At 44.1% G+C, this 72,089-nt stretch overlaps 1 long non-coding RNA gene across 1 annotated transcript; it reads left to right on the forward strand.

Moving 5' to 3' along the window:
* Positions 1-11,942: 11,942 nt before the first annotated feature.
* LOC128339991 (uncharacterized) lies at positions 11,943-32,879 on the forward strand. Its single transcript, XR_008313387.1, has 4 exons — positions 11,943-12,009; positions 12,762-12,801; positions 13,917-13,967; positions 32,665-32,879. It is a non-coding gene; the product is annotated as an uncharacterized LOC128339991 (long non-coding RNA).
* The last annotated feature ends 39,210 nt before the right edge of the window (positions 32,880-72,089 follow it).

Raw genomic sequence — 72,089 nt, forward strand, 5'->3', positions numbered from 1 at the left:
GGACCCAGAAAGACACTGGTAACTAGTGCAGCTCTTTCAAAATAGGTGTAATGTGATCACACCGGGCAGCTCCAGATAGAACCCTAGCTGCCGCATTTTGTACAAGCTGCAGTTTCCAGATATTCTTCAAGGGCAGCCCCACGTAGAGCATATTGCAGTAATCCAACCGTGACGTGACTAAGGCATGGGTAACTGTGGCCAGATCTGCCTTCTCGAGAAAGGGACGCAGCTGGAGCACTAGCCGAAGCCGTGCAAAGGCACCCCTGTATTGTTGTAGAAATATTTGGTGTGAGGAATGGTGGCTTTTAGGAATAATATAATTCAGTAGGTTGCATAGGAGTTCCATGATTCTGAAGGCTATGCCAAAAATGGATTTAATCCAAAGCTTATAGAGGTAACATGGGTCCAAAATAGCTCTTATTACACAGGAAATAGCAAGCTGTTTTTTGATGAAGATGCCTAAATAATAAAGTTGCCGAGTTCCATGCAATCATGTAAGGTCTCTGGGTATATTTTTAGGAATGTCTGCCAGCTCTTTTTGTATTTGGTAGTGATGGGACAAAATCTGCAAATAGAGATTTGGGGCACTGGACTTGGGGAGTTCATTCATCTTGGATCCACTGCAGTTTGGCTCCATGGAATCTCTGCCCAGTCCCAAAACCATATATTTAAGTCTTCAGTAGTTCCTGGGGTCCAACGCTACCACAGAGAAGGCAGCAGGGGAGGTTCCTGGGAACTGCTGTGGGCAGGTCTCAGTTCCACAAAACAGTGGTGCATATATAACAGCTGCACTGTGGATGGTAGGAACTGTGGAAATTTAGTTTCCACAGTTCCCAGCATTGTGGCACGATGCAGTAGGCATGTGCAACAGTGCTGGGGAATCTATGGGAATAGCATTTCCCATGAGTCCTGACATCCATTGATAGTTCTGTAACAGTAGGCCGCAATTATATGTAACGGAGACCGGAGTTTCAGGGACCCACAGTTTCCTAACTGTTACATCTGAACGAATGCAACTCCGGTCTCATTCATAGCATGTCCCAAGGTTGTGCTACAGAGACTCCAATTTGAACCCTCACTTTGTAGTGAGTTTTGCTGCTCCAAACCGAGGGTCCAGACAGCTGAGGGTCCATTTGGCTGGACTGGAGTTGAGGGAGGAAGCTCCTCCCTCCTTGATTGTCTGTGCAGACTGATCAAGAAGGAAGCCCATACAGCCAGCTCCCCCACCTCTCTGTAGTTCCTCTGACTGCAGAGAGGACACTCTCCAGTATGTCTGAATTCAGACGGGAGATCAGGGGGAGAAGGGTATGGAACCGCAGGGCCCTTGGGTCCACAGTTCCACATTACATGTGAATGTGTCTATAGTATCCAGGGCCTCAGGCCTTCCTAGGAACATTCCCTGATGTTGTCCCACCAAGGTAAGTTTGAGAAAGTAGGAGATAACAGGAAGGTTGTTGCAATAGTGCTTGAGTCTCCTAGGCCTTGGTGCACCATGATTATTTTATCACCAATCCAACAATCTTTATTTCAATCCTTTGACCAGCAAAAATTAACATAACAAGAAAAATACCATTTTACAATGGAACAATTTGTGATCATAACACAAATAAAATAATTAGATTGATACAGAGACAACAAAACTTAAATAAACCTAATCAAAATGCGATACTAACTTTTGCCAAATTCTATGAGCAGCAGCACAAAATTTGGCAGCCTTATGTGTAACCCGGACATTCTGATCTGAAAGCAGATAAGTGACATAAAATGTCTTAGGATTTTATCACCACACACTAGGGCCTTGAGACCTAATCTGCCCTGGACTCAATCTGGAGTTTCCCCCCAATGCCTGATATGGTTTATTGAACAAAATAATTCAGCTTTCCCTAATTATTTCTAAAGCAGTGTGTGGTGGGACTGTCATACACAAATGCTGAATTGTCTGGATATGGACACATAATTCCTTATTCTACAAGAATGGGTTTCCCTGTGTGATAATTATCTTAGTTCTACCCTGGATAAGATTTTCTGGGCTGGTTCTCACTCGAAGTCGGGTGGAGGAGGGGGAGGTATGCATGCTTCTGATACTTGATTGTCTGGGTGGTGGAAAATGTTCAGCAGAGGACCAGGAAATGATTGTGTTTCAGGTGCAATCATCTGCCACCCTAGATCAAATCTAACACCATCAATGCCAGCTACCTGTGCCGACCAACTATGTTGTATTATGCACACAATAACTTATTCCAAGTCCTCTGCTGTATATTTTCACTGCCTAGATGAGTGCATGTTGGGACAGTGTGTGCCTCATCTGCCTGACTTTTGGCAGCACTGTGATAGTGATAACCAACCCCACCCCCTTTTTAAATTGACTTGGTTAGTTGTGAAAAGAGGTAATTTTACTTGAATGAAGGCAAAATCTAATTTAGTCTCATTGTTTTACATACAGTAATCTCAGTTGGTTGTAACTAAAAATTATATACATTGTAAAAAAACATCATTCTCTCTCTGTATTTGCAGTTCATCCCACCCACCCCCATTGAATTTGTTAAATTAAACCAAGCTAAAATTATTGTCTGTTGTAATGCTCAGCAAACCTTACTTTAAAAACCATTTTTTATTTTTGTCTATTACGAGTATCTAAACTCAGACTAAACATGGAGGCAGCATCCAGGATGAATACAGCTAGCCAGTTTACCATGTGTGAAATGTGGGAGAGCTTGCCATGTCCGAAGTGTGTGCTAAGTTGCAGCTATATAAGCCACTGAGAGCCAAATTGGACAAGATGTTCAAACTATCCGTGATTAGGGATGAGTGAGCACATCCTGCTCCCTCTCCCTGAATGCTGCTCTACTTTTCCACAAGCAATTTAAATACTACATTCGAATAATATTTAAATTATATGTGGGAGGGCAATTCAGACAAACTTCGCTCTCCCCATGCGAGTATAAAAAGTGCAATGGTGGAATGGATCATACACAATTATGTCTCTAACTGCATGTGGGCAGGGCCATTTGGACACTTCCTTCAAGTATTCTCGCTGGCACCTATTCCTCTATGCATTGCTGTGGTATTTTGCCATTACTTCCTGCTTCCATGTTCAAGGATGTAAATGACTAATCTGTTTTTCACTGCTTTCAACATTTAATCATAATGCTAGTGATACAAGTGATAATTTGAAATAAGTCAATAAAACATGTCCCACTCTCTTTGAATGTGAAGGTTTGCCAGGGGACACATCCTGGAACCTGTGTTAATTGAGGAAAGGGGCACCTTTGCTCTCTTTTGCTGGTGTCTCTCTGTGTTCCTTTTTAGACTGTGAGCCCCTTTGTGGACAGGGAACCATTTCCTCATTCCTTTTGCTATGCAAACCACTTCCAGAACTTCTTTGTTTCATTTTAAACAGTGTATTATTATTCACTGTAAAATATTGTAGTCGTAAAATAAATAAAATTAAGACTGAGATTCAACAAATGGGGACTGGTGACATCACAAGGTAGGCCTGGTGATCTCACCAGAATGCCAGCTATTCAATGATCCCAAACATTATCTGGTATCAGGGGCAGAATAATGAAGCAAAGAAGTGGAGTCCAACATATGAAGGCCCAGGAAAATGGAAAGAAATAGGACATTTCCCCATAATTTTGAGGTCTCCCCCTCCCCCACTAAAAAAATTGCAGTATTTGCTTTCACAGATGCAGATTCTTCCCCAGCATGGGGAGAAAACATTTACCCCCTGCAGTTGTATTTGTGTGATGGTTATCACTGTGCATTTATTAGTAAATACTAATTTCATCTGCTCTAGTTTAGTTGTAAATGATTTGATATTTTCTGCAGATGTTGCCATATCTGCACACCTGTTTTGAGTTCCTGATAAAATACATTACAAACAGCTCCTCCCAACACCAGTGACCCTTAGGATACCTCATTATTTATCTCTTTTAATTGTCATCATTGGCCATGTAAGCCTCCATTTTGCATCCTCTTACAGATCTTCGTATTCCATTTCATTTTACTACAATTCCATTTTATATTAATTTGTGGCTATAAAACAATCCTATAGTCATTGTTAAGTGGCTTAGAGAAGAGGATTTGAGTATGGGAATCATTTGCCAGTAATTCCTTTCCCAATGAATCTCAATTACCAAATAAATAATTTGGATCTTAATCTTAGTTGCTGTGACTATTTGCAGTGCTCAATAATCCATGAAATGTCTCATTTCTCCACACCAGAGCATCTCATAACTGCATTCCAGGGGATCCTCTCATTTTAACATACTGTCAAAGGAATTTTCTTTAGACGTTTGAGTTGTAAGCAGGCCTGCGCTGGATCATACATCAGGTAGTTAGCAGATGTCCACATTTCTTTCTTCACTTAATTTTTAAGAATAACACATTTATAACTTGACTGACAAAAATGTTCAGAAGTAGAATGTTCTGAAAAGGCTGGATGAGAAAAATGAAATAAATGAGTTACATTCTTACTACTGGACTCTGTTGACCATCGTGAAATAATACAGGTTTATTTTTTGTCTGAGCAGTTTCTTTTTAACAAAATATTAGTTTGAGAGTTTCCTAAATAAAATTTCTGTTTATAAAAGCTAAAGCCTTAGTTTAACAATCACTTCCTGTTTTTATTATATTAATAGTTCTAGAACTCTTTAAAAATAATATTGTAATGTTGAGCAAAAGACAGGCTTACATACTGTTCCTGGAATGAAGCATGTGTTTAATTAACATGTGATAAATTTCTGGTAATAATTATGAGCTAGTTCAAGTTAAGCATGTTTCCGTCAAACAGATATCAATGGGATAAATTTAAGGTTAACTTAAATGCTTAACTCTCTTATTGAAATCAATAGGATTTATATGTGTTTAATTCTGGTGGATCATGCCCATAGTGGTTTAGGGGTGTGCATTCTGGAATTTTCTCATTTCGATTTGTATCCAAATCGAAACATCCCCATTTTGTTTTGTACCCAAATTTTCCGAATCCGAATCACCCCTGTTTCCTTTTGTAGCTGAATTTTCAGAATCCGAATCCGAATTTTGATTTTTTAAAAGGGTTGCAGGGCAAAAAGAGTGGGTGGTGGTGGTAGTGTCCAATGGGTGGAAGCTACTACCCAAATTTGAAAGGAATTGGGCAAAGGGCTGATTTTTTTGTGAATTTTTTAAGTTTACGCATCTTTCTAAATTTTCCTGTAGGGAATAATGGGGATTCCAGTAAATGTATCGCTTCACATTGAGGGGAAATGGGTGGCCCAGAGTGGAGTGTGGTAGGTGGTAGTGCCCAATGGGGGCAAGGAAGCTACCAGAATTATTTCAAAGGAATTGGGCAAAGGGCTGATTTTTTTGTGATTTGTTGAAAGTTTACGTGTCTTTAAGATTTCTCCCATAGGGAATAATGGAGATTTCAGCAGCCCCATAATTCCAATTGGGGGGCCCTGGGGTTGCCCAGAGTGAGTGGTTGTGTAGTGCTAGTGCACATAGGGTGCCAACCACCCTAATACCCACAAGCCCGTGGGGTACTGGGTTTTGTTGTTTCTGAGGTGTTCAGTGTAGATTATCTGGTAGCATATGAGATTTTCAGTGAAAAACAAGAATCCACTCTCATATGCTACCAGAGAATCTACACTCTGGTAGATTGCTACACACCACAGAAACAACAGAACCCAGCACCCCATGGGTTAGCAACCCATGGGGGTGGTTGGTACCCTATGTGCACTACGCCACCACAAACACTGGGCCACCCTGGTGCCTCCCAAGTGGAGTTATGGGGCTGCTGAAACCTACATTATTCCCTATGAGGAAAAGTCTTAAAGACGCGTAAATTTTAACAAATTACAAATAATCAGCCCTTTGCCCAGTTCCTTTGGAATCTGGGTGGTGGCAGCCTGGCAGGCACCCATTGGGGCACTACCACCCAATCCACTCTTCTGCCCCTGAATCCATTCCCAGGCTGGCATGCAGTAGCCATAGCAGGCTGGGCCCAGGCTGGCAACAAGGCAGGCATCGGCAATGGCATGGCATCATGGCAACTTGAGGCATGCAATGCTGCAAACTAGTTCTCTCTCTCTCTCTCCAGTGAGGCAGAGAGGCAGAATGGCAACTACTAACTTGCTGAATGAATTGAAAACTCCTCCTTGAACTCTCCCCCCCACCCCTGCCCCTTCTTCGACCCTTCCCCTGGCCAATGTGGGGTCAGTAAAGAGTGGCAAGAAGCAAAAGAGCCAATGGGGAACAAGGAGAGAATTGTCAGCAGGTCAGCCCATGCTTTAGGTCACTGATCAGAAGGCTGGAAGGGCCTAGGGAAATTCAAAGAGCTGTCAAACACAAAATGGAGACTGGCTCAGAGATCGCCACAAAATGGAGATCCGAAACAACAAAACGTTTTGTAGCTGAAACAGGGACGTTTTGTTTTGTATACAAAACTTTTGGATCTGGAAAATGGGTGTTTTGTTTTGTCTACAAAACACCCCAAACGGGCTGGTTTGGGCACAAAATGTTTTATATCCGAAACGTTTCGCACATCCCTTAAGTTGTCTTCCTTTGTCCTCATAAGCTTCTGCAAAAGGAAGCCGGAAAAGGCTACTGGAGTGCTTGGTTGCTATTCTTTTTTTAAACTCAGAGTAACTTGACTGCCTCACAGAAGCAGCCCTGTCTACTTCAGCCTGCCTGTTGTGAGGCTTGTAACTCTTCCTCTCCTCCTCCTCCTCTGAGTCTTTTTCTGAGCTGGGGATTTTTGCTGATAATTCTCAAATTTTGGGCAGAACAGTGTATTAGAACAAAACATAGGTCTGCTGCCCCAAACACCATCTCTGCATTGATTTCCCCCATTCCCTTTCCTTCCTTCCTTCCTTCCTTCCTTCATATTTATATACTAACCCAAAACTCATGTCTCTGGGCGGCTTACAGTAAAACAGCACAAATTAAAACACAAATAAAACACTAAAACAATTTAAAATTAAAAACAATGTAAAAATCTATAAGTCAAATTAAAAGCCTGGGCGAAGAAATATGTCTTAACCACCTTTTGGAAAGTTATCAGAGATGGAGAGGCTCTTATTTCAACAGGGAGCACATTCCGAAGGCTTGGGGCAGCAATGGAACATTTGGCAAAACTTACCCCATGTCATGACATTTGGCCAGACTCCAGGGGGCTGCAGTAAACTGGCCTCCAGGGGTCCCTTCATAGCTGGGTGGGCCCTGAGTGACCACACAAAGGCTAGGGGTAGCAGAGGTTCTCTCAGGCAGCAGTGAACCTTCTTGAGGGCCCTAGGCCCTTGTTGGTTGACCAGTGAGGCCCACTCCTTTCACCAACCCTCCATGATATCTTATTGTGCATTTTTTCACCTTTGCCAGCAGCATCCAGTGCTATGGTGAAGAAAAGATAATGTCAAGCACAACATGTTGATGTCAGGGCATGGGATAGGTTTTCCTATACATTGTAAAGTGAGAGGGAATAATTCAACAGCGATATGCCACTTTTAGTGGTTTCTTGTAATGTCTAGCTCCAGCTTTACATTTGTAGGAGGAAAGTCCTATTTCTGGCTGTTATTGACTACACAGTAGTCAGGAATGTATGAGCTACTCTCATAAACAAACATCAAGCTAGATTGCGCAAATACAATTATACCCTTCAGTCCTTCAATAAGAACGTCCTTCCACCATTCAAAGTGGATGCAATTAACATATGTGTATGTAGCAGCAAGGCAAGCTCTGCCCTGACCTATACATGTTCATAAGAACATCTTCAGAGGGGCCCCATGCGTACAACTGAACACTTGGAGCTGTCTCTACAACGGTTGTGATTAAGAGTCAGGGGTGGAGGCCACTGTGCTCCCCGCCCCCCGCCACCGTCCTTTGAACCAATTTGAACCAATGCCCAATTTGAACAGCTACAAAAATCTTTTGCTTTTTAAGGCTAACAGAAACGATCCAATTGCCTATCCTAGCCCCATGTTTGTTTTTCAGAGACGCTCACAAATGAATCATAGCCAAACCCATAGTGATAAAGCACCTACATTATATGGAACAGTTCTTGATCCTTTCCTGATTCTTTTATTCTAGTGCTGATTAATTCAAGAGCAGCATATTTGAAGGCATGAGCATTCTGCAACGGGGCCCTTAATGTCAAGTTATCCTGAGAATGGGAATATATATTTGTGCTCTCTGTTTTTAACTACAGTACTCTTTTGAGACATCATCAAAACGTAATTCATAAAAGGCAAGTAGGATGCAAACATCCCAATGCCTTGAGTACAACTGATTGAACATTCTGGTACTGATACAATGCTTGTCTTTTTTGTGATTATGCAGCTCCACTGCTTTGAAGCAATCAAGCAGAGAACTATCAGGACATTGACAGATTAGCATCATCAGTCTCCTGCTGTGTCCATCAACTTTCTGTATATTAATCAGAAAAAAAATATCTTGCTGATTGCTATTTAAATTACACAAAGATATATTTGTCTCTTGGTCAGACCTGACGTTTTGATATGGACTGTTACACAATTACAGCTCATTCCGAAATAATTAAGTACCTACTCCAAGAAGGAATGTGAGGCTGGTTATTATGTTATCCTTGTGCCTTTAGTACTTTGATACCACAAATATACAAGTGGGTCTTTCATTCTGTAGATCATTGGTTCCCAAACTGGGAGCCTCCAGATGTTGCTGAACTACAACTCCCATCAGCCCCAGCTACAATTTATTGTGGCTGGGGATGATGGGAGTTGTAGTTCAGCAACATCTGGAGGCTCCCAGTTTGGGAACCACTGCTGTAGATGGTTTGCCTTGAGTGCTGGGTTCAAATGATTATGTTACACATTTGTTTCCTCATAATCCTCATCCAATGATATTCCAGATGCCATTTTCCATTCAGTCCATTTTTATGTACACTTTAAGCCACTTCAGATAATTGAAGGGAGAGGGAAATGTATAGTCTCTACATGCAGATACAATTCATATATCAAACTGGGGGAAATGTGGGAGTTCCTGCTTCAGGCAGCAATGTCCAAAACAGCCCTTAGGGTTCAAAAAGGAATAGGCACAGTGCTCTAGATATGGGGCATTATAACCATTATAATGTGCTCTCCCTGTTTCTACAGTCATTTTAGTATGGACGTCTGTGATCAGGCAGCTATGAGAAAGAGCTGGTCTTGTGGTAGCAAGCATGACTTGTCCCCTTAGCTAAGCAGGGTCCACCCTGGTTACATATTAATGGGATACTTGATCTGTGAGCACTGTAAGATATTCCCCTCAGGGGATGGAGCCACTCTGGGAAGAGCAGAAGGTTTCAAGTTCCCTCCCTGGCTTCTCCAAGACAGGGCTGAGAGAGATTCCTGCCTGCAACCTTGGAGAAGCCGCTGGCAGTCTGTGAAGACAATACTGAACTAGACGGACCTATGGTCTGACTCAGTACAAGGCAGCTTCCTATGTTCCTAGGTTCCTATGTTGGTTTTGGTGGGAAGACCAATTTGAGTGGCTGCCATCTTGAGATAGCAGATTAGCAAATAAATAACCCAGTCTGTATCCAAATGTCAGCCCATGGGTTACAAATGTGCGGACACTCATCAGCACCATAGTAATTTTTGTAATATGTCATATCGCATACAATGGTAGAATCAGTCATAAGGTTACATAAACAGAAATATCCTTCCAAAAGATGACAGAAATATTGGGTGGGGGGACATTCTCTCAGGAGGAAAACAGAAATACTATTATGTGTGTACATATAAATTCAGTAATAAAACCCCTCTCAGTTTAAGATGAGAGTTAAGATGCTTTACATTTTTACTCATGCTTTTACTCATTCCATTCTGAAAAGAATGGAAATTGCAAGTTAAGGTGCCCATCTTAACTTCCGTGTCATATAAACTGTAAAGACTTTGTACAGTCTGGTATATGATGACAACTTCAGAAATGAGGCTCCAGTGCATCCACACTTGCCTTGATCAGAGATGCATCAGGCAGAAATTAATCACTGGCATATCTAGGAGGTGATTAAGGAAACTGTACCTGTTAAATGTCTGTCTGGATGAATCACTCAGCCCAATGTCCAAGAGAAATACCAAGTCAAAGTGTGGGTGCATGGAGCCTCAAATCTAAAGCCATCATCATATACCAAACTGTACAAAGTCTTTATAGCTTATATAGTGTGGAAGTTAAGATGGGCACAAACACACATACTGCAGCCACCTCCCCCCAAACACACACGGGAGTCATACACATATACACCAGCCTAGAGGAGCCCTTCACAGCCTAGCTAATCAGACCACATCTCCTTCCCCCCACCTCCCGCTTACACCCGGCTGCACTCGGTGGGGATGAACCACATGCGGTTTTGAAAAACTGATGTGATGTCCATGAAGTTACTAATGACCAAAGTTGAACACCACTTTTTCTAAGGCAAAGGAGAAGCCGATATTTGCCATCTTCACCACCAGGGGTCGGGGATGAGTGGTGAGCAGAGCACACACACCCCTGCACAGGGGTGGCAACGACCTGTCCAGTGGGCATGCCTGTGCAGTGTGAATAGAGAACATTGCATGATGCAACATCACCGGCATGTGACGTCCCATCCTCACACTGTGCAGGAGCGCCCACCAGACAGATCACCACCATGGGGGTGGTGGCGGCCGCCTGCTTTGCTCACCACTCGACCTCCACCCCTGGCAGTGAAAATGGAAAATATTGGTGTATGACAGTGGGTTGGCAGGGCGGTGGTGGGCAGGGCAGCGGGGCTCTGGGATGCCTCCCAAGAGGCAGGAGGCCACGGACCTGGTCCCCAAGGTCCATGGTTAAATCCGCCTCTGGTTATGGCTACAAGGTAAAGTGTGGAATAATTTCTGGGAACTGGTTCTTCTTATTGTCTTTGTCCTCCATTTTTTAAAAGTAATTTTATATTCCATCTTTCTTCCATAATGGGACTCAAAGCTATGTACATGGGAGTCCCCAGTAGTGTCACATCTAGACATTGATCAGACTTAGTTGTGCTTAGTTTTAGCTCTGGGACTCCATGTGAATATTTTTCATTATCTCAGTCAATCAATCAGTCATTAAAACTAGACTTCTGGGCTACACTACTGATATTTACCTGACACTATTTTATGGCTTCCAAGAAAGCTGCAATAAAAAGAGATGTAATATGGATTATAATAAATGGTCTCCTTTTTTGCTTTTGAGAATGTTATTATTTATATGTAGAGACTAAAATGGCTGAGATTATGGGATACTGTTAAAGCTTTCATCAGGGGAGTGCTGAGATGGGAAAAAAGAATTTAACAGAAGATAATTTTATTGCACAAATAGCAGATTTGGAAGCAATATAAGAACTGCAAAAAGTCTGATTTTGTTAAATTAGTCACCCTGAAGAAACTAGTTGAATTTAAAGTGGACATCAAGTTACTCTTATTTCTTTAAGCAGATTTTTTTTTAATCTAGTAATAAGCTAGGGAAACTCTTGGCAAGAATCGTGGCATTAGAACAGAAAAATAATTAAGTCAATTCCCCCAACTAAATATGGTTTGGGAATAGCTTCTTTACCAGAAGAAAAGGAGAATTTGATATATTGCAAGAAACTGTAAGGAGATATTCTTCTTGGAAAATATCCATATCACTAGGTTCTTCAAGAAGATAAAAACACAGGAGCACAATCCTTAACCTGGTTACCTGAGTGGCCCTGTAGAGTCCAGCAGAGAGTGTGGCATCCCTCCTTTGGGGCTTCTGTCTTCCCCTGAAGGGAGTGGGGGTGAAATGGTTCCAGGCTCGTCGGGGCCTGGTGGAGTTAAGCAGGCAAGGCAGGGAGAGCCGCAGGGAACAGCTCCAGCTGGGCAGCCATGTTGGGCGTGGCGGAAGCAGGAAGTGAGACCAGGGAGAGGGTGGAGCTTGTGGTAGCCTTTAAGCCACAATAAATGGCTCATGACGGTCTCTTAACCTGTGTGGGCTGTGAGGGAACCTTTTAGTCCAATTGGCAGGGGTGTGCTGGTTTTTCCCATCCTCGCCAGGATGGATGTAAGAATTTGGTGAATTTCGTTGATTTGCTGTGTCACAACTTTAAGGGAGGGCTAGCTGGATGGCCAAAGTGGAAGGGGGCACAGAAAGAACAAGGAGAGTAGGGTTAGGCTGCATCCAAGGCAGTACTGCAAGTTGCATGGGGTGGGGTCAGGGCCAGGAGTCTTTGCATTATCCCTCTTGGCAACCATATGGTCAGCTGGCCAAGCAGAGGGCATGGAAGACTGCAGCAGACCTCAACCGGGCAGTTGGGCTCTGCCGCAGGCCCCCTTCCAGACCAGTCAGCCCGGTCCATATTCCATAGCCAGATGGAGGCCCTGCCTCCAGCAAAGACAAGTTCTTAATATTGTTGGCTGACAAATTCTGCAGATTTCCTTTTTTCCACTTGGTTTTTTTTTTTATTATGCCAGTTAAATAAAGCAGATATATGTTTTACTTGGTTGATGATCAGATGAGGCCTGAGAATAAAATTTAACACCCAACATCTGTGATTCTTCAGTTGCCCAACTAATTAGATATTGCTTTCAATGAGACTTAGCCAAAGCTATCTTAATCTGGATTGTTGCTCTCATGTTTATGGACAAGTGGCAGATCCTCAAAATTGTAGCCATACAAACCTGTCAATTGTCAAGACAGAAAAGCTGTATATTTAGCCTTTCTGAAGGGAAGGAGCCTAATAAGGCCTCTGTGTGTCTCTGTGTGACCCCTTCTAATAACTTGTATGTTTCGTCCACTTCATGCCAAATTCACAGCACAGCACAGGGGACGGCTTCTTAAGGAACCTTGACAGAGGTATTTTTAATTTTATTTTTGGCCAATTCATTGTCTTGTCTCAAGATGGCAGCCACTCAGTGTGATAAAAATAAAATTTGTCCCCAAGGATCCTAGGGAACTCCACGCCCCCCCCCCCCCAATGATCCACTATCTTATTTCAAATATAGGCAACACTTCTTGGTAATCGATGTGCTGTTACTTGAATACTAACCAAATTCACAGAACATGGGAGAAGCTGAGAGGGTCTTGGGTAAGAGTTACCATCTTAAAAGAAGCAGCAAGGAGGCTCCAAACAGTTCTACTTAGAACTACTTGTTTTTCTGAAAAAGATGCAAATGTATATGTATTTCAGGTTAACGGAAACCCAAAGTGGCTCACACAATCACAAAACATTATCAAATACAAAAATAACACCCAGTAACAAAGATTAACACAGCAGAACCATTAAAGCAACTCAAATAAATAAAATCCAGCAAGAATTAACAAACGTTTGCCAGATTAAAAACAGCTCAGGTGACATGCGGGAAGGTCTGGGCAAACAAAAAAAGCATTGCTTATCAATGAAAAACAACAGGTTTGATGGCAATCCAGCCTCCCTTGGGAAGATATTCCAGATGGCCGGTGACACAACTAAAAAGGTCTGCTCTCTGGCCACCACTTGCCAAATTTCAGGTGATAGAAGGACTTGAAAGAGGGCCTCTGACGGTCATAACATTCATGCAAGCTCATGTGGGTGAAGGAAGGTCTTAGAAATTTGAGAAATCTAGCATATACATGTTAGAAGCATGAAATACAAATATTAACTGCGATGAGCAGCCTTAACCATTATTAATATCCTAGAAGTGGAAATATTTTGAGAAATCAAATGACAAATATATTCAGGAATATCAGTGGGCACGGTCATATAAGCACCTAATAAAGCATATGCAAAATGGAACACTCTTATATGTGGATAACCCTCTTATGTCAAACATTTGTCAGACACTGCTGCTGTGTTTCCATGTATTACTGCAGAGGCTCACATCCAACAACCTTCAAATGAGGTTTCGCTTTTAATGTTACATTATTGGATTATGGAAATGATTCCAAACCCTGATAACTATACCACTAATCATCCATCTTGTGTTATCCAGATGCCGTTTCCTTGTAAACAAGTTTAATACCCTGTCTGCAGGTTGTAACAGGTAAGAAATTGCATTCCTTGCAGGTTGTAACAGGTAAGAAGTTTCAACCTGCTAACCCCTGCTAACTTGGCTAAACCCTGCTAACTTGGCAAAGAGGCATCTTTTAATGTGGTGATTCTCTTTATTTAGCAGGGGGAGAGTAACTGGCTCTATCCACCCCCAGCACAACACCTCCAGTGACTGTTGCTGGTGTCTGTCTTGTGTGGGGTTTTTTTAGAATGTAAGCCCTTTGGGGACAGGGAGCCATCTTATTTATTTATTTGTTATTTCTCTGTGTAAACTGCCCTGAGCCATTTTTGGAAGGGTGGTATAGAAATCGAAGAAATAAATAAATAAAATAAATAATAAACATGTCCAAATGAAACTGCTTATCCATGGAATGCCTAACCACTGTAAGCTGCAATGACACTCCACTGTATACTTGTGCACGATTCATAGGATGATTCTATATGTAATAAAGACAATTAGCAAGAGTCTGAGCTCTTTCTCATGATCGGTGAGAAGGGGCTTGAGGGAAAGTGGGAATGAAGGCTGCTAGCACTTACCTCACCACAGACAATCCCTCTTCTCTTGCTAAGTGGGTGGATCGCTTGCCCAGACGACTGCCGGATGCACCCAGCAGCATGGAGGTTTGGGGGCTGAGAAGCGTTGCAAGTGTGCAGGGCATTGTGGGGATTCCCTGATGCTGGGCTGGTACCCCAGAGTCTCCCTGCCTTGGCTGCAAGTAGCCGGGGCTGGCAGACAACCAAAAAAATGAGGTTAAGAGAGCACTTAATGTTCTCTCTTTTGAAGGAGGGCTCCTCAGGCAGGTTTGCCGCAATGGCTGCAGTAACCCCTTGCCTCTCGTTGCTTCTCACGAGCAGCTATGAGTGGACGTGGCTGCCTTAGCCCTCTGAGAACAGAAGCTCATGAGAACAGCCTTCTTATGAAGTCTTCTTTCTTAAGCAATGTTTACCACATGACAGGTCAATAGGAAATCCAAATTTTGCCCCAGCCACAAACTCACTAGGCGGCTTTGGGCAAGCTACTGTTCACCCTCAGTCTTAGCCCCTGCCCTCCCATCTTCACAATGGAAATCACAACCCTACGCTTCCTTATAGGACTGCTGATTTAAGAATTACTGAGATAAGCTCTTTTGCAGAGAAATGGAACACATGGGGTGAGAATGGATCTGCCTTTGCCACTTTTGACCTCCACACAGTGAGGAGTATCTCTTTGTGAACAGATCCACTGTGCATCAGGGGTAGACAGTCATCACGAAGGGACACAACACATGGGGTTTGGAAGTGGGGATAGTGGACAAAAACCTGCTTCCCAACCATGCATTTAGTATCTCCTGACCAAATGAAGAGGGCTATTATATATGTAAAGTGCTTTAAATAATTGAATTATGAAATATAAACGTGAAGCAGTATTGTGTTTTTTAAAGTGTGTATTTATCTCCAAAGATGGGACTCTTACTGAGAAGGGGGTGGGGGTGGGGGAATACCGATGTCTGTACCATTGATGGTTCTGCTCAGTGAAAGGAAGATTGGCCAGAATGGCCAAGTATTTTCTCAAAGGGGGGAAATCTAAAAGGTTAAACAGACAAAACAGTCTTAGCATTAACACCGGGATGTCTGCCAGCCCTATTACTTCTCTGTTAACGGACTTCAGGTAGACATTTCTTCCCTGACTTCCTGTTTTATGAATGTGTGATGCACTGCTGTTTAAGATTGAACTCCATTGCATATTGATCTCCGAGTAACACGTTATGACTTTCCATTCTGCTGACATGGTAGCTGGCCCATCAGAACTGTAGATACAACTTAGATTACAAACCCCCACTAAGAAAATTTGAAATGCACAGTAATAAAGCTGAAAAGCTCTTCTTTTTAGATTTGTGATGTCAAAGCGTCTAACTCCACAGTGTTGCTAATTTGTCTTCTACTTGGCTGCATCTCTTCAAAATGCTTTCACATTTCCCAGGATAAAAAGCAAGGCAGTATTCCAATGCAACATTAATCGATACCACTGAAATGAAATGTATTGTAAAACTTACTGGACTGAGAATTGAGATGTGCTTTCCTAGTGACTAACGTGTTTACATTAGGAGATAAAGATTTTTGCTATTTTCAAGAGAAAGGAGAGAGCTGGTCTTGTGGTAGCAAGAATGACTTGTCCCCTTAGCTAAGCAGGGTCTACCCTGGTTGCATATGAATGGGAGACTAGAAGTATGAGCACTATAAGATATTGCCCTCAGGGGATGGAGCTGCTCTGGGAAGAGTAGACGGTTCCAAGTTCCCTCCCTGGCATCTCCAAGACAGGGCTGAGAGAGATTCCTGCCTGCAACCTTGGAGAAGCCGCTGCCAATCTGTGTAGAGAATACTAAGCTAGATGACCAATGGTCTGACTCAGTATATGGCAGCTTGCTATGTTTCTATGTTCCAAGAGTCTAAGTACCAGATGGTATGAAGTACAAAGGGCACATTGCTAAATGGTTTGTGTGCTGTATAAACACTTAAATGGCAATTTGGATCCTTATTTAAAACATATTTGTTACAGTGAATGTCTAAAATTTGGTGAAACTCATGTGATGCTGACAATCTGAAATGCCTCCATTAGTTCCTACTTTTCAGAAACAGGCCTGGCAATTGCATTGAGATGATGCAAATTGACAATTGCATTGAGATGATGCAAATCTCAGTGGTATCCTTCTGTAGGTTTGACTCGGTAACATGCCTAGATGACAGACCATGTGGGATACTATATCTAAGCTCTGAGTTCCTTGGAGGAGAAGCATAAATAGCCCACCTCGTATGTGGTAGTCCTGGTAGTTGTATCCAGGCAACAATAACAACACTGTACATGACTTGCCTTGGCAGCTCACAAGTTGTGTAGGTCTGTTCTCTGCATTTATAATGGAGATGAAGATATGTTTATCTTGCACGTTGTAGTATCAAACTTATTTAGTAGTCAACATCCTAATATACGCAGTGTATATTCATCAAAGGAAGAATATGATATTTATGAGCAAAGGAAGCATGAGATCATCAGGAGGGGTTCATCTTCAGGTGCCACCAGTTCATCTGGTTGTGACCTGGGATTGGACCTTCTCAGTTGTCACCCCTGGGTTGTAGAATGCACTCTCTGTGGATATAAGAGGATTATATTCCTTGGAGGTCTAAAGGAGAGCCTTAAAGACCTATCTTTTTAGTGCAGCTTTTAATGATATCTAGTTTTAATTATAATTTTAATCTGGTTTAAATGCTTTTTAAATATTAATTATTGTTCTCTGTGTTTTTGATTTTAATGTAAACCTCCATGAACCACTTTAGGAAGGGCGATATATAAATTTAATAATAATGGTGCCCTTGGTGCAGTACCAAAAGAACTTGAACACCATCTCGACACCTTGGGCATCAATAAAATTAAAACACATCAACTACAGAAGGCCGTACTACTAGGGACAGCACAAATACTATGAAGATATCTTCTTCTTTAGTTATCCTAGACCACTGGAAATGGCCCGATAATTAAAGTACCAAATCCAGTAATAATAATAATAATTATTATTATTCCAATAATGGTCAATAATGAGAAACTACTAAACACCAATGAAACAAAGCAGGCCTACAAGAAAGAACAAGTCAAGAACCGAGCAGAAAATTGGAAAAATAAGCCACTGCATGGTCAATATTTGCACAATATAAGTGGAAAATCAGACATCACCAAGACCTGGCAATGGCTTAAGAATGGCAACGTGAAGAAAGAAACAGAGGGTTTAATACTGGCTGCAAAGAACAGGCACTAAGAACAAATGCAATGAGAGCAAAAGTTGAAAAATCAACAACAAACAGCAAGTGCCGCCTTTGTAAAGAAGCAGACGAAACTGAGGACCACCTAATCAGCTGTTGTAAAAAGATCGCACAGACAGACTACAAACAAAGGAATGACAAGGTAGCAGGGATGATACACTGGAACATCTGCAAAACATACAAGCTACCTGTGGCCAAAAACTGGTGGGACCCTAAAATTGAAAAAGTTGCAAAAGATGCAAAAATATTATGGGACTTGCGACTACAAACAGACAAACATCTGCCACACAATACACCAGATATAACTGTAGTCGAGAAGAAAGAAAAACAAGTCGAAATAATGGACATAGCAATACCAGGGGATAGCAGAATAGAAGAAAAAGAAACAGAAAAAATAACAAAATACAAAGATCTACAAACTGAAAGGCTGTGGCAGAAAAAGACCAAAATAATCGCAGTGGTAATTGGCAACCTAGGTGCAATTCCAAAACAACTTGAAGAGCACCTCAACACCATAGGGGCCACAAAAATCACCATCAGCCAATTACAAAAAGCAACTTTACTCGGAACAGCCTATATTCTGTTATGATATCTGTAACAGAAGCAACAACATTGACAATAAAATTCAGCCATCCCAGGTCCTTGGGAAGGGCTCAATGTCCGGATAAAACAAACCAGTCAATAAACAAACCTGTCTGACTGTGTAAATAATAATAATGATGATGATAATGATAATAATCCCCCAGTGAGGCACTACCTTGGCGTGGTTGTGGGGCTTGCGTGCTCTGAGGAAGGTAAGAGCTATGCCAGAGTCCAACCATACTGGACAGGTCTCACCAGAGGAGCCTGACGAAGAATGCCTCTTCCATCAACAATATGGTGAGACGTAACTTTAATAAATCTATACCGGATCGGTCGTTGCCCGGGTCAACAAGGACCACGCCAGATGCTGGAGTCCCTGGACATCTGGTGGCAAGTGGGCTTACAGGACTCAGGATCTTCAGTTGAGCAACCAGGGCTGGAGACTGCAAGGTTACTGGAAGAAACGTCGCGTAACCGGAAAAAATATATGAAAAATGCCAACAAGGAAATAATGATCTGCTATTACAAGTCTAGTCCAACTAGAAGAGGTTATTTAAAAAGAATGTACCAAATTTGGAAAGAGAAGCATCCAGATACAGAAATAACAGAACAAAGACTAGCAGACCAGAGAAGATTCATAATAAGAAATAAAGTATTCACAGGAGTTGAGCTGGAAGAACTGCAAAGAGCAACGCAGGCTCAAGATATGGAAGAAGAATTACCACCAACTGAAGAAGTTGCTCAGGCGCAGGTGGAGGAGGTGTTGGAAATAAAGGATGCCACTGTTGCTGAACTGTTTCAAAATCAAAACCAGGCAACCTCCCCTTTGCCTTCACCTCAAAAACCCGAATGCCATTTAACAGAAAAGCAACAGGAACTAAAGCAAAAAATAACTGAGCACATGAACCAAACAACCACCAGGGTTCGACTTCCAGCTCTAAAAACAGTTGCCAAAAAACAGCTCACTCAGGCATTAAAAGATGTCAATGCTGCACTTGCAGAAATAACAACCAATAATTTGCAAGAAACAAACCAACTGATGTACAGTGCAGCAACAATAACAACACAAGAGCTCGGATATAAGATCAGTGGACCTGTCAAAAAAGAAAGCAGTACATCACCTAAATGGAAGATTAGATTAGAAAATAAAATCGCCAGGCTTAGATCAGATGCTAGTAAATTGAAAGATATGAAAGACAAGAAGCTGAAGAATGAAAACACCAAACAGTATCTGATCCAAAAATACCACCTAGATTCAAGGAAAATTAGAGAAGTCCTGGAAATAATAAAGCAGCAAATAACAGCAGTGTCAAAGAAGATTAGCAGATACGAAGCCAGAATTACACAACACAGGCAGACTCTCCAATTCCAGTCGAATCAGAGACGTTTCTACCAAAGCACAGAAGGAGAAACTGCAAGAAACGTAGAAACACCAAATGAAGAAACAGCGCAAGCCCCACAACCATGCCAAGGTAGTGCCTCACTGGGGGATGATGATGATTGATGATGATGATGATGATGATTTTAATACACCACCATTGGTTGTTGACCCAAACCTCATTGCTCCTGTAAAGCTTCTGTTAGGCACAATTGACCCTGTGTGCCAACTACAAATACCACATTTCAGTGGAACATAGGAAAATGGAAGCTGCCTTTTACTGAGTCAGACCATTGATCCATCTAGATAGTGAGTCATGGAAGCTAATTTATTTACGCTAGTAGCCATTAGCCATTACGTCTGTTGAAAACCATCTTTAGCACCTGATCCACACTCCTCAGCTATGTAAACTTTGTTTTGTCTGTTCCAAGCTCACCCACGCTCCAAATGTATCAACCTTTTGGTAAACTGGAGGTTCAGAGCACAGTAGATGACACCTGTGACTGCCCAAAGGATATCCCTAGGCTATGCTAGGCTTTGCTTCATGTGATCTGAGGCCTCGCAGACCCAGAAGTGGAGGCAATATACTCCAGTCAGCTTTTGGGTAGAGTGCAAATGATTTATTCTGTTCCCTACCACAGTTGATCAGAGTGGAACCAAATGATTCTGTTTATCCTAGCTGAAACCCACAACAACATATACATATTGGATACAATTTGCTTTGGATCTTGCCCTATATATATCCCCATATGTTCTTGAAACTAAACTTGTTTATTTTTCCATTGAAATAAAGCACATTTACAGCCAAGAAGCACATTCAGCATGTGGTATTCTCTATCAGATAGTCTAGCAAAATTCATTCCACTAGAATCTATGAAATATGTTTTGATATGCCTAATATAGTCAATAATACAGTAAATGATTTCTCCATGTGGCATGCCAAACACACAGGACAAACAATAATTAAACACAACAAAACATCTGATGAGGTTTCTGTCTTGGATATAGGTTCAAGAGAGGCTTTCAATTCAAACCATCTGCACCTCCCCCCTTTTTAATGCCTACCCAGCTATAGCTAGCTACATCCAGCTATATCTAATGTTTTACCAGCTTAAATAATAACAATAATAAATGTCTTCTGTCCAAGCTGTATTGAAATAAATGGAACTTGTATGACAGCCAGCACAAGTGTCCTCTTGCATAACATACAGAGATTTTATTTTCATCGCTGCTTAAACAGGAAATGATCCTGGACTATAGAAGCAACCACAATGGGTTTCCGCTTTAAATGAATCAGTGAGCTGCATCTAGACTACTCCTGCCCTTCTATATGTTGCCTATCACAGCAATGTTTCTCAAGTCCCCTCTTCTTTCTGCTGCCCCCAGTATTTGTTCTGGAGGGTCCCCCAGCCCTCAGTGACATATTTCTTTTGGGGAGCAACAGAGGGAAGGGGGCTTCAGCAAAAAGAGCTGCATGCAGGCAACATTCCAATGTGAGTGCAGCATTAGTCTGGATGTTGCTCAGTGTACGCAATTGTGCCAAATAGCTAATCACACATATAATAACCAAATAATGACCAGTGGAATTCAAGAATATACTCTTTTCTAGAGAAATATAAAATACTAGCTGGGCTGGGCATGGAGCATCTGAGCCTCTAGTTCGCCTACTGCTGCTTTCTCCCTCCACCTTCTGCCACTGCTTTTTTGCCCGCCCACTTGCCACCTTCTCCCCTCCCCCCCCCCACACTGGCTGTCTTCTTCACCTGCCTGCCGTCCATCTTCTTCCCGCACCACCTTCATCTTCTTCTCTTCCTCCTGCCCGCCTGTCCGCCGTTGTCATCTTCTTTGGCTGGCCACCCACCAGCCTCCATTTGCCACCTTTTTCTTTGCCTGCTGGCTGGCCAGCCTCCAACACCATTTTCTTCCCTGTCCCTGTCACTATCCAGGCAGCTGCTCATGAACTCTCGTGAGAGCTGCCACACATGGGATTAGCGACAGGTATGCCATAGAGAAATATATATAAAGAAGATTCCTAAAGATCTGAAATACCTTTGCGCCTAGTTAGTGATGTGCAAGCTGGCAATGAGAACTGTTCAGTTTGAATCCAGACGGGATTCAAATTGACCCAGCCCTGTCCAGGCTCATTCAAACTGGGTCTGATTCGGTCCAGCCATCGAACCAGGCCGAACCAGCTCATGGGCCAGCTTGGCAGGGGCGTAACTATAATAGGGCAAGGGGAGACAGTTGTCTGGGGGCCTACTGCCTTGGAGGGCCCCCCCCCGAGGCAAGTCACATGACTGACTCCCCCAGCCACACACCCGCCCAGGCTTCCTTCAGTTGTATTCATCCTCCGAAACTGATGTGAGTGTTAAGACCTGGAGCTATCAGAACAGCATGTCTTTCTCTAGTACTATTAAATGACTTGCATCGTCCACATTTTACAAAACCTTAAAAAAAGTAATTTAGGATGATGTTCTATTGTGGCACATAGGTTATATATAGGTGTTATATATAAAAATTTTACTATGCTTTTTGTTACCACTATTCAGCCTCATTTAAGATTTCTTTACTTCATGAGCTGAGCTTCAGTGAGTGGGTGCATTTTAAAATCTTGTCTCTGGGCCCACGCCAACCTTGCTACACCCCTGCGGTTTGGGTGTGTATACTTGTAAAGGGGAATCTGGCAAGGATTCCCTGTTACAAGTAAAGGGCATTGCCTTTCTCTAGAGTAAATGTGGAGTGGGATGAGAAAAAAATAGTTTTTACCTTTAAAATACAGGTGCTGGGGGTGTCAGAGGCATCAGAAGTGGCAGCAGTAGCTCCTCCAACCCCCTTGTTGGCCTCCCCAATGACAGTCTAGGCTGGCTGCGGTGTGACAGCCCACATGCGTGGAGGCTATTTTTGTGACCTCCATGCATGCGCACAGGCCATTTGCACCACCAAACGAGGCTGGCTCAATGTCGAGCCCAATTCAAAGTGAACCAGCTCACACATCCCTACTCCTAGTGCCCCTAATAACCCTGTATTGCATTCACATCCCCATTTGTACTTGACGTGCCATTACGTTCAGTGACACCCGATGAGCATCATGCTGTCTTTCTGCCTCCTTATCAGCCTCTGCACAGTGTTAGCACCTGTGACTGTGCATAGTATTGATATTCAAGCTCAAAGGTTTAGGGTGTCTGAAGGTAATACCATTCTAGAGCTAGTCAGCATATTACTTATACTGGCGTTCACCAAATACTGTTAATGTTGCTAGAGCCCTAGAGGGGAAAGACACTTTCCTGCTGTGCTGTGAACCCATCTGGATTGATTGATTGATTATTTTTCTGTGTAAACCACTTTGAGAGCATTTGTTGAGAAGGGATATATAAATATTGGTAATAGTAGTAGTTTTGAGCCCGCAAATACAGCTGCTCTTTAGAGCAAAAAACAAAAAACAAAAACGAGCCTGATGCACCATTAGGCAGGCAGAGCTTCTAGGTGATGGGATGAACCACTAATCCTGCTGATATCCAGGATGCATGTCACTGACTGGGCCTTTAGAAATCAGAGGGGAGGATAAGGTACATATTTAGCACCTCTACTGGATGCAGCTGCAGCCAGTTATCACAGTGAGTGGCTTCCCCCATGCCCCTTGCATTTACATAAGAGGGCGCATATGGGCCTTTGTTATTTAATTACTCCTAGATTTCAGCTATTAAGTAGAGTTAAAATCCGCAAACTCCAACAATACCCCTTTGATGTGTCCAGCCGCCTTGAGTGTCAGCTGTCTCTGTAGCCAGGGTTGCTGCTAGCAGGAATCTCTTTTTGAGATGCAGTTTTCTCCCTGCTAGCACCTTCAAGCAGAAGCTCCTCATTAACTGAAGGAGAAATGGCAGTATCTCCTTCTATGTACACAAAACTGCCATGCAAAATATATTTGCTCTGACAGCACCAATAAATCCATTTCACTGCTGCAACTAATTGATTTTAGCTCATTAGGAGTGCTTTTGCCCTAATTTGATAAGAACGTGTGAAAGTATCTCTCCCACCACCACCAGCAGGCTTGATATGGCATTAGGCAAAAGGTGTTAATTAGGCAGAGTGCTTCTGTCATATTGAGTGTTTGCCTCCCTTCCCCCACCATCCACCATGGCAAAAAAAGTGGGCGTGAGATAGCTGTGCATGGTGATTTGATGCCCTTTGTCAGATTACTTTTCTTTGTTCGGCAAAAGAAGAGTGCAACGTACATGCAGCAATCCTTATCTTGTACTGATATCTAGGAACCTAGGAAGCTGCCATATACTAAGTCAGACCATTGGTCTATCTAGCTCAGGATTGTCTACACAGACTGGCAGTGATTTCTCCAAGGTTTCAGGCAGGAATCTCTCTCAGCCCTATCTTGATGCCAGGGAGGGAACTTGAAACTTTCTGTTCTTCCCAAAGCAGCTCCATCCCCTGAACAGAATATCTTACAGTGCTCACATGTGGTCTCCCATTTATATGCAACCAGAGAGAACCCTGCTTAGCCAAGGGGACAGGTCATGCTTGCTACCACAAGACCAGCTTTCCTCCAAGAAGAGGAATATGGGTTTGTTGCTGCTTGCCTTGGATGAATATATGAACCTGCCTTATCCTGTGTTAGGCCCTTGGTTTATCTAGCTCAAGACTGACTACTTGGACAGGCAGTGGCTCCCAATGGGCAAGAGTTTTCCCCATCGCTTGCTACCTGATTCTTTTACCCAGAGGCGTAACTATAGGGGGGGTGGGGGGGCACGTGACCCGGGTGCCATCTTTTCTGGTCATGTGGGGGGCGCCGCCATGACAATTTAAAAAAAAAAATTTAAATTTTTTTGTTAATACAAATGTTTCCTGCTCAGTGCAGCAGTGCTGCAGCAGTCAAGGGAGCGCATCGGCACCCCCTCCCCCACGAGCGGTCCCTTCCGCGCCGCCTGCGCCCCCCCCCCATTGCTTTGCTGGTGCCTGGCGGCCAGTCAGTGGCCTGGCTTGGCGGCGGGCGCTTGTGAGGAAAAACCTAAGTATAATGTAGTATGTTGGGGGGGCAGGGGGGGCGCCATTTCAGTGCTTGCCCCGGGCGCCGTTTTCCCTAGTTACGCCTCTGCTTTTACCTGGAGGTACCAAGGCCTTCTTTCTTGGTGATAACTGACTTGAGATTTTTAAAAAGGAAATGGAGATACAGTACTGTAGTTTGTAGTAATGATTTGTGTATGGGATTGCATCGTCTTTAATGTTATGGTGTCCCAATGAAAGAGACAGTTCTTTGGTAGAGAACCTGCTTTGCATGCAGAATGTCCCAGGTTCAGTCCCTGGCATGGAGATTCAGTCCCAAGGGCTGGGGATGGATGGTATCTATGCCCATTTAATGAAGAAAGCAGTGGTGGCTGGTGAGAGTGGCTCTGGGGGGTGGGTGGGGGTGGCGAGAGGTACCTTTAAGAAGTGATCCCTGGTGGTACTGCCAGTACTGGCAGCACCTGCAAGCTGCTGTGAGCAGTGGAGGCTGTTATGGCTCCAGCACTCATCTGCCTATGCACATGCATGCAGGCCATTTGCTTGGTAGCAATGCCATGCTGACTACACAAATGGCCTCTGAGCAAGCGGAATCCAGGTGAGTGCCAGAGTAGCCACCACTGCTCACAGCGGCTTGCTGGGGATCACTTTTTAAAGGTACCTCTTGCTGCCCGCCCTCCAGCACCACCCTCACTGGCCACCATTGGTAGAAAGGTCATAGAGGAGCACTTGGAGTGAGGGCCAGCATCATAGGTGGACCAAGCTGAACATGAGCCTGAAGGCCCACACCCACACAAGTCCACCTGGAAGCTGGTCAACCCCTTCATGGTGGAGGAATGGAAAATCACGTATATAAAGATAAGGAAATGGGTGTTCTGTCTGTGATGATGCATTAATTAGATTTATAGCTTTAAAATTAATACTGGGTTTAAAATATTTTTAATGTTTTAAGTGATTTCAATTGATAAGTGATTTGATGTTTTAAATTATTTTAATTTTAAACTGCCCAGAGACATAAGTTTTGAGCAGTACAGAAATATTTTAAATAAATAATAGATACACGTAAGCAATCATACATGTTGCAGACAATTCAGTGTACCATGTTTGTCATCTGAACAGGTCTTCTATCACAAGGGAAGGAGTAGCTAGAGAAATTCCTGAATACTAATACTGAGTTACTCAGTATGGATTAGGGGTATGTGAGCTGGCTCAAATGGAGCCAGGCTCGAGTTTGAGTTGGCTCGAATCGAAGGGTTCATGTCAAACCGAACTGGGCCCCGTTTGGTCCTAATTTGTGCCAAACTAGGCCTGGGTCAGTTTGCGCCAGCTTGGAACTTACTAGTAAAGGAGAATTATGTAAGGATGCCCCTTTAACAGTAAAGGGGTGAGAAGGAGGCTTTGCTAAAACTAGTTGGGATAGGAGGGGAGTATATTTTTACTTTAAAAGCACCATCTGTGGTGGATGTACCTGCAGTGGATGTTGTGGGGGTGGCAGAGGGGTTGGGTGGGGCTGGTGGAGGCTGCTCCCCCTACCCCCACCAGAGCAGGCAGGGTCAGTTTGGGCCCAATTCAGTCCCAGTTCAGTTCTGATTCAGGCCTCTGCACATACATGGAGGTCAATAAAATGGTCTCCATGCATACGCAGAGGCCTGAACTGGGCCTGAACTGGCCCTACCTACTCTGGCAGGTATGCAGGAAGACACCTCGGTCACCCCGCCCACTCCAGCGGCCACCACAACCATCACTGCAGCCATGGCCAGCAGCAGGACTTTTAAGGTAAAAAATTACCCCCCTCCTGCCCCAACTAGTTTTACCGAAGCCCCTGCTCCCGCCTTCCGCTTTACCAGTAGAGCTTCAAGCCTACTCAAAATGGGCTTGATTTGAATTGAACCAGGCCTGGTTTGAGTGTACAAAAAAACCCAAACAGGACCTGGTTCAGCTTGAATCTGGTTCAATTTGAGCCAAACCAGGTTTTCCGGTTTTGTGCACACCTCTAGTCTGGATGTCAGCCAATATTCTTTAGGAATGCTTTGTACACAGTGGTAGGGATGTGCACAAAACCGGTTTGGTTTGGTTCGAATTCAAACTGAGTTTGAACCAGGAGGGGAAGGTTCGATTTGGGTTTTGCTCAAACCCCACCCCCAGTTCGGTTTGAATTAGAACCACTTTGAACTGGTTCAAACTGATTCAAACTGGTTTGAACCTCCAAAAGTGGATGGGGTGGTAGCTGGCACCCATGGGTACCTACCACCCAAACCCCAAAGCAATTGGACACTCGTATGATTTTTTAAAAATGAATTTTTGAAATTTATTTTTATTTTTCCCATAGGGTATAATGGGACTTGAACAGCCCATTATTCCCTATTGTGGAGCTCCCATGGGTGCCAACAACCACCAAAACCCCGAAGCAATCGGACACTCCTACGATTTTTTATGAATATTTGAAATATTTTTAATTATTTTCCTCATAGGCTATAATGGGACCTGAACCAGCCCATTATCCACTATTGTGGAGCACCTAGGGGCACAAAGGTGGGGTAGGTAGTAGGCACCCAGGGGTTCCTACCACCCACAAAATCCCAAGGCAATTGTACACTTCTCCGATTATTGGTGAATTTTTAAAATATTTTTGAATTGAGGTTAATGAGGATTGCAGCAAATGTATAGCTTCACATCGGGGGGAAAGGGGTGGCCTAGTGCAGAGTGTAATGGGTGGTAGTTCCCAAGGGGGGCAAGGAAGCTATAGGAATTATTTGAAAGGAATTGGGCAAAAGGCTGATTTTTAAGTGATTTTTGAAGTTTACGCGTCTTTAAGGTTTTTCTCCATAAAGAAGCATGGAGGTGTCAGCAAATGTATAGCTTCTCATCGGGGGCAAAGGGGTGGCCTAGAGCAGAGTGTGGTGGGTGGTAGTGCCCAAGGAGAACAAGGAAGCTACCAGAATTATTTGAAAGGAAATGGGCAAAGGGCTGGTTTTAAAGTGATTTTTGTGTCCTTAAGGTTAGCAAATGAGAGTGGATTCATGGTTTGTCATTGAAAATCTCATATGCTACCAGAGAATCTACACTCAGAACACCTCAGAAACAACAAAACCCAGTACCCCATGGGTTAGCAACCCATGGGGGTGGTTGGCACCCTCTGTGCACTACACCACCACTCGCTTTGGGCCACCCCGGCACCCCCCAAGTATCTTTAAGGTTTATCCATAGGGAGGAATGAAGGTTTCAGCAGCCCCTTAATTGCAGCCCCTTAAGAGCAAGGCGGGGGGAAGAGAGCAGAACCATGGGTCCATTGGACCCATGGTTCCATGTTACATCTGAAAGCAGCCAGTGTCATGCATGCTGATTCAGTGCCCTTGAAATATGGAAGCTACACATATGGAAGACAATGCCCATACCTATAGGAGCTCATCTAAACAGTAGAGCAACGTCTACGAAGATCAGACAAAGTCCAAAACAGGCTGTCATTCAAAAACAAAACAAACACCATGTTATTTGGAACCTCTTCACTGACGAAGATGAACTTTACCCTTATTTCTGGCTTAGTGTTACAGCAACTGGGGAAACTGCCATCTGAACACAATGTAAGCAGGAGAAATGGAAAATTGCTTCTACATGTTTCATAGGTCACCAGTCTCCAAATTACTCCAGAACATTCGGAAAACCACAGTTAAAGTAAAACTTGAAAGTTCAAGTCTTTGAAAAAAGAAACTCACTTGAGAGGTTGTCTTAGGTCAGCTCAGGAAGCTGTCACACTAAATTAGCCCAATATGTCTCTGAAAGTTACATTCACAGTCCATGTAACATCGGGCAAGAGACTTAACTTTACTTCAAGTTAATGGTGGATTTTTGTTGTTGTTGTTCTTAGATGTCTGAAGTCAAGTGGATTTATTATAAAGCTAAAAAGTGCAAGAAAGGAATATTGACTAAGGACTCAGTCTAAACAAATATTTAGCAAAAATATATATTTGACTAGTAGGTGAAGGCTGTCATTGACTGGGCAAAGTCATTTTGCGTAGGTAACACTGCTCGGAAAGTTCAAGAAATGAAATCCTGGTGGCCCTCTAATATAGTGGAGGTAACATTTGCAAAAACCACAACACTGGCATGCTTGGCCAAACTCAAAAAATGGGGTTAGGTTCCTTAGCTTAGGTTCCTTAGCTTACCACTCGCAGCGAGAGTGGATGGAGCAGCCTGTATGGGGAGAGTGGATATTTAAATTTTAAACCTCCCCAGGCATCAGGTAAGAAGTAGGGGGAGGTTTCGTGAGTTTTTTTAATGCTAATGTACAGACTTGAATCTGCCACCTTGGTTCTGAAAACATTAGCAGTTTCTAGCAAGCCCCCTTATCTGAAATGTGGGTTTCCTCCTGATTTTCCAAATTTACTTAGCATCACTGAAAAAGCCCAGGGCTGATTTCAGAGTTGCTTCATGCCATTTGGGAACAGGCAGCGGTTTTGAGGTTACCTTATGATAACCGAAGGCAGGAAAACCTCCTGGACCCTGTTCCAGAATGCATATGGGGGAGTGTGTGGATGGCAGGCTCTGTTCTCTGCCATATGAGTTACACTGGCTGCCAATAGGTTTCCCGGGCAAAATAAAAAGTGCTAGTCATAACTTATAAAGCCCTAAATGGCTTAGGCCCTGCGTATCTAAGAGAACGTCTTCTTCATTATGAGCCCCACCGCCCATTGAGGTCGTCCGGAGAGATCCGTCTCCAATTGCTGCCAGCTCGGCTGGTGGCCCTACGGGGATGGGCTTTCTTGGTTGCTGCCCCGAGACTGTAGAATGTGCTCCCTACTGAGATACGATCCTCCCCATCTCTGACAATTTTTAGAAAGCATTTGAAAACCCACCTCTTCACCCAAGATTTTTCAGTTCTTTAACATTTTAAGGTTTTAATTTGTGGGTGATTTTTAAATTGTTTTAAGGTTTGTATATATTTTAATTTGTTTTATACTATTGTTAACCACCCAGAGATGAAAGTTTGGTGTGGTGTACAAATTTGATCAATCAATAAATAAATAATGAATAAATAAAACGTGCATTTCATTCTGTAACCTGCCAGTGTCTGTACAAGCCTACCTGTCCATGTGATCGAGGAACTTTTGCTTTGCATGCTGTTATGTACAGAGCCATATTGTAGGAATGGAATGTGTTGACAGCAGGGGCGGAGTCTGGTGCTACCTCCACCCCACACATGTACATTGAACATGCAGAACCATGAGCCACATATTTGAAAGGAGCTATTGATGCTCAGATTTCTATATGGAGTAGGCATAAGGACATAAGAAGAGCCTGGCGGGATCAGGCCCAAGGTTGATCCTTTTGTCTATCATAAATTTGTTGCCAATCAGTTTCCTGGGTAACCCCTGGATCTAATGTTGTGAGAGATAGAGAAAAATGTCCTTATATCCACTCTCCCTTAACCATGCATACTTTTATAAGTTATCATGCTTTCCCTTAGATGCTTTTTGTTTCTAAACTAAAAATCCCCAAATGTTGTAACCTCTTATCTCATAAGGAGGTAGGGGAGTGCGTTTCATTACGGATAAAAAAGTTTTGTGCCGAAAACAGGCCATTTTGGCTGTTTTGTAGCCAATTAAAAACACCCAATGCTTAAAACAGAAAATTTTGTAGCTGAAACAAAATGTCCCTGTTTCGGATACAAAATGTTTTGTTTTCGGCTGTTTCGGATTCCATTTTGCAATTGCGAAAAGACTTCCTCCTTCAATCTCTATTTTGAGTTTTGACATCTGTTTGAATTTCCAGCCCTTCCAGCCTGCAGATTGGCCAGCAAAAGCATGGGCTGATCTGCTGGCAATTGCCTCCTTATTCCTTATAAGGAAATTTAAGGGTAAAATTTACACTCATTGGCTAGTGGGGCAGTGTGCACACTGCGTGGGGCAGTGTGCATTTCATTGTTGTTGTTCCACACTGTTGTGTCTAGATCAATTGCATTTCGGGAGGGGGGGGCGGATGTGGATATGCATGACCTTTGGAAATCTGCCTGGTTCTTTGCAAAGCTCTGCTGTTGTTGATGATGTGTGATGTTGATGTTATTTAGGGTGGATTCAGGGCAGAAAGGGGGCTCTGGGGGAAGAAGAGTGGGTCAACTGGTAGTGCCCCAATGGGTGTCTGTTGCCACCCAGATTCCACAGGAATTGGGGAAAGAGCTGATTTTTAAAGAATTTCTGAAGTTGACATGTCTTTGGGGCAGATCCAGGGCAGACAGGGGGCATGCGGGGCAAAACAGTGGGTTGGGTGGCAGTGCCCCAAGAAGTGCCTGCCACAACCCAGATTCCAAAGGAATGGGGCAAAGGGCTGATTTCTTAGGAATTGTTGAAGTTTACGGGTCTTTAAGGTTTCCCCCCATAGAGAATAATGGAAGTTTCAGCAGACCCATAACTCCACCTGGGGGCACTTGGGTGGCTGGGAGCAAGTGATGGTGTAGTGCACATAGTTGCCAACCACCCCATGGGTTGCTAACCCATGGGGTGCTGGGCTCTGTTGTTTCTGAGGTGTTGTGAGTGTAGATTATCTGGTAGCATATGAGATTTTCAACGACAAACCATGAATCCACTTTCACATGCTACCAGAGAATCTACACTCAAAATACCTCAGAAACAACAAAACCCAGTACCACCCATGGGGGTGGTGGGCACCCTGTGTGCTCTACACCACTACTTGCTCTGGGCCACCCTGGTGCCCCCCAGGTGCAGTTATAGGGCTGCTGAAACCTCCACCATTCTCTTTGGGGAAAAACCTTAAAGACACACAAACCCTATTAAATCTTTAAAAATCAGCCCTCTGCCCAATTCCTTTGAAATAATTCTGGCAGCTTCCTTGCCCCCACTGTGCACTACCACCCACCCTACCCTGCTCTGGGCCACCCCCTTTCTCCCTGATGTGAAGCTATACTTTTGCTGAAACCTCCATTATTCCCTATGGGAAAAATCTTAAACTTTAAAAATTCACCAAAAACCAGCCCTTTGCCCAATTCCTCTGAAATTCGGGTGGTAGCTTCCACCCATTGGACACTAATACCCCCACCCACTGGTTTTGCCCTGGGGCCATTTTTAAAAATCCAAAACATTTCGGATTGGGATTTTGCAATTTCGAACAAAGAACAAAACTGGAGTGTTTCAGATTGGCTGATTTCAAACAAAGAACAAAATGGGGGTGTTTCGGATTCAGGCCAAAAACAAAACAGAAAAGCAAAACAAAATGCACAACCCTATAAGGAGGTGCACTAGCCCCTTAATAATTTTGGTTCTGTACCTATTCCAGTTCATTTTGAGATATTGGGACCAGAATTGTACACAGTATTCCAAAGGTGACTGCACCATAGATTTGTATGATTCGGGGATTCATAACCATTGTGTACCTTTGGACCTGCAGATCCTCAAGTATTGCTCATGGAGATTAGCTCCATTTATAGAATATATTCTCACAAGACTCCAGTAAAAATTAGTTGTAAAATCCAGTAAATGTTTCCTGGTTATAAATAACAAAGCAGTGATATCTGCAGCACAGAAAGGGTAACTGGAAAGGAATATAAACACGGTCATGCTCATGCCAGAATCAGTGAACACAAAAACACAGCTGCACCTAAGAAAAACTAGTTGAACCTAATATGGATGAACAGTGGAATAATATCCTCGCAAATAGTGTTTATAGTTTCTGGAGCCAAAGATATCCCTGTTCAAGGGAATTTTGTAAACATTCTCATTATTCTCTAAAAATGAATTGGAAAGCAAAGAACAGATTGATAGGGTTGATTTCATTGATATCGATGGCAAGGTTCCCAGTAAATCCAAGGGAGTCATGATTGTGTTACTTACAATGTTGGTTACTGTATCTGAGACATTTTCTGGCTTAATAGTGTTAGTGTGTCTTGCTGAAAATTCATCAGGTTCTTTTCTGCTGGCAGGTTGTCATAGAGAATAACGCTGATGGAACCTGATCTGAATTGCACTTGGACCACTGCAGTTCATTGAGTGAAGTGATTCTACTGATTGGCATTGAAAGCATCATCTGGTCTTTCACCTCCAGTGTGCAGGATAAGCACAACATTCTGTAAGAACACGAAGCATTTCAAATACCGTATTTTACGGACTATAAGACTCTATGGACTATAAGACACACCTTAATTTTAATCCAGTTTTTCAGAGTTTTAACATATTAAAATGTTAAGTCCTCTTTCAATTGCTCCTACTCCACTCCTTGTTTTCTCCTTAACCTTGCTTCTGACCCTATTTTTTTTAAAAAAACCTCTTTTGTTTTCGAGCTTTCTTTCTCCTCTCGCCTCCATCTCCCCTCCAAGCCCTCCCACCGCACCCCACTCTGTCCTTTTCCCTCCTTCTGCCATCGAGCAGAGCAGAGTGCCTTGTTTGCAGGGCCTTAGGCCCAGAACAGAGAAAGCGAGGGCGCAAACGGCGAAAGCGGACTGCTCCGTTGTGAGTGCGGCCGCTGCCAAGCATGCCTCAGCTGCGCCCAGGACCACTGCGTCCCCCCCGGGTGAAGGGCCATCCACAGCGACGCTCCCCACTGTGGGAGTGGGCGCCTCGAAGAAAGGTCGCCACGGCGCATGCGGGCGCGCACAGCGACGGCTGCCATTTTGACTCGGCCTTCAAGGCCGACGCGGACCAGGCGAGGGCCCAGCGGCAGCGCAGGAGGGCCCAGGTGCTGGAAGCTTTTGCGGCAGCATGATCCTCAGAGGCCACCAGCTCGTTGGGGGAGGAGGAGGAGTCCATGGCCCTAGCGGCGGAGGGTGAGCTGGAGCGGCAGTCCCCAGGCGGCACGGGGTTAATAGAGGGTCACCCCCAACCCCCTCCTTTAGCATCGGTACAGGCTTTGCTGGGAGATAGCTCCCCCCCCCCGAACCTGTTGGGCAGGCTTACAAGTATAAGACGCAGTTACGAGTATAAGACGCACCTGAATTTTGGCGGATATTTTTCGAGGAAGAAAGTGCATCTTATAGTCCGTAAAATACGGTAGGACATTTTCAGCAGAACAATGGCTTCCAGGATTCTGCTTGTTGAAATTTAAGTTCTTTGAAGACCAAATAACTCAGTTGCCTTACATGTTGCATTTCGTTAGTTGCATTTCCCCCCTTACTCAAAATTGCATCATGCATAGATTGCACCAAGCCTTTTCCCAGCCTCTATAAGGTTTTTTTGGGGGGTGTGGGGTGTGGGGTAGTATGAAATACTGTTATTCTTTGTGACAAAGGGTTCCGTGCTATTCCATGAATACTGGGCAGAAACAGAAAGGTTTCCACTTTTGAAAACCCTAAAGGGTCTATAGCATTGCAGATAAATTGCAGATAAATTACTCTCAAAAGCAAAGTTGCAGATATTAGCTTAAATGTCCAACAGTGTTATGTTGGCATTGCAGAATGGTTCGTGGCTCTGCAGAATCACCCATGCTGCCTCAAGGTCATGGGTAAATTAATTAAAAATAAGTTTGGAACTCTGCTGGCCCTGCTGCACAGCCTGCCGCACTGGCCCCAAGTGCCTCTCCAAAAAGGCACTGTGTGTTCTGTGGGCACACAGGTGGCGGTGGCCACATTGCCTGGAAGGGCAGGAGTCCATCCTTGGCCTGGTTTGAAGCTAGCCAGCTGGTTGGCCAGTGGAGTGTAACTGAGCAAGTCTTGGCAGGGCAGTCTGGCTCAATCTCTCTCTCTCTCTCTCTCTCTCTCTCTCTCTCTCTCTCTCTCTCTCTCTCTCCTTGTGTGTACTCTGGGGGTCCTGGGGCTGCTTCCTTCCTTCCTCCTGTGGCCCTGCTGTTTCCAGCCATGCAGGGCAGGCAGGCCTGGGAGTTTATTCCAGCAGCTGCCCTGAATCCGGGCTCCTTAGCTCCTCTTGCTGCAGCTCTGAGGAGGTTGGGGTGGCAGCAGCCAGGGATGTAGTCAGGGGAGAGGGGGCCTGTGTTCACCCCTCTCCCCAGTGGGTCCTCGGAATGAGGGCCATAATGAAGGAAATCCATTATTGGAGGGGTGGAGCTGAGGGAGTGGGCTTTAGGAACTGCTCCCCCGCCCCGGGTTCTTTGAACCCATCTGCTCAATTATAGCTACACCCCTGGTGGCAGCTGTGATGAGATGACAATGAAAAGGCTAGCTGACGGAAGGGCCTCTTCACGTTTCCAACAGTTTTCTCCAGCTTGGGAGAACAGAAGCTGCCATTGCTGCCAGCAGAGATCACCAAATAGAGTTGTTGTGAGCGAAAAGGAAAACAGGGAACAGAGCCACCCAGAACAGAGCCCTGGGGAGAATAGATCTTGCTGTGAGTAGAATACATGGAGGAGGGAACCAGCCTCTGTTTCATCAAGTAGAACAAAATCTAAAAATCACAGAATGGACAAAAAATTAACTGGGAAAAAAGGGAGTTTCAAAATGAAGGGAGTTGCTCCCCCTGCAGTCACCCTTGTATAACAACGCTGAGATAAGCAATTAAAAAGAAGAAAGGTTGGAAAGAAAAACCCAGCCATCTACCTCGCACACTCAGACACTCGCTCCCTCCCCACTGGCGCATAGGTGAAAGCACAAATAGGAAAGAGGAGGCAGGGTGCCCCACCTTCTCACTTAACCCTACTGGTCCAAAATGGGGTGGAAAGACAGGAAGGGGGAGTATGCTGTATGAACAATCCCAGCCTTTAAAAACCTCAAGGAACTGTCACCAATTCTAATAAAAAATCTGAAATGTGAACAACCCCAGCTTTAGTATGATTTTTGCTTGATTATGTTGATTCACGCTTAAATGTAATTATCTGCTCATGTATGACCTCTTCCCAAAGTAAGTCACTTTCTTCCGCAGTAAAGTTCACAGCCTGGAGAAGCTCCAGTTGGAGGCACTTCCAGCACTTCCATGGATCTGTCTGTCAAATATTGAACCGGGGAAGCTTGAGAGGAATTAAAAGATGAGACTTTTGAAACCAATGAGAAAAGATGGTGATGAGGGCTTTGAAACTTACTTCAAATGCAGACTCTCCCTCATAATGAGAGGCCATGGTTCACAGGCCTTGAGGATGTGGTGGCCTAGTTTATAACAATTTCTCCACAGAACACCTATTTTTTTTAAAAAAAAAAAATCTTTTACAGTATTAGTAAAAATTTCACCTTGAAAAGAGTGAAGAAGCCTTTATTATAAGTCTGAAGAAGCCTTTATTATTTTACAGGAAGTATAATAAATGCTAATTTGAGCTTCTCCATCTCCTTCTATTAGACATCCACAAGGGCACAATTGAATACAATTGGGCTTTATTATTCTGGGATAGGCTGTTCTAGCTTTGTACAGAAAGACAAAAGCAATGAGCAAATCCCTTTAGAAAGACAAGACTTAGTGAGTTTATATTATCCTGTCAAAGCATTTGAAGTGATCCCAACTTCTATCAAAAAGAAACAGAAAACACTTTTTTTTTTAAACAATGTAACCTTTCTTCCCCCATTCTAGACACTGATTATTCAGAAGAGGGGGGAAAGACTGCAATTATCCTACTATAACTTTCCTACTATTGTCTTGTTACAGATAAATCTAGAGAATTATAGAAGTGTAATAATCTGGCTAAAACCAAAAATTAGTTTAGCAGCTTCAGATACATCTTCAAAATATATTTGTGTACTTCTCCTTGATAGCTCTTGCCACTCTAGACATAAACCATTGCCACTGTAGACATAAACATCTGCTGTTTTATAATGATGTCTTACAAAATAACCATCAGCACAGGAGGGTTATTTTGCTATGGTCCCCTTTCTATCAGCACTCACAATGGTTTCCAAAAAGTCCCCCAAGGCTGGGGTGAGCCTTCCCATGGTTAGAAACAGTTCATCAGGGACTCCCCAGTGTGAACATGGAGCCCTTACTCTTCATGCATGGAGGGTAGTGGTCGTTGGATCCCAGCCTTTATAAAGGTGCAGACATTAGGGAATATATTTGAGCTATCTGGTACAGAAGTGGCATGAGTTTCTTCTTTTATTAATAAAATAGGACAACAAGAAGGACTTTCTGACAACAGCTTTCCAGATTCATTTCCTGATTCAAAAACTTGTTATCGTACAGAATGGACCTTTGTAAGCACCCAGTCCTTTAACCTTCTCTTGTTCTTGGTGGTCTCTCTTCCATCTCTCTTTATTTATTTTATTATTTTAGAATGATCTTTCAACTTGTGAATGCATATTTGTGATTTTTGCTGTTTTTCCTTTCTTTTTATATTTTGAGTATAATCTAAGTATACTCATCTCTTTGAGACGAAGTCAGTTCCAAACGTCTGTCATAGGCTATATGGATAACCACTAGGCCTGTGCAGTGGCAAAAAGAAAAGTCAGATCAAATCTGACACGATCTGATTCAACATTGGACTTTTGGAATTGGTATAATGCCCCCTCCCTTACGGTTGGGTAGTTGGATAGGTGACTCTCAGCAATGCATTTCTGATCTTGCAGAGAGCTTTTGGAGCAGAAGCAGCACTTGCAAGTGTTTCCCCTGCAGCACAACAGTGTCCACTCAAGAGAGCTGAGGGAGTTGTGTGAGGGCTCCCAGTGCAACCTCACACATACACTTCATTACTCAGGATGTCAGCCAGTGACTTCCTCTTCTCTGATAGGCTCCCACTGGCAACAACGCCAGTTCCTGTTTCCAGTTGCTAAAGCTCACATCATTCAGAACTTCAGCTTCTATTTCTTCAAAAGCTAATAACATGCTTGTTCTTTCTCTACTTTTATAATAATAATTTTCCTTTTGGTTGTTTAATAATTCACTAAGTTTCAGGGATAGCCATGCATTCAAAATATTTTTCTAATTCAATATTTTGGTTTTTAAAAAACCCAACCTTCACTCTCTTATTTTAGTCTGTGGCTTGTTTCACTTAGTGAACAAAAGGAGTGAACATAATTCTTTCTTCAGTTCTGGTTTTTTAACAAAAGGTGGTATAACATAAAAACCAGTTTCAAACCACCTAAAGGAAATCACCATAAAGATGGTGATGGCACGGCCTACAAAAGCACCTGTAAACCTATGACAGCAAAACAAATGTCTCCACAAAAAGGTGTTCTTAGTATTATTCTGAAGTGCATAGAAATGACAATGTTGCTATTTATTTATCTATCTATCATGTTAATTGGGTAACAATCCCATTTATAGGCTGCTTAACATATGCATTCCTAGGTGCTGCACATGGTAATAATTACAATAATTACATCCAGTCCCCCTCCTCCATCATCATCTGTAGTTTTGAACAGACACTAATAATGATTTTCTGATATTTTTCTGATTTTCTGGTTCTTTTCCCATAGACTTCTCCACTGTTTCCACCTTCTCTTGAGTTGAAACTTAAGGGCCAGCTGGTGTAAATCAGTGCAGCTGCAGCATGGAGGCCCTTATTCCTTCTCAAAGAAAATATTCCATATTTTACTGGGCAATAGTAGGGTAGGACATATAAACACAGAGCATCCCAGTGGGTTCACTTATATAGGCTTTGACTGACCTAGGAATAATAACTCCGATCCGCTGGGGCCTATTTGACTCACTGGGAAGTACTGTATTTACATGCCTCTGGTTACAGCAATCTGTGGCTCCATTAGCGCACACATCTAACATCATGGGAGCTGCTCGATTCCACATGGTTACGCGATCTGTATGCTCCTCAACCATCTCCGTCCCTCCTGGCAAGTCTCCTGCAATTGTCCTCACCAACATGGTTCCTGCAGGATTATTCCTGACGATATAACAGATATGTGACAGTTCTTTAGGTGAGAGACTGGCAATCGTAGCCCATGTGGATTGTTAGCTGCAGTTCCCTCCCTTCACTGGTGATCTATAGCCTGTGTTAGAGGATCCTTGTTTAATTCAAGGCTGCTTGCTGAGGGGCAACAGTTGAGGGCAAGGTCTAGTTTGCATATGGCAGATGCTGTGTACATGCAGACTGATGACATCATCTGTGCTGTTGCTAAGTTTGTAAGCTTTACATGTGCGCAGACCACTATAAAGCTTTTACACCAATAAAGCCTCACACTATCAGCATTGTGTGAGCCACTCCTGTTCCTAGCTGCCGCTTGCTGATAGTGGAATGCAATTGCAGTGTGCACAGACTGCAAGCTTTGGCTGGGGATTGGCAGATGAATGGGTGAATAGGATAGGAGGATAGTGTGTGGAGAAAGGTGTGTGTTTGAGGGGGCAGGGGCGGGCATAATTTTAGTATAACACTCACAGAAAGATGAAATTAGCGGGAACATAAAGCACATCTCTGAGCCAGCCGCAAGAACACCACTGTCTCTGAAGGAATTTCTACATGATGGAATTTAGAATCACAATGTAGCGGAAAAATGCATAAACTGAAATGGTGCTTTGGCATGCATCATTGCAGTTCGAGAGATTGAGTTTCTAGTCCCACATGTCACACAGTGAATGCCACAAAAATAGGCAGCACATTTTCAGATGCTAATGCGGCCCGACACCTAGTTACGTCTGAGAGTGTCTGGCAGTCAAGTGAGGAGGAAAAAGAACAAGAGACACTGCAAGCAGCTACAAACACTAAATGGGTGCATGACGGAGGATCAATAATTAGAACTGGCAGAGTTCTTTCTTCCTTTCTTTCAAGAGACACAGCATCAGGAGCAGTGTCCCATTTTAATAAGGCATTGTCACTTGGGATGAGAGTAGGTGCTGCGGTGAAATGTCAATCACTCCATCACCTTTATGGTATGTGCAGCTGCTCAATGCAATATGACATAGTATCACATGCAGAGAAGGGGAAGTAAAAGGGATTCTGGGTCACTCCCCCAATGGGCTCCCAGAAAGCCCCCTCCCCCAACGAGAGCCCCCTCCCCAATGGGCTCTCAGTAGCAGCCAGCTACTGAGTCAGACCATTGGTCCATCTAGTTCAGTATTGTCCAGCAGCTCTCTGTAATTTCAGAGGGAATCTTTCCCAGCCCTTCCCAGACACAAACCTGGGACCTGCATTCAAAGCATGGGCTCCACCACTGAGCTATGGCCCAATCCCTGTTTTAAACTGCTCATTTTGAATGATTCACTAATTAAAAATGATTTGGGGCCCTATACAAATGTTAGTACCAATAAAATGATTCCTTACATCTATGCTAGGGTGGGGAAAAATGAATGCACTTCCTCCCTGCACTGGGGCAGGCCTCATTCAGATGCTGCTTCTTGGTCAGACTGAGGAAATCATCTACCCTGGTGTTGCTAAGTGAGCTTTAAAAGTCTTAAAACAATCAAACATGTGCAAACTATTATAGGTCACTGAGCAGGACCAGCCTTATGGCACCATCATTTTGTAATCGGCTCCCCTCTTTCCACTTAGTATCACCAAACAGCAGCTGAAAAAAATGCAATGTATACTCCTGCATACTTATCCATCTTATTTTTTTTTAAAGGAACAATTACTGTTAGTAAGACATGAACTAAGGACCCTCTTCTTCCCACACTGTGGATTTAGATAGTAGGCTGGTAAAAATAGTACTTGTCTTTGACCCTCTCTTGTGAATGCATAGGTGTGCACATCTCCTTTCCACCTAGTGTGCCATTGCCAAGTTTGTTTGTTTGTTTGTTCAGTTTCTATACCACCCTTCCAAAAATGGCTCAGGATGCCATTTTCTAATTCTAATCACGCAGGGTGATAGTGGTGATTCAAATACAACTTTGTAGCAGTCAAACTACCTTCCCATATGATTAGGTAGTGCACGCTCCTATTCTTATCCCATAAGTTTGTGAGAGCTGGTCAGAGTAACATCCAAACCAGTACATGGAAATGCTTGCTTGGGATACACATCCATAACTTGCAGCAGGGGGTACTCAACTAGCACTCTGTGGGATGGTTTCAGCACACAAAATAATTTTATTGAGCTTCTAATGGTTCTATAGAATTGTAATCAAATAATATTTTCCTCTCAAATAAAAGAATGGGACCCCCCCCCGGTTAGGAACATAGGAAAATGCCACATACTGAGACAGACCATTGGTCTATCTAGCTCAGTATTGTCTTCACAGACTGGCAGCGGCTTCTCCAAGGTTGCAGGCAGGACTCTCTCTCAGCCCTATCTTTGAGAAGTCAGGGAGGGAACTTGAAACCTTCTGCTCTTCCCAGAGCAGCTTCATCCTCTGAGGGGAATATCTTGCAGTGCTCACACATCAAGTCTCCCATTCAGATGCAACCAGGACAGACCCTGCTTAGCTATGGGGACAAGTCATGCTTGCTACCACAAGACCAGCTTTCCTCCCAGAGAGTTATGTGTGAGATATTCCACACTTTAATTTAACTTATAGGTTTCATTGGGTTTTGTGTGGAATACCATGGATCCATATTTGAGCTCATGTTTCCCAAATGCTCAAGCCCTTATTTCCAGACTCCCCATGTGTTTAATGGGACACTTTTGGCCTCCAGACCACTAAGAGTAGCTTCTGTGAGTGAGAACATGAGACATTCCTGTGAATGTCTTACAGAGTGAGGGGAAAACCAATCAGTGGTTTTGTACGCTCTCAGTTTGGCACTGTCATAGCATAGGAAGTGCCTATGCATGAACAGCCAACCAGGCATTCTCATAAAAGTGGGCAGTCAGCCCTGTGGCAGACCCAGCTCCTATGCAACAAAGGCAAAGACAGAAATTGAGCAAAACAAAAACAAAAGTATTGTATACGACAAGGACAGATCTCCTACTTGCTCAGAACAATCTGCCATCCTGACCTGGAAGTCTTTATAGTGGTCAGGTAGTATCGCCAGGGAGTATCACCTGACTCATTCAGCCCTATTAGCACAAGGAGGCATTTTAGGTTGGTGTGGCTGGTCTTCCTGCATGTCTGCCCTCAGGTTAGAGCTAAATGGTGCATAGACAAATCCCTTCTTGATGCACCTAACGTAAACAGTTCTAGAGAAGTTGCTGGCTTGAATCTTGACACTATGTAGGCTAGAAATGTCAGAAGAATAAGGCATCTGTTCTGAAGTAAAGACAATGCTAATTCTAGCATTGCTTTTCATAAAGCAATGCTTTTCTTAGAGCCACTTTACGCATTATGTAGAAGCTGCAAAAAAGGAGGCACACATCTTTATGGACCAACTCCTAAATATAGTTTGGGGTTCTATGTAAAGAGCAAACTCACTCACCTGCCTCTCATAGGGAGACACCCAGGTTTTCCCCATATTAGAAACACACAGATCTCTACATGAGGGAGATGCATGAGTTTTCTTTCGGTGGAACCCAGGGACATATATAAAACACTCTGTGAGCCCATTAACACGACCAAGAATTGGAGGGTAGGAGGCAGCAAACTCAGCTACTACTACATGTGAGAATGCACAAGAAGCCCTCCAGTTTAGCTCACTCAAATATGGGTAGCCCAGATCCTGCACCTGAGTTTTTACTGAGGTAGGATGAAAAGAGGAGCTTTCCTACCTCAGTGTTTGTGGCGCTTTCCCATCTCGGCAGCTCTCGACAGCTGGCTGCCATGTTTGTCATAGCGTATTGCAGCTAGAGGGGTTAAGCAGAGGAGAGCTGCTTGTGCACTGAGGAATGCCTCTCTTCTGTGAGTGCAATGCATTCTGGGAGACCTCCCTTGATCTTTGGAGGGCCCATCTCCCTTTTTCCATACTGAAGATTATGGCTGCCATGTCTGTCTGGGTGCACGGTTTGCAAAGCCAAATGGAGGCTCTGTTCATCTGTCAGGAATAGGGTAGGAGATCACTCTCCCTGCCCCCCCCCAAAAAAAACTACCCAGATGCTTGTGTAAAATACCTTTGTATGTGCTTTTAGTCAATAAGTCACTAGCCAATAATTGGCGGGGGACACACCAGACTGCTACGTATCTCTTTGCAATATCACAGATACACGTATCTTAATACCTATGATACTTGAAAGACAGTGAGGTCATGCATATGATCTTTCTGGGGAGGGTGCTCATGATCACCCTCTCCAGTTTGCTCTGTCACTCGCCACAAAATGCTCCTGGCACAGTGCATTGAGGAATTTCCCCCTCAGTCAGGCATTCTAGGCACCCAGCAACGTGTGTGTTTGGGCTGCAGGCTGCCTGGGCACAACCACTCGACCGGGGACTCAGTGAGAAGGGCACGCTCATGCCCTTCTGCCTGGGTAAAAACCTTGGGGGGAACCTTGGACTACCCATCAGGGCAGCGCTGGGATTGGTTCTGATCCTGTTGCTTTACACGAGCAGTCCTATCCTGGTAGGGCTGCACAAGCCCGGGGAGAGCGGCTAGTGTTTTTTATTTAAACAGCCCTGAGCCATTTTTGGAAGGGCAGTATATAAATCAAATCAAACAAACAAACAAACAGACAAATAAATAGTGTGAACAGCCTTATAATTTATTCATTTGAGACTTTTGTGTACATTTTGCTTAAATCAGAGTGGTTTACGTAAGAATAAAACAACAGTTATAATCACATAATGTATAGAAACTCAGGGTGACATCCAGACTAACATTGTCCTAGTGGAATGAACAAAGGTGTACATATGCAAGAAGGTGGCATAACTGAGCGGATGCTCAAAGGACAACGGAACAGGATGGCATCAACTTCTGGTAGGTTGTGCACGTTGTTGCTAGCACAACACTAGTCTGGTATGCAAGCCTCTGACTTGGCACATCTGGCTCGTGCAACATCCTTGCTCTAGCACAATTTAGTTGTGCAAGTGCAGCATTAGTCATAGGAACACAAGAAGCTGCCTTCTGCCGAGTCAGACCATTGCTCCAACCAATTCAGTATTGTCTACACAGTCTGGCAACAGCTTCTCCAAGGTTATAAGAAGAGTCTCTTTCAGCCCTATCTCGAGATGCCAGGGAGGGAACTTGGAAGCTTCTAAATGCTGTTCTTTCCAGAGTGGCCCCATCCCTTTAGGGAAATATCTTACAGTGCTCACATATGTAGTCTCCCTTTCAAATGCAAACCAGGGTGGACCCTGCTTACCAAAGGGGACAATGCATGCTTGCTACCACAAGACCCGTTTTCTCCCACATAGCTACCACATGAATATTTGAGACCAGTGGGACACCCAGGAGGGTCAGCCACAGTAATTAATATCAAACCAGATCCAACTAATTCAGTTCTAAACCATCTCTCCTGTCAATAAACATTACTCCTATCAATTACATCCCATGGTTAGCTATAATCCCATATATATTGAGAACAAAGCAAGAAATATCCTTGATATACCCCCCTCCCCATCTGAGAGGAATGGTAAATGCTGAGTAGATGTAATCTGATTCCCACCCACCCCTGCCACTAACTTAAGTGGCAATTTGCCAGCAGGATCAGAACCAAAGAGTAATGTGATGTATGCTACATATGATTCCAGTACGCATGATCATTCTTACATATTTATAGATTCAGTCTTCTTACTGAAGATGATGTATGGCTGCAAGGCCATTTTGAGTATATGAAGTTTTCTGTCTGCATCTGTATGGAAAATCCCTATTCTTTTATTCGAACAACCATGGTTTTGAAAGGAAAATCTGATCTCTTTGCCTTGTGATAGAATCTGACTGTGTGACTAAAGATCTGAAAACTCATTTCACAATCAAACAACTACCCTGAGACACTGCTGCAGTGTGTATGCATTTAATTAGATACCAGTTGCCTAATTAGGTAGAACCACCCAATCTCTCTCTTTCTCTTTCATTCACTCTGTTTTCTTGGCTCTGGACATGGTGTTTCCCTGGAGAAAGATAAAGCAACCATAATTATTTGAGTGATTTGCAGAGAAATGTCTTTAAACAATTAACTGATAAAATGCATGCCTAATTTTAAGTTAGCTGAACAATCTCTGGGGTGATGGGGAGGTCCCTCATTGTTACATGGGTGATGTTGGTGTAATTGTTTATTAGGACAGAGGTGGTCAGTTGTGGGCTGCATTTGTGTTTTCACTGAAGGTGGAATTTGCTTTGGTGCTTTTGTTGACAGAGTAAACACCAGATTCACACAGAAAATAAACTCCAGAATGGTCTGCTGGGTCTTTGTGTAATTTATATAATTTTGACCAAAGAAATAGTCTTTCTACACAAAATACTTTCCGGGTGGCTTACAATGTCAAAAACTAAAACAATAAAATCAACAGTACAAAACAAAAACAAATTTTCCACTCTTTTCATGGTTTTATCTTATTGTTGTCAGCTACCCCAGGAAGACTGAAGGGTGGGGTAGGAATATTTTAACTAACTAAATTGTGGTTGCATTCACACAATCACAAGCATCTTAGTTAAAAGGTTAATCAGGATTAGTGAGCCCAGGGGAGCTGATTGTATGAATGCAGAATTTCAGGACAATCCTGGTCACACTTTATTATTTTATTTATTATTTATTTTTATTTATTCGATTTCTATACCACCCTTCCAAAAATGGCTCAGGGTGGTTTACACAGAGAAATAATAAATAAATAAGATGGATCCCTGTCCCCAAAGGGCTCACAATCTAGAATGAAACACAAGATAGACACTAGCAACAGTCACTGGAGGTACTGTGCTGGGGGTGGATAGGGCCAGTTACTCTCCCCCTGCTAAATAACAAGAATCACCATGTTAAAAGGTGCCTGTTTGCCAGGTTAGCGGGGTACTTCTCTGATAAACCAGGATTTATCTAGGAAAGATAACTAGGACTGATTACCAAACTTATTTAATAACTCCTGGAGCCATATTCATCAGTGGTAACCAGGCAGAAAGGTGGTTAAAGATAAGACTGGCTTTTAAAAGGAGTTCAAAATAGTCTTTCTATTTTTCTTTCTTCCACCATGGTTCCAAGTTCAATAGATTCCACATAATGATACTCTGCCATTCAATAAGTCCTTGCCAGGTCCAGTTATTAAAGCAGAGTCACTATCTCTTCCAGTATAATACAACTCCAGACTCTAAATCACAGTAATGCCCTATCCCACCATCCCTCTTGGCTGGAGTAGCATGCCGGAATGGCAGTGCATCTCTGATGACACAGAGTAGGGGTGTGCATGGATCATTTGGCGCAGTTCGGTCCGAATTCAGACTGAACCACAGGTATGCAAACTGGTTCGGTCAAACTGATTGGCTGGGCTGGTTGGTTTGATGAACCAGTTCAAACCTGTTCAAAGCAGTTCACCATCAAACCGCTCAAACCAGCTGGGTTTGCGGCAGTCCAGTTCACAATCAAACTGATTCTGCCCATCCCTAGCACAGAGGTGGAGATACCATGCCCTGGTGTTCGAGGAAGTAGAAATACTGAGCACCAAGAAATGATCTGCCCTCCAAACACGCTCAGGGTAGGAAAGAAACATCTCTCCTCTCCTTGGTTATGGGGACAGGGCTGCTTTACTTCTGCTCTGCAGGGTTCTAGGAAGCAGGGCTGGGGAGTTAGTTGTCACAGCTCAATGTTGCACATCTACTCAGTAGCCTTGTGCCTCTCCATATTCCTCATGTCCTAGAATGCTGAACACAGATGCAACATTTTATATCTCTAGCTGTAGGGCCAGGGGTATAACTATAATTGAGTGCATGGGTTCAAAGAACCTGGGCCCCCTGCCCCTGAGGGCCCCCCAGCTCTACCGCTTGCTATTTTCTTCATTATCTCCCACACTCTGAGGGGCCTCCGGACATTGAGGCAAACACAGGGCCCTTCTCCCCTAGCTATGCCCCTGTGTAGGGCTAGAATAACCCATTGTGGCATATATTGGTGAGAAAGTCAGTCATTGACCAAGTAACCACAAGCCCAGGCATACATCCTCAGGTCCAGTTCTTCCTGAGGTGGCAAACCTATTTCAGTCATGCCACTTTGGCCTGCAGGTGAGGTTTTACATGACTTAATACTCCTCTGTACAAGATATCCCAGACACATAGAAGCATGTTTTGTATGGAAAACCCAGCCCCCCCCCCCCCGCTTTTTTAATGTAAGGAGCAGCCCTCTGTAACATAAGTTGACACTCGAAATCTGAAGTGGCATTGTCCAACCACTGGTTTACCACCTCAGTGAGAACTAGGGTTTTAATAACAAAGTAAGAGTGTGTGTGTGTGTGTGTGTATAAAAATATTTATATGGTTTTGTTTTGCCAGCTGGGCCACTGCTAACCGTATATGAGGACCCTAAATCACGGGAAGGCATTCCTGGAATCTCCTGTGCTAATTTACTTCTAGGCAGACACAGAGTAATTGAAACAGATAATAGCCAAGTTGTTCTCATTAGTAACAATCTCCCATTGTCAGACAATACTTATTTTTAAAACATTCATCAGCCTGTACCTTTCTTGTTCTTTGCTTCTTCACGCCTGCTTGCCTTTCTCTCCCTCTGAATAATGGAACATCTAGGCAGTTCATTCCCAGACTCTCTGTTTAGCATTTGTATGCTAAACCAGAAGTGTGGAAAGTGAACAAAGCAGGGCCCTAGAGATGGGGACCAAGGTACCTTTCCTGCATGCATATGTCATTGCTCCAGCTCTGTCTACTGTATAGCTCTTACTGGACCTGCCGCTACTGTGTGGACTCAAGGGGAGTCTGTGTAGGACGAAGTCACAAGTCTGTGGATTGTGGCAATTGGATGTGTACCACCATATGCATGTACCTTAATTGGATCTCTTTGTCTCTGTACATCTGTATGTGTGCACCTGTCTTTGGGTGTGCTTCTGTTTATTTGGCCCAAGATATTTTGGTGCCTGAAGCAGATAGTTCAGATGGCATTTCCCCAAGGCGGTAACAATATAGTAACAAAATTATAATAAACGTCTTGCTCTCTCCATATCTAAACATCTCCACACAGAGATAATTTGCTGCCCTTTAAAGGTAGTCTGGTATCTGCCATCTGAGATGGACTCTCTCCTTCTAGTAGTATCAGCCCTAAATGGCTGCCTTCAGACATAACACTACCCCCTACTCCCATTCTCCTGTCCACATTCAGACATACTGGAGAGCAGTCTCTCTGCAGTCAGCGAGACTGCAGAGAGGCGGGGGAGCTGGCTGTGTGGGCTTCCTTCTGGACAGAAGGACAGCCTGCAGAGCCAATCAGGCCAGAGTTCCTCCCTCAACTCTGGTTCTGTGGAGCTGAAACTGTGGTGCCAGCATTCAGTTATAATGCTGGCACCACAGAACCGGAGTTGAAGGTGCCCAAAATTTAGGGAGGGAAACCGTGGGTCTCTTTTTCTCTTCAGCTCTGGTTTCCTGAATTTGGATGTGCGTCCCAGGAAATTGGAGGTGAAGGGACCTCCAGTTTCCTGTAATGTCTGCATTTGGCCTATTTGTGTTTCCAGGGCTTTCCCTCTTATCTCTGTTTTCCCCACTTTTAGCATTAGAGTGGTTAGGTGGGCCAGTTTTTGATCTATCTATATTTTTTTAACAATAAAAATCCTAATAAAACCTAACAAAACCCCTGCTAACTTGGCAAAGAGGCATCTTTTAATGTGGTGATTCTCTTTATTTAGCAGGGGGAGAGTAACCAGCCCTATCCACCCCCAGCACAGTACCTCCAGTGACTGTTGCTGGTGTCTATCGTGTTTCTTTTAGATTGTGAGCCCTTTGGGGACAGGGAGCTATCTTATTTATTTATTATTTCTCTGTGTAAACCGCCCTGAGCCAGTTTTGGAAGATGGGTATAGAAATTGAATAAATAAAGAATAATAAATAAAAAAGGAAGTAGAAACTAGAAGCTGCAGTTCTAAGCATGGATCTGTAAAGTAGGCCTCCCTAAGTTTCCCCTGGTGAATGAAATTTCAACATGTATTTGTTTATTAACACAAAATAGACCTTTAGGAACAGGAAACACAGTGAAAAGGCAGATTTATCTTGGGTTAGGCTATGTTTGTATGGGGCCCATTGTGAAGCTGGCAACACCTTTAGAGCTCTGTCTCTAGCCCTGTTCAGACATTATGTCACACATGCATTCAGGTGTTTCTGCACACGTACAATGTCTTGAAAGAATGCACAAGAGTTCATTTTAAAAGAGAACCTAGGTGCAGGTCCCTCAAATACAGGTTGCAGATAGGAAGTGCAGTACTATACATGTGTTCAATGTAATGTGTGCTTACAGATCTATATGTGTGCACACTGTAAGCAGGTTGTATGTGCATATAGGGCTTCTGTCTTCTTTGCCCTCATATAGCAAATCAACAGACAGGGGCGACCCATATTATATAACCATGGTCATGACAACACCTGAAATGAGAATTAGGAACGGCTAAATAAATTTAGCATTGCACATCAGTTTCTGCTAATATCATTATCTTGCTTTGACCCCTATTAGAATTTTAGCCAAATGTTGTCAGCCTAAATAATCAGAAGTGGCTGGGATGGAGTGTGAGGCACCTGGACAGATCCTGCGTTCCTCCTTCTTTTGAGACAAGAGTTCTTGGACTGGATTGGAAAGCTGCTGAAAAAAATTGTCAAAAGAAATATATAATATCCCCTTTTCCTGGCAAAGAACTCAGACAATGAGCCTGCTGCAAGATGAGATGCTGATAAGCTGTCTGAGTTGCCTTGTCATCCCCAGACACAATTCTTTGTCTACCTGCATTTGATCAGTGAAAATGGATTGTGTCAACATGAGGAATGTGACCCCTGTAACAAAAAGGAATTTTGGGCAAATTCTTCACTGAAAAATGGAACAGGAAGTTCTTACAAGGAATGCTGGAAAAACTCTTTGGCAGGTACAGAATCACTTCAAGATACTGTATATATTTTTAAAAAATCTATTTCATCTTCATGATTCAGATATTGAACACACAGAAAGCGAGTTGGTGAGTACCTGTCGAAATCCCTCAGAGAAATGATAAGAGGCATACTTGGTTGGAGGAATGCAGGCATTTTCTTCTGATCAAACTACCGGATTGCAACTAATTGGTTTCTGTAGGAAAGGGATGCATAAAAAAGACAGCTACATGTAGTCGACAGAGAGAAGTACACTGATTTACTGCATCTGCTAGTATCCATAAATTCAGTCCTCATTTGTGGTTGATGCAGTTCCTGATGCAATGCAGAAGTTTTCAAGCATCATCATAGTGTACCTACTTAACGAAAGAAGACAACTAGTTGAACTTCTTTGAATTTAACTAACACAAAATAAAAAGTAGTGATTTGGTAATGCTCTATCTTGGCCTTAGCTTATAGAGAAGCTGATCATAAGAAAAAAAGGGGGAGGTAGGAGGAGACCTGGGATGAGAGCTGGTCTTGTCGTAGCAAGCATCAGTTGTCCACTTGCTGAGCAGGGCTCACTCTGGTTTGCATTTAACTGGGAGACTACATGTGAGCACTGTAAGATATTCCCCTCAGGAAATGGGGCCACTCTGGGAGGAGCATCTGCATGCTTGCCTGCAGAAGGTTCAACGTTCCCTCTCTGGCATCTCCAAATAGGGCTGAGAGACACTCCTGCCTGTTATCTTGGAGAAGCTGCTGCCAGTCTGTGTAGACAATACTGAGCTAGATGGACCAATGGTCTGACTCAGTATATGGCAGCGATATTCCTAGGAGGGACCCAGTTGTTTGACTAAAACATGGGAAGCTTTCTTCTTCCTCCTCTTCCAGTAGGAGAAAGTAGGAAACCACCCTGGGCCATTTTTGGAAGGGTGGTATATAATATGTCAAAGCAAGAAAGCAAGAAAGAAAGCTTTGAGGCCACTGCAGGAGAAAACATAAAAATGTTCATTGTCTATATATTTATTTCTCTTAGACGTACCTGTCGCTAATCCCATGTGTGGCAGCTCTTGTGAGAGTTCGGAGAGCTGCTGGATAGTGACGGGGATGATAGTGACGGGGGTGGGAAGCCGACTGGTGGGCTGGGAGTTAATGGCGGCAGCAGGCGGGCAAACAACAGCACCAGATGGCAGGAGAACGAGGAGGCAATGGCAGCGGAGGCGGGCGGGGAGGAGGCAGCGGAGGTGGGCGGGCGGGGACTGGGAGGGAACTGTGGTGGAGGTGGGCGGGCGGAGGGGAAATTGCAGTGGAGGCAGGCGGGTGGAGAGGAAACAGTGGCGGAGGCAGGCAGGCAAGGAGAAGGAAGGAAATGGCAAAGGGGGCAAGTTGCTGGGCAGGAAGGGGCAGACGGGGGGCTGTTGGGAGAAATCTACGATGTCGTCAGGCGGGGGGAGGGGGGGAGGAAGGAAATGGCCAGGTGGGGAGAACTAGAGGTGCAGATGCTCTGCGCCTGGCCCAGCTAGTTTATTATATACCCAATAATAATGGAATACTGTTTTAAAATCTTACAAACAACAATCTCATAAACAATGATCAGCAAGAAAAACCATGGCTGACATCCAGAATAAATTACCCCTCCAGTGTTCTACTTAAATTAAGTAGTCCTTTAGAGTAACCCCCAAGTAGCACTACTGAGCAACTTAGTCTGGATGCCAGCCAATGCCTCCTGGCATTGTGCAACCACTGTACATTCTGCACCACTGTACAACCAGAAATACTTGTTCAAGAGCCATAAGCCTATCTCTTTTGGAAGAGGTAGACGTTGCATCAGGATCAGCTACAAGGACAGAGCAGTTTTTAATATCAGAATCAATATCAGGTACTTACCAAAAATGTCCTCAGCTCATATTACATAGGTTCCTCAACTAACCTCTTGATAACCATCCCCAACAAACAGTGGGACACTTCACCTCATTGGTTTACCAGTTTGTTGCAGGATGCAGCTGTTCCGTTTGCTGTGACTGAGTTTTCCCTTCTGCCCATGACAACTTCCCACATGAGGTCATCTGATATCCTCCACTAGCATTACTTTTGATTTTGCATGCCTCCACTTGGCCTTCTAGGAGGAGGCATGAGGAGACTGTTCTTAGAAGATGGATCAGTTTGTCATGAACAAAGAGCGACCATGTGTAGAAGGAAGGAAAATCATAATGTAACAGCCAGGGTAGTCACATGCATTGGTAATGCAGGTCACAGTGGTGGCGAAATACTCTTTCCTTTGGCTCTGTCCTGGGAGCATTCCAGAAAGAGCTTTTGCTTTCCCTAGCAATGATCCCCATCTCTCTAGTGGGACCTACCTCAGAGTACAGTGCCTCATTCATGCACTGTACAAAACTTCATTTGTGTATAGTAGCTTTTGTGTATTTTCATGTACTTCCCATCTAAACCCTGTAATTAAGTGATTGCATCATTATTTGCTTCTTTTGAGCTGTCATATAATTTTATATGAGTCAGCATCCTGGATCTGGAAGTTTTCTTTTGTATAGAAACAGAATGACAAAGCCTCACAAAGGAGTAAGTGGTTTTTTTTTTTTAAAAAAAAACACAACTTGATTAGAACTGCATCACTGTATCCATTACAGTTGTTCCAGAACATCACTCATGCTTAAAGGACAAAACCTTCTAACATGTATACATTACAACCCATAACGCTATCATTTTCCTAGTCACATCACTGTATGGAATGAGAGTTTTGCAACACACTGAAGTCAATGTTTTCACTCCAGTTCGTGCTATATCTCACTCAGTGATGGCCAACTTTTATGGCAAGTGGTTGACATGAGGAGGGAAATCCCATTGAAATTAAAAGCTAGGCAATGCCGAATTTGTCTTTTTAATTTCAGTGGGACTACTTTGAGTAATTTTCCTCATCATGTCAATCAGTGTATCCCGGTCAAGTCCTAAGTCTGAAATAGTGCTACCTTAGTCTGCATGACGGTCCACTTTTGCTTAACTCAGTTTGGAATAGGCTTGGTAATTACATTATAAGCCTATCTGGTGAGCATCTTCTTTAAATGTATTTCTCTAAGATGTACCCATGGCTAATCCCATCTGTGGCAGCTCTCACGAGAGTTCGGAGAACTGCGGGATAGCCACTGGGCCAGAGAAAGAATGTGGCGGCGGAGGTGGTGTCCGGCCAGAAAAAAAATGTGGCAGGTAGCCGAGCAGCCGTGACCAGCAAGTGGGCAGCCAAGCATCCATGACCGGTGGCTGGGCGGCCGGGCAGCCATGACTGGCAGTTGGCTGGCCAGCCAGCAGGTGGGCAGTCAGAAAGCAGGGTGGGTGGCACAAAAGAAGGAGATGAGGGCAGGCAGTGGGTGGGGAACAACAAAAAGAGGGCAGCTACAAGAGGGCAGGTGGGGGGATAAGACGACAGATGGGGAGAAGGTGAGTGGGGGCAGGCAGGCAAAAAAGGTGGGGTGGGGGGAGAAGACAGTCACGGTGAACTAGGGGCGCAGATGCTCTGTGCCTGATTAGTGGGAGAGAGTGAGAGAGCCAGTGTGGTGTAGTGGTTAGAGTGCTGGACTAGGACTGGGGAGACCCGAGTTCAAATCTCCATTCATCCATGATACTTGCTGGGTGACTCTGGGCCAGTCACTTCTCTCTCAGCCTAACCTACTTCACAGGGTTGTTGTGAGGAGAAACTTAAGTATGTAGTACATCGCTCTGGGCTCCTTGGAGGAAGAGTGGGATATAAAAAATTGTCAAAATCAAAATCAAAGCTAGTTCAGAAGAAAATCCATCTGCTTTCTGAGAGAGCTCCTTCGGCACAGATGTGCTGTAAGAGGGAATTTTAGATCCCAATACCAGCCATGGCAGAGAGACGCTTGGAAATTCAACTATCCCCTTCTGACTCAAGACAAACACACCCAGGAAAAAGAAAAGGGTTTCAATCTGGATGTAGGACAACTCAATCATATAACATATTTGCAAGAAACAAGGGAGGAATTAATCCAAATAGAGAAGATACCTGGCAGCAAGCTGCTTGCTCATGTGGTTTGCCTGCTTACTTTCTTCACAGAAATCAACAAGAGTTTAATTTAAAGTCAAGTATTTCCCTTTAAAGAATTGTTGCTCATGTCCATACAAAGATTTTGGCTCTTAGCTCCTGATCGGCTGAATGAATGCTGACCAAACATGCACAGAATCTCATTTTATATTCCAAGATAGAGAAGAACTTTTGGAGAAATGGTGATCGATTTGTAATATGGGTGAGCATTCTGAGCTTGATCAATACTCCAAACCTGATTACAAACTTCAATAACATCACTACCCAGGACATATACTGTTTGTGTGGTGGTGGTGTGGGGAAGATGGTACGTATAAATTTCAAATCAATATCAATCAATCAATCAATCAATCAATCAATCAATCAATTGTATTTAACTAAAAACAAAGAAGGCCTAGGAACAAGCACATGCTAGGTCCACTAAGTGTTGCATGAAAGAGAATTTCAACATGTGGGGCTTTCCCCATTGCATTAAGTGAGTACTGCCAGTGAGAGAATTTTCACAACTGTGAGCCGGTTCAGATGAGTGTCTCACAGCTCACGGGCTGAGAACACACCTACCCAGACATCACTAAAGCACATCCCGATACACTTTTAGAATGTCCTTTAATAGTGTAAGAGAGGTGACCACCCAAATCACCCCTCTACATGTGCTACAAACCCAGGGTGGCGATTCAGATAATAGTATATGTAGTGCATGTAGGTAGGCGACTCAGGACAGGGCTAATGGCTACTAGTCTATAGGCCACCTCCAGCCTCAGAGGCAGGATGCCTCTAAATACCAGTTGCAGGGGAGTAACAACAGAAGAGACAGCATGCCCTCAGCTCTTGCCTATGGGCTTCTCAGAGGCATCTGGTGGGCCTCTGTGTGAAAAAGGATGCTGGACTAGATAGGCCTTAGGCCTGATCCAACAGGGCTGTTCTTATCATCACCCCTCTCACACAATTAAAGGGTGTTCTGACAAAATATTGAGACATCCTTTGGTGACATCAGAGTGGGCATGTTCTTGGCACGTCTCCACCTTGCACACGTGAGCCAGCGGACATGTGTCCAAAGCTGCTCTGTGTAATTCTTAACAGTACAGGCGCTCCCTCAATGTCTGCCTCTGAAAAGAAAGCAAAGGAGAATGCACACTTCTGGGACTGCTGTGGAGAATACTTCTCTGCATGCCTTGATGTTCTAAATTGGCACTTTGATGGTATTATTTAGAGAGCGTATTGGAGAGGATGCGTATTTAATAGACATCAGCTTGATGTCTATTAAAAAGGAGTTAGTACTTCTGAAAGTTGTGAGCAAAGAAAAAGAATTAAAATCCCAACTTGCTTTGTATCTTATGGGGCACCTACTACTTGTCTCTTATGGGGACCTGATAATTACTCACCTAGTGATCTCATCCATGATAAAATTGGTCCCTCAAAAACCAGGCATGGGATCCAGTAAAAATGGCAACACTTGCTATACACTTTATAAAACTACACTTGCTAAATTACTTTTTAATTTGTTGAATTTCTTTCTAAACAATATAAGGGGTTCCTTATGGAAAATAAGTTGGTAATCAAAAGAATGGTGTCAGATATGGTTTCACATTTATAATATTTTATTTTTTTCTGAAATAGCAATAATGATAATTAATCATGAGAGGAGGCGTAGATCTCTGTTAAAAAGGAGATTTATTTTCTGGCCTGTGATTCTTTAGCACACATTACTTTAATATTTCCATGTTTCTTTCTGTCTTTTGGTAGTTCTACATAACATGCATCTATCTTATGTTAGTTAAATTTAAAGTGCAGAACACAAAAAGAAGTGCAGAAGATAAGATGCAAATGTATTCATTTAACATAAATGTTAAATGATTCATCATTCATTTGGCAACTAACTTAAACAGTAATGATTAATAAGATGTATTAGTTTCTGAAATGCAGTCTGAGACACCAAAGCAAGAAACTAGAAAAGCCTTGACAGACTAGAAGAGGAATTATTTTCAGATTTTTCTAATTGTGACTTTAACTGGAAAACATTAGGCATTTTTGTCAATCAGCTGCTTCTTTCAGACTCCTGCTGCGCTAGACATTTTCTTTTTTAAAAATTCTGATTTCCTTATGACCTATGAATGTCAAGATCAGAAAGGAGTAAATGCACAATCAGCTTTGTGTAGACTTGATGTCAATTGTTTTAACTCACTACAAAATATAAATCAAAGAAGATATTTGAGAGCATACTTAAGGGAAGATGCTAAGGGAAAAGAGAGAGAGAGAAAAGAGAAAGATTCAGGGAATTAGATAAAAGAGGCAAGAAAGAGGTCATTTAAGAAATGAATCTCTTTATTTCTCGTGAGAGAGTTGATTTAGTACATATCTTGACAAGCAGATAAAAGTATAAAACAGGGGAAAGGAGATAGCAGTAGAAGAGAAGGAGAAATTCAACATTCACATTGTTGGTCGCATGCATGTTGCTAGTCACACGCTTGATCTGGTCTTTCACTCTGATCAGGGTGGTATTCCCTGGGTGAGGATGCCTGAGATTTCCCCTTCTTATGGATGGACCACCATCTGGTTAAGGTTGGACTCACAACCACGTTCCACCTCTGCAGGGGTGAAGGGCCTAATAGGATGGTCCACCCAAGAAGGTTATTGGATCCAATAGGATTCCAAGAAGACTTGGAAGGATTTAGTGTTGGCTCTAGCAGCAATCCTGTTGATGCCCTAGTGGAGAATTGGAACAGCAAACTCACCAGAGCAGTAGACATGATCGCACCTAAGCATCCTCTCTGACCTGCTTTAAAACTGAGCCCTTGGTATATGGAAGTACTACAGGGGCTGAAGCGGCAAGGTAGACAACTGGAGCACAAGTGGAGAAAGACTAGACTCGAATCCAACAGATTACAACATAGAGCACATTTGAAAATCTATGCTCAGGCAATACGTGTGGCAAAGAAGTGATTCTTTTCTGCCCATATTGCATCTGCAAGCTCATGTCCAGCAGTTGTTCAGGGTTGTGAGAGGGCAAGTACATGCCCCTCCTCCCTTTGCTCAGAATTTGGAACCATCCATAACCTGCTGTGATGTGTTTAATGAGTTCTTTCTGGATAAAATCTCTTGTATTCAGGCCAACTCAGAACTCACAATTACTGCAGTGTCGGATGTGGACATGTCCACCAACTCTCATATGTGGTTAGGCTGGATCAGTTTGAGTTTGTGATTCCTGAGGATGTGGATAAGCTGCTTGGAACTGTGTGGCCTACCACCTATTCTCTTGACCCTTTTCTGACATGGCTTATACTTTCAGGCAGGGGGGTTGTTGTTGAAGGCCTGGTAGATCTTCTTCTCTGAGGGAGGGCAGGGTGCCTCCTTGTCTTAAGGAGGCAGTTATTCAACCTTTTTTGACTAAGTCTGCATTGGATCCCTCAAAGTTAAGCAACTATAGACCTGTCTCCAACCTTTCATGGTTGGGCAAGGTAATTGAGAGGGTTGTGGCTTCCCAGCTCCAGGCAGTCTTGGAGGAAACTGATTATCTAGACCCATTCCAAATTGGCTTTTGGGTGGGCTATGGGGTGGAGAATGCCTTGGTCGGCCTGATGGATGATCCCCCCTTGGGAACTGACAGAAGGAGTGTGACTCTGTTGGTCATTTTGGATCTCTCTGTGGCTTTAGATACTATCGACCATAGTATCCTTCTTGAGCGTCTGAGGAGATTGGGGGTGCGATGGCACTACTCTGTGGTGGTTCTGCTCCTACCTCTTGGGCAGATTACAGATGGTGTCGATTGGAGACTGTTGCTCTTCAAAATCTGAACTGTCATATGGTGTCTCTCAGGGCTCCATATTGTCCCCAATGTTGTTTAACATCTACATGAAACTGCTGGGAGAGATCATCAGGAGATTTGGTGCAGGGTGTTGTCAGTATGTTGATGACACTCAGATCTATTTCTCCATGTCAACATCATCAGGAGAAGGCATAACCTCCCTAAATGCCATCCTTGAGATGGTGATGGGCTGGATGTGGGATAACAAACTGTGACTGAATCCAGATAAGACAAAGGTACTTATTGTGCAGGGCTGGAACTTGGGAGACAATTTTGATCTGCTGGTTCTTGATGGGGTCACATTTCCCCAGAAGAAACAGGTACACAGTCTGGGTGTGCTTCTGGATCCAAACCTCTCCCTGGTTTCCCAGGTTGAGGTGGTATCCAGAGGTGCTTTCTCTCAGCTTCAGCTGATACATCAGCTGTGTCCATTTCTTGAGATAACTGACCTCAAAATGGTGGTACATTTGCAGGTAACCTCCAGTCTTGACACCTGTAATGTGTTGTATGTGGGGCTGCCTTTGTACATAGTATGGAAACTGCAGCTGGTTCAGAATTGGCCGCCAGGTTGGTCTCTGGGTCATCTTGGAGAGACCATTTTACTCCTATTTTGAAAGAGCTACACCAACTGCCATTAAATTTCTGGGCAAAATACAAGTTGCTGGTGTTAACCTATAAAGCCCTGAACAGCTTAGCTCCTGGGTATTTAAGAGAACATCTTCTTTGTCATGAGCCCCACCATCCATTGAGACCATCTGGATAAGTTTGTCTGCAGTTGCCACCAACTTGTTTGGTGGCTACTCAGGGATGGACTTCTTCCGTTGCTGCCCCAAGGCTTTAGAATGTACTCTCTGCTAAAATAAGTGCCTCCCCATCTCTGCAAACTTTTAAGAAGGCAGTTAAGACACATTTGTCCACCCAGGCTTTTAATTAGATTCACAGTTTTAAATAGTTTTAATAGTGTTTAAAATTTTAAAATTTTAATGTTTTAACCTTTTAATTCTGTTTTAATTTGTATTTTATTGTGAACCGTACAGAGACATAAGTTTTGGGCAATATACAAGTGTGTTCAACCAACCAGCCAGCCAACCAACCACTGGTTAATGGAGACCAAGACTTCAGGCTGTTCCTTCCATGTCAACATGAGCAAAGTTCATATTACCAGGTATTTGAGAATAAAAAGGTATTTAAGAGAACATCTTCTTCGCCATGAGCCCCACCGACTGTTAAGATCATCTGGAGAAGTTCATCAGCAATTGCCACCAACTCGTTTGGCAGCTACTTGGGAATAGGCTTTCTCCGTCGCTGCCCCTGCATTTGGAATGAGCTCCCTGTTGAAATAAGAGCCTCCCCATCTCTGGTAACTTTTGAAAAGGAACTGAAGACAACTTCCTGAAGAAGTTGACATGGAGAAGTAGATCTGTGTGTCATCAGCATACTGGTAACACCCAGCTCCAAATCCCCTGATGATCTCTCCCAGCGGTTTCATGTAGATTTTAAAAAGCATTGGATAAAGTATGGAGCCTTGAGGGACAACATACTTAAGCTCAGATTTTGAAGAGCAACAGTCTCCAATCAACACCATCTGGAATCTATCCGAGAGGTAGGAGTGGAACCACTGCAAAACAGTGCCTCCCACCTCCAACACCCTCAGATGTTCCAGAAGGATACTATGGTCGATAGTATCGAAAGCCGCCGAGAGATCCAAGAGGACCAACAGAGTCTCACTTCCTCTGTCAATTCCCAATTGGAGATCATCCATCAGGCTGACCAAGGCAGTCTCCACCCCATAGCCCACCCAAAAATCAGTTTTAAATGGGTCTAGATAATCAGTTTCCTCCAAGACTGCCGGGAGCTGAGAGGCCACCGCCCTCTCGATTACCTTGCCCAGCCATGGGAGATTGGAAACTGGCCTATAATTGCTCAACTCTAGGGGATCTAACACAGGCTTCTTTAGAAGATGTCTAATGATTGCCTCCTTAAGACAAGGAGGCATCCTGCCCTCCCTCAGAGAAGCATTTATGATTTCCACCAGGCCATCTACAACAGCCTCCCTGCTAGATAGAACAAGCCACGTTGGACAAGGGTCAAGAGAACAAGTGGTAGGCCTCACCACTCCAAGCAGCTAGTCCACATCATCAGGAGTCACAAACTGAAATTGATCCAGTTGAATCGTATAAGAGGACTTGTTGGACACCTCTGGTTCAGACATCAAATTAATTGTGGAGTCTCCATCTAAGTTGGCCCAAATCTGAGAGATTTTGTCTGCGAAAAATTCATTAAACACATCACAGTGGGTAACTGATGCTTCCAAATTCTGGTTCAAGGGAGAGGGGACAGATACTAGGCCCCTCACAACCCTGAACAACTCTTCTGGACGTGAACTCGCAGAGGCAATGTGGGCAGAAAAGAACCGCTTCTTTGCCGCACGTATCGCCTGAGCATAGATCTTTAAATGTGCTCCATGTCGTAATCTGTCGGATTCGAGTCGAGTCTTTCTCCACTTGCGTTCCAGTTGCCTACCTTGCCATTTCAGCCCCCAGTAGATCTTCCAGTACAAGCAGTAGATCTTCCCTATACCAAGGGGCCAATTTTGAAGCAGTTAGGAGGGGACGCTTAGAAGTAATCGTGTCTACTGCCCTGGTGAGCAAGTTGTTCCAATTCTCAACCAGGGCATCAACAGGATCACCAGCAGAGCCAACACTGAATCCCTCCAAGGTTTCTTGGAATCCTACCGTATCCAGTAACCTCTTCGGGCGGACCATTCTAATAGGCCCCTCGCCCCTGCAGAGGTGGAAAGTGGTTGTAAGTCCAACCTTAACCAGATGGTGGTCTGTCGATGACAATGGGGAGATCGTAGGACTCCCCACCCACAGAACACCACCCTGATCAGAGTAAAAGACCAAATCAAGTGTGTGACCTGCAATATGTGTCGATCCAGAGACCACTTGGGATAGGCCCATAGTTGTCATGGCCGCTATGAACTCCCGAGCTGCCGCAGACAAATTGGTCCCGAAATGAACAATGAATTCCCCCAGCACTAAAAGTCTGTGAGACTCCAACGCAAGTTCCGCAACCAAGTCCGTGAGCTCAGTAAGGGATTCCGTTGGGCAGCGGGGCGATCGGTACACCAACAGAAGTCCCAATCTATCCCTGGCCCCCAAACTCAAGTACACACATTCGTTACAGTCCGATACCTTAACAGGGACCCTGGTAAGGGAGATGTTATCCTTACAGACCACAACCACTCCACCTTCCCGCCCACATCCCCTCACCCACTTCTCTACAGCATATCCTGGAGGAAGAAGCTGGGACCAGACTGGGCCACTAGCCTCCCCCAACCAAGTCTCAGTAATACACACCAGTTTGGCCCCTTCATCCATGATCAAATAATGGATGAGTTCTAATTTATTTTGGACCGACCTAGCATTGCAGAGGAGCAAGGTAAGGTTATGTGGGATGTTGGCAGTGCTCCCCGAGGTCAAAGAGCTGGCAGGACAGCCGGAAGGGGAGACAGCTATTAGGTTTCTGACTACCCTTCCCCTGGAACAGCCTGCTGACCTGCCAACGTTACTTCTCCTATTCCCCACCACCACCGGAATAGCTGCCCCACATTCAGCGAAGGTGCTTCCTGCCTCCCCATCTCCAGACAAACTCACACACATTACAACTTCAACCCAACTGCTTGTGGAGAGGGTTAAATGAGGCAACCCTCTATATTTATTATTATTTATTTAATTTTTATACCGCCCTTCCAAAATGACTCGGGGTGGTTATATGCCACCTTGCCCTCCTTATATATGCCACCTTGCCCTCTACATATGCTACCTTGCCCTCTTTAGAGAAAGAGCAGGATGCAAATGTCACAGCTGTACATAGTCAGCAAAATGCCCATAATTAGGATGGGATGAGGGTAGACTGTGAATTTTAGGGACCCCTAGAATAGAGGGTACAATGCACATCTGTGTTCACTATGCACATCTACATTGCATCCCTGAGGGACTAATTCAGACCTTGATGGATTTTCTTTTGATCCAGGACCCCGCCCCAAAATTTAGGAGCCAGACTCATTTTTTAGACAAATATGCAGTCAAGAGAGTGGGCAACAGCATACGAGGATCATTGCCTCCATGCCATGATGAGGGGTTTCCTGGAGACATCTGGATAGCTGCTTTATGAATCACAATGTTGAACTAGCTGGACCTTTGGTGTGATTTGGCAGGGCTCTCTTTATTTATTTGTTGCATTTTTATACTGCCTTTCTGCCGTGACAAAGCAGTATTTACAATACTGAAAGCAAATTACGTACGATTTACAAAGTATTGTTATCTCAGGCCATTGATGGTGTTTTTAAGAGCTGAGAACAAGAACTCTCAGACCTGGGCACCTCCTTTCTTGCCTTCCTCTCAGGGCACTCAGGTCTTTCAGTACTCCTAGGAGGGTGGGGTAGGGGAAATTTGGAGGGGATATAATCCAAACCACCAATTCATTCAGTTTTGGTAACTAAATCAGTGTTCCAATTATAGGAGAAAAGTTCCAAGAGGGCATTAATGAAATCCCCTGCTAACAGAGCGAAGAGGCACCTTTTAAAAGTGGTGATTCTCTTTATTCAGCAGGGGAAGAGCAATTGGCCCTATCCATCCTCAGCACAGAATCCCTCCAGTGGCTGTTGCTGGTGTCTATTTTATATTCCTTTTTTAGATTGTGAGTCCTTTGTTATCTCTCTTTCTTTCTTTCTTTCTTTCTTTCTTTCTTTCTTTCTTTCTTTCTTTCTTTTCATTCATTTACTTGTAAACCACTTTGGGAACTTTTGTTGAAAAGTGGCATATACAATTTCATCATATCCATAAATATACATCTTCAGACTCCGTCCAGCTCCATATTCTTACTACCCATAGCCTATTAAGCTGGGAAGGGCGGGGTGGGGGGTGGGGGGGTAAGGGGAGCTCCCCTAATCCAAACATTGGAAACACAGCACAATGGCTACTGTTTGCCCATGAAGGCAGATTTACTGGAGGTAGGGTTGCCTTAGGTGAAATTCAGGTTGAACGTACACAAATGCATCCACCTGAAATACGGGTTTAGCACTCCACTCACCTTTAATGAAAGTATATTATTGAAAAGCTGTGTTAACTGAAGGATATATGACAGAGATCCAAGCAGCCCTACTATTAGGCCAGGCTTGGCGCCTGCAATGAAGGTGTGACTGGTTGCTGTGCCTTGCAGGACCTTTTTCACTAGTGGGAACTGGGTGAGCCAATTCACAGTACTGTTAGGAAGCAACTGTTAGGAAGCAACTCATTAATTATTCCACATGAGGTCTTGGCAAACCTAACAGTTCCAGTTTAATAATTATTAGGGCATAGTCGATTATCAAAATTTATTTGCAACTCTGGTTAATTCCAAAGGAGATTTCCAGTATCATTGTGTGATGCTATGCATTCTGTGAGAGAATAATGGAAACTATGTTTTTAATATTGCAAAAAAGCTGTTGTGGCTGTTACATATTTAATTGTGGTTCTTCTGTGCTCAGTTATGCTGGTCAAAGACCGAAATAAATAAAGACTTAGGCTGTGTTCAGGATAATTTGTGTTTCATTTTCTCTAAAGACCACTAGTGGGAGCTAAAAGGGCTACTAATTTCCCATTTCATGGGAAAGGAAACAAGCAGGATGAAGCTTGCATTAAAAAAACCAAAAATACTCTCCATTTTCTTTTAAACACTGTTAGTTTGCAGTTTTACTCTCCCAATGGTGTTGACAGCTCTTTCCAGTTAATTGTAATGCCAGCTACAGACATGCACTGGCAACAGATTAGCCCCCAAAGTGTTGTTATTCAGTATTCTCTGACTTGTTTCTAAGAAATACGTGCCAAAGGAGGTTGGAAATCATGTTATATGAAAATGCTGCTCTTGGAGTTAAAAAAAATCACCAGGGCAGCATCAGATAATCAAAAGCTAAGCAGGCCAACACGGTACAGTACTTAAATATGAGCAGAGACAACGCTTGAACCTTTATACCCAAGTACCTCTAATCTTTCCCTTCTCTATCAGCATTAGAGCTCCTTCTCCCAGCCATGGAATCTTAGGGCAGTGGTTTTCAGCCTGTTCCAGCCTGGAGCTGCTGCTCACGAGTTTGTCAGGGGCTTCTCAGTGAGATCACTGGTAACTGTGAAGAAGCATTTCTGAAAGACAGCTTCTCTGCCCTCTGCCAGTCTTCCACTACAATCTGTAGCAGCAGGGGGATATTACATTCTCTTATTTTTAGCAGAGAGTGCAGCTTGCCTTGTTCAGTCCCAGCACAGTGTGGGGCTGATGCGGACAAGGGAACAGGCACTCAAAAGATTCAGGCCCTGGGCCCCCGCCTTTGATAATTAAATGCAAACATGCCCCCCAAGAATAATTATGTTATTTCTGCAAAGGGAAACCAGAGGAGACAAGTGCTATATTGGGGGCTAAAGGCAAGCATCTGTTTTGTCCCCAGCACAGCACCTTTTGGGGAGGAGACAGAGACGAGAAGCAGTCATTGCTGGTGGAGCAGTAGAAGGTGACTGCCCATCCCCCATTTGATACGGAAGTGGCTCTGAGCCAGTCATTGGGCCGCTGAGCCCCTTGGGCCACTCCCTAGTGCTGCCTGTGTTTGCTGGTGTCGACTTTGTTTCTTTATAGACCGTGAGCCCTTTGTGGACAGGAACCACCTTATTATAATAATTATGTTTATATGCAAACGTTTGTGAGATCTTTTTTGTTGAAAAGATTGATGATGATGATGATGATGATGATGATGATGATGATGGCTGCATTCTCTCTGCTCATATAGAGTGACAACAAGGCTCAAAAGGTCTGGTCAGTTCCATATTAAACTGGGTGTCCACTCTAGATTGTGCTAGATTTTTTTTTTAATATAATGTGCAGGATCTATAGTAAACAGGTCAATGGCTGACTCACTCAAGGTTGGGCCTTGACATGTGGCAAGCCATTTTGTGTAGCATATTTCCTTTTATCCAAAAGTTGTTCTTGGTGATTTCTTTTTTTAAAGATGGGTTTCCAGTGTGCATTGGGGTGAATATATAAAGGCTACAAGCAGCATTCTGATACCAGCCCATCTGGAGGTGGAGCCCAGTGGATTGGGGTGAGTCCACAGAAAATGCTTTGTCAACAGATAGTGAGACAAATTCCCACCCTCTTCCCTACATGCAATGACTTTGCTTGGGCTTAGGTAAAAGCAAAACTTTGCTCAAAGCTGTTGGGAATTCTCTCTGGTAAGAGATACCCTTCTATTACAGCAGAGTGTTCAGAGGCAAAACAAAATGGAGTCTGCCTAGGCATGCATGTATACTGAGAGTAAAAGAAACTTGGAGCCGGTTCATAGTTTCAAATCAATATAAGGCGTCTTTATTGGAGAACTCCATTCTAGATAGGAAAGTGGATCGATAGGATCTCTAACCTAGCTAGCTAGCTGGATGCAGAGGGATGGTTTCTGCATCTCTGCACACATGGTGAAGGGAGAGAGGAGCATGGGTGTTGCAAGGGAGAAGAAAAGGAAGAGGAAGCAGCAGGAAGGAAGGAAGTCCCCGAGAGTAGCAATCTACATATCAAAGGGATAGTGTGAGAGCAGTAGAGAAGGGATGACCAATGTCTTGACCCCTCTAGCCCTCTGACTCACTAATCTGTCCCCCTCTGTCACTGAGGCATGAGCCAGTGCAGAGTCCTTCACTTCCAACAAGAGCATGGGCTAGTGGGGAAGTTATGCCTCAATATTCAGATAACTCATCTAGCTCATTAAGCACTGTACACAGCATGAGCTTCTCCGCTGCAGCTCTGCACTCGCTGCTGAGTCCCAGCTGAGTCCAAGACAGAGAGGGTGAGGGAGAGCTGATGCTCCTCTATGGCCCCATTAGCATGAACTGCCAAACTGGAGTTGAATGGGGCAGAGGTTGGAATCCGTGTACAAATTCATGGCAAAAGCTACCTGTGGCTTCCCTCGCCAAACTCCATTTTGAACCTTCACTTTGTAGTGAGTTTCAGTGCTCCAACCTAGGGTTTGAAGGCAGCAGCATTACTTCGAAATGCAGATGCTGCCACAAATGACATTTTGTGCTGTTTCTGGAACTGAAATCATAGAAAGAGTGGCCCAGAACAGCCCAGGAACGTGCCCGCTCCATGCCTGCCATGCTTCTTGATGGCTGCCTTTCTGAGCACTTGCCCCACCCCTTGTCTCCACACTCCTCAAGCTGTTGCTTGGCAACAGGGATGTCACCTTGTTCCATCCCAAGCTTCTTAGCCTATCAAAGGGAAGAGTCACATTGGAGGAAGCCTGGTTTGCACTGTGCCTCTTGTCCAGCCACCCAACAGAAGAGGAATGGGATGGGATGGTAAGATGGGCACTATGTGTTTTGGTAACCAAAAATAAAGGAGTCAAGAATTTATCAGTTGACAGGGCAGGCTGGTCCTCAGGAGTATATAGGTACATAGGAACTCCTGAGGTATATTTTGTGCAGTCTGAAATCATGGTGGAAGTGATGGCGGTTGGATAATAGGGATGTGCATGGAACTGGCTGGCCTGGTTTGGTTGGAGACCGGACTGGACTCGAACCCGACCAGACAAGTTTGGTCCGGCACACCCTCGAACCACCCCCAGCTCGGTTTGGTCTGGGTTAGGGTTACCTTATCCCCCTTGAGGGAGTCCCTGGAGGTGGCAGCAGGGGGGTTCTGCAGAGGTTCCCCTTCCTCCTGCTGGCTCTCCTTATGCCCCCAGCTCTTCGGCCAGTTTTCAGCCTTCTCAGCTTGGTGCGGTGGCCATTTTGGAAGCTGCATGCCTGCGCAATTGGCCTCTGTGCAGAGGCCAATCGTGCAGGCAAGTGGCCTCAAAAATGGCCATCGAGCTGAGCAGAGAAGGCTGAAAACTGTCCGAAGAGCCGGCTGAATAAAGAGAGCCAGCGGGGGGAGGGGAAACATCTGCGGAACCCGAACTCCCCCAAGGGGGATAAGTTTTTTTTAAAAACAACAACCCAAAAGGTCCATGAACCCCTCAAACATTCAGGGGGTGTCCGGTCCAGGGTCGGACTGAACAGGGCAGGGGGTGATTCAGTTAGATCCCAAACCATTGAACCGAATCGGTTCGACGTCGAACTGGCTCAACGTCGAACCGGTTTCACATCCCTTTTGGGTAACTCTGCCTATTTTCACTATAAAATGTTCTGATCATAGAAATAAAATAATAATCTACTTCAGTCCCACAGCAGCAGAAAGTCTCAGAGATGTCACATGATCCTGATTAAGACTAAGTATTTCCTACAATTTTGCATGAAAGTATGCTCCTTCTAAGATATAGCCTGCATTATGAAAGATCTGAGATCCCCTGCTGTGCAGTAACATAGTTCCTGCTGTTTGAAGGACTGCAAATGTTTACAACTGATAACCAATTTCTAACCTCTTTACAAAGTTCTGTTTTTCTCATAGCTAAATCTCTAAGCTTCTATAGCATCAAAATGTGTTTGAAGATTACTGTAATGTTGTTTATTTCACTGCCACTCATATATGTAAAAAAATAAGCGGTGCTCCTCTCTGGAAGGAATATGTATTCTTAGGTTGTAATATTTCCCTTGATGTGGGTCTATTGATAAGTATGCAGTGTGTGAACTTCTCTCTTGGAAGGTCTGCTCCAAAGGCAGAAAGCAGGAGAGGCCAAAGGAATGAACAAGCAAACTTCTTTATTCATGAGGCATTGCACTGTTTCACACAGACCATACAAAACAAGTTCCAGTCGGACTGGGAGTAAAACCACACCCAGCTGCTAGAGGAGGGGAGAAGTGGCAACAAACTAAACTAGGTTCTTCAAGCAACACACACACACATTGAGGCTGTTCTCACGTGCAGCCTAACCCGGGTTCAGGATGCCCAGCCTGGGTTAGGTTGTGCTTGAGAACTGCTGGGATTTGGCCCGATCCTGGCAGCTAGCACCACCTAGCCCAGCTTTTAAGCCTGGCTGTTAGCTGAGTTTGAGCACTCCCTTACCCCTTGCTACCTGTTCGTGTGTGAGCATGGAGTGTTTCCATTCTGGATGTACATAGAGGTGGGTGCCTAGAGCACCCATCTCTTAGGGGAATCCCCCAATGCAGCACATGTGTCATGCACTGCATTGTGGGTGGGCTTCATGGAGGCCAGGACAAGTCCCGGCCTCAGATCAACCTGCCCTGCTCTGCACTGCACGAAGCAGGGCTGATCATGTAGGAGCATGGAGCATGCTCCCACAGAGCAACGAAGGATCATTGGGGGGGGCGGGGGGAGAGGCATGGTTTGGAAAGTGTTCCCCCTCACGTGCACGGACACCCAGTAAGTCATGTGAATGACCCCAATATATCACAGGACTGAAAGAAAAACCAAGTGCAGTCACTTGCAGTAGACTTGTGCACACATTAATAGTTGGTCCAGACTCTCGTACACTCCAGACTGGTCATGACTATCCCTGGCAACATGTCCATTGGCAGCTACACATTACTACACCTATGATAACAGCACCAGTTCAAACTTCCTACCCTATGCTTCCCTTTAGATACTTGCAGAAAGGCCACCTGTGAGAGTGAAAACCCACTCTGTAGTGACCTAGATTAACAATCCTGAAAGTGCTTTAGCTCTGTTCTTCCTGAGGATGGACACACACAAAACACGACCCATATGAAGGCTACTTTAAGCTTTTCCTTGTGACATCTGCTTCTGTTCCCGGGTGCACAGTGGTTTGCCATGTCATTGGAGCTATTTTTTTCAATATTCCTTTGAGGAGTTACAGCAGTGTTGAGAAAATGATGTGGCTAGCTACTGCACAGCTTTCTGCAAAGGGATGTTAACTGTAGGCTTCACACGACAGACATCATAAGGTCTCAAACAAGCAAGATTTGTAGACCAGAATTTTAAATGTGCTAGAAGAACAGGAGGAACAAATAACAATTATAACAAAGCAGTCCTACTGATAGCCGCACACACATACAGACCTCTCACATTCTCCAAGCCTAAAACAATCAGGGAGTTTCCCCTTCAAGATACAGCAATGCCACAGGGGAGAAATTTCATGGCCATTATGTTGAGGCTGTTTTGTGTCCTCTGGCCCTGTCAGATAAGTTGAGGAGCATGAGCATAATATCCCCTTTGTAGAGATAGACAGGTAAATATAATGCTGCTTTATAGTGAGTCAGACTTGGTCCAAATCTGTTTTACTCTAAGTAGCAGATGTTTTCCAGGTTCTTAGGCCAAGGTTTTCCCAGGCTTTGCTCTGGAAATCTTTTATCTGGAGATGCCAAGAAATTAACCTAATCCTTCCATACAAGTTGTGTGTTTTACCTGTAGTGTGGGTCCAGCCTGCTCCAAAACTATTTGATTAAGTAAACAACATCAGAATAGGGCCCATTCATTTGCAGAATGCTTTGTTGTTGTTGTTGTTGTTGTTGTTACAGGAAGATGGAGAATGTCCTATCTAGCACAGGAAAGAATACTGGAATATCAGCCTTGACTTCACCAAGCATGATTGGCTGCCTTCGGACATAATGTGAAACCACGGGTTCAATGGGCCCGTGGTTCCGCATGCTCCCCTGCTCTCCTGTCCATATTCAGCTGTACTGGAGAGCGTCCTCTCTGCAGTCAGCGAGACTACAGAGAAGCGGGGATGCTGGCTGTGCAGACTTCCTTCTTTCATGAAAGATAGCCCACACAGCCAATAACAGCTGTTGTGAGGGAGAGCTTCCTCTCTCAGCTCTGGTTGGGGAAAAGGCTAACAGCAGTGCCAGTGTTCGAACTTAATGCTGGTACCACTAAACCAGAGGTAGAGGCAGTTAAACCTAGAGATAACCCAAGGCACAAAATAGGGTTTGGAGAGGGAGACTGCAGGTCCATTTTTTTTTTTTAACTTTAACTGTGGTTGCCTGCATTTGGATGTGCAGTTTGTGAAACTTGAAGTGAAGAGACCTCTGGTTTTGTGTTATGTGCGAATGCAGCCATTGTCTTTGGTGCTGTGAACTCTGTGTGTTCGATTGAATGCATATGTGGCTGCCACTTCAATACCACCCCCACCCTGTGCACATTCATGGAATTTGTAGAAAGCCCTCTCCCAAATGGGAAGGGGCTACTGTGATGTAGTACACTAGGAAACAAACTAAAATTACTTGGGGGTGGGGAGGATAGAGTTCCTACTGATTCAACACATTTGGCTCATTTATGTCCCCAATTTTCTCTGGAAATGTTTTCCGCTTAGATTTGCTTAATGCTGTTGTTATTATTTTAAAAAAATTAATTTCCAGCCAGAAACATTTTCACCTTTTTTGTCATCTTGAACCAGGAAGTTGCATCAATACCTTCTGGTCCCAACTGATGTTTGAACTGAGAAATCTACATTATTGAAGCTGTAATTCCCTGGTGATAATATTATTCTTTCATGTGTGTTTATTTACTGATTTTCCTTTTAATTACTGGAAGGCATGAAGAGAGAATATCAGCAGGCTAGAGTCAAGCAGCAAGAGTGTGCAATAACAATGGATATTATATTAATAATTGTGAAATGAGTTCTGTTACAAAAATCATATTAACTCTGAGATTTTAAAAAATCAGCTTTTTTCTTTGACATGGCATGAAGGAGTCAAGAAAATACCTTCTTATGATACCTAAAAACTGAGCTTTTTAAAAGTAAGGGAAAATTAGCCCCTATGAACCAATATTTTCCTTGTTCAACTATGCTGAGTTTTAAGTTACACATTGTTCACATTCCAGAAAAGCTGTCAAAAACAAGGGCAAGGGGAAGAAGGAACAATTTCTTTTTGACCATTACTGTGTTGAATTGCTATCTGGGTTTTCCAATGGAGATTTTTTTATTTGCCCCAGGTACAGTGGAAGTGCACAGGTAAGGAGAGCACTGCTAATTAATATTGTCTGGAGACATGGACTTAAAGTTAAAGTTCCAAATAAAGTAGTTTATCTGGGGGATCCATCAGAGATAGATTAAGACCTATCATGCCTCATTGCTAGTTACATACAGGAAATGGGGAGGGAGAAGAAGGAATTCTGTCTCTCAGTAGAGAGAATGAAACCTGGGATTATCGAACCTGGTTCATTTCAAACTGGCCCAGTTCAACTGGTTTGAGCTCGGACTAGATCGGACCTGGTTCAGATGGCAAATTTGTAAAGGGGAATCTGGTAAGGGTTCGATAGGAGGGGCACCTTACCGCTGGTGGCACAGCTGCAGCAGTGGTGCGGTGGCAGTGGGGCATTGGCGGCTCTCCCAGGCCCCACCAGCGCCCCCCCCCAATTTGTGTGGTGATGGACATGGAGGCCAGAACTAGGCCACTGCCAGCCTGTGCTGCTGGGTGGGGGAGTGCCTGGGTGAGCCACCGCGGAGCATCTGCCGCCGGTGGTAGGGTGCCCTCTTGCCTGCCCTCTCCCTTTCAACCCCTTTAGAGTTAGGGATCTCCTTTGCTTGTAAGGGGGAATCCTTACCAGATTCCCATTTACAAGCATAGCCAGCCAAACAGGTTCGAACAGGGAACCAGCTTGGCCCGGTTCAACCACTGGCCTGTTTTAACAAACTGGTTCGTGGACCGGTGGGTTGGTTCAAATTCAGTTTGAATTTGAACCCAACTTCCCAAAATGGTTCTGTGCAGACCTCTACATTGTATACCGTATTTTAGGGAGTATAAGACGCACTTTTTCCCTTGAAAAATATCCCCCCAAATTCAGGTGCGTCTTATACTCCGATTCAAAATGGTGGCCGGGGAGAAGTTGAAAGTTTAGGGCTTGTCGGGAAAGAGAGGGGGAGGAGGAGGAAGAGGAGGAGGAAGGGTTCGGAAGGATTGGGGTGGGAGGTTCCATTAAGGGTGGGGGAGGGTTTACTTACCCCTCCCACGCTTTCCCCACTCTGGCGCCATATTTCCTTTACAAATTGGGCGGCAGGATGCCTCCCTGCCGCCCCTTTTCCCCGCTGGCTCCTTGTTCTGTTCAAATCGGCAGGATACTTCCCTGCCGCCCCCTTCCCCGCTGGGCTCCTTTTAGAAATCGGGCAGCAGGATACCTCCCTGCCGCCCCTGCTTTAAGCCTTTTGCAGCCAAGCAGGGAAAGGGGCGGCAGGGAGGTATCCTGCCACCCGATTTCTAAAAGGAGCCCAGTGGGGAAGGCGGGGGGCAGGGAGGTCCCTGCCGCCCCTTTCCCGCTGGGCTCCTTTCCAAAATCGGGCGGCAGGATACCTCCCTGCCGCCCCTTTCCCTGCTTGGCTGCACAAGGCTTCTCAAAGCCTTTTGCAGCCAAGCCTGGAAAGGTGCGGCACGAGCCCGCGCAGGCAAGTGCCAGCCCGCAGGAGCTGCCAGAGGCACAAGGTGAAGGAGGTCCCGAGCAACAACTAGCAGCAGCCGCCGCCGCAGCGGGTCACCAATGTGGGCTCGCTGCTGCTGGCAGGAGGGAAAGGACAGAGCGGGGCTCGGTGGGAGGGCTTGGAGGGGAGAGGAGAAGGAAAGCTCAAAAACTCAAAAACTGGATGAAAATTGAAGGTGCGTCTTATAGTCTGTAGCGTCTTATAGTCCGTAAAATACGGTATGTGTAAAACTGTCTGTCCACATGTACATGTTTTTGTGTGAATAAGTGTAGATGCATTCATTTTAAAAGTGAACCAGAGTACAGATCCCTCAAATGCATGGTGCAGAAAGGAAGTATACTACTGTATGTCTATTGAACATAATGTGTGAATAACTGTATATGCATGTAAAGCTGTACACGATGTGAACATGGTACACAGATTGTATGTGCATTGAATATGATGTATGAATAGGGCTGATATAATGTTTCATGCTGAGTAACATGCCCAGAGAAGGGATATTTTCCAAAAGCTAAATTGTATTTCCTTTGCTCCACACGTGCTAGGAAGACT

Source organism: Hemicordylus capensis, chromosome 1, assembly GCF_027244095.1.
Source record: "Hemicordylus capensis ecotype Gifberg chromosome 1, rHemCap1.1.pri, whole genome shotgun sequence".
Classification (NCBI taxonomy): domain Eukaryota; kingdom Metazoa; phylum Chordata; class Lepidosauria; order Squamata; family Cordylidae; genus Hemicordylus; species Hemicordylus capensis.